At 38.1% G+C, this 72,089-nt stretch overlaps 1 protein-coding gene across 1 annotated transcript; it reads right to left on the reverse strand.

Moving 5' to 3' along the window:
- Positions 1-19,402: 19,402 nt before the first annotated feature.
- On the reverse strand, positions 19,403-56,918 carry GNAI1 (G protein subunit alpha i1). The gene is made up of 8 exons (XM_083843726.1): positions 56,288-56,918; positions 34,697-34,739; positions 34,478-34,619; positions 30,319-30,476; positions 29,223-29,351; positions 23,836-23,965; positions 22,410-22,563; positions 19,403-21,523 (listed from the first exon to the last, which is right to left on the reverse strand). Exons 1-8 carry the CDS (start codon positions 56,403-56,405, stop codon positions 21,333-21,335), a joined length of 1,065 nt encoding a protein of 354 aa, XP_083699852.1. The 5' UTR covers positions 56,406-56,918; the 3' UTR covers positions 19,403-21,332.
- Between the last annotated feature and the right edge of the window lie 15,171 nt (positions 56,919-72,089).

The raw sequence follows: 72,089 nt of genomic DNA on the forward strand, positions 1-72,089 counted from the left end.
TGTCTTTGGAGAGGCTGTATTTTTCACTTGATACAATGGCTACAGAAGTAGATTTTAGTTGTCATATTTTGCAGCATCATTTCTGAAAGGCAGGAAGAGGTCCTCCTCCCAAAACAGGGAGGGCAGTGAAGGGATATTACAAATGAGCTTGTAAAAAGCACTTCAGTGTTTTATGCTTAAACCACCCCAGCGCCAGCTCTGATAGATACTGCAAAACCAAGAAAATCATGTGCCAAAAAAGATTTCTGGCAGGCAGGAAACCAAGAATAATTAAGACCACTATAGATTGTATTATTTTCGACTGTTTATTCATGACTCAGTGACAATGCCCCTCCATTGTCTTCCTTTCACTGCATGTTATTTTAAATGACAACACATGGACAATATTGTACTGCAAGACTCAGCATGATAAAGGATTTTCAGCCAAATTCTCAGACTACAGGACCCAATAAATGTGCAATTACTTTAATGCAACCAGACCAGATTACCTGAGTGAGCAACTTGTATTTCAAAACCCACAATAATGAGCATAAAGTTTCAATTTGTAATTTTAATCCCTTGCTACGATATCCACCAGTAATTCTGCACGGTGGTACGCACCATCCCAGGAAGCAAGCTGTCAGCATCACAGCCGCATTTAAATAGAGAGCAAACTGAAATATAACGACTCACTAGCCTTCGCTACCTGCGTTAGTTAGGATTGTGGAATGACTTTTTCGTTTCAGCATGGGTTTGCCTTTCTAGGTGGGAACCTCCAAACTTTCCACTCCAAGCTTTCTACATGTGGTCTGTAACCAATTCTACATTGCCAAGGAAAGGTACTGTGCCAAAAGTCTCCTTGGTGCTTGTTCCTGGTAACTGTGCTGCTGTCCATGCTGTTATTCATCTAGAGCAGCCACACTAGCTTCCTGTAATTCAAACTAAATTCTAACAATAATGGGATTGTCTATGGATAATCGGCTGTAAGAACTGCTGACAGAGCGGCAGGAAAGTAGGCTCTCTGTTGTGTCCAGTCCAGCTTGGAGGAGCCCAGAAGGAGGGGGCAGTGCAGACCCACGGCCCTGGGTGCTGGCAATGCACCCCCATGCTCAAAGCCCTGACATGCCCAAGTGGGGACCCAGCAGGGTCAAAGGCAGCCTGTTGTCCTGTTACAGCAGCTCTGTGTGTTGGGGTCTCTCCATTTAAGAAAAAGCCCGGAAGTGAAGAGAGGGCTGGATCCCACCCACTAGTCCACCAGACTCCCCCTCCACAAAATAGAGGAAGAGGGCAGCAAATATTTCCTCTATAACGTCACCTATGTCATGGAAATGTTTGTTTGGCTTATTGCAATGGCCAGTGTTTTTCCAGGAGCATTGAGAAGAGCAGTGTGGTTAGACCTACAGGGCAACATCCGGTTCTTGTAATTCTTACATTAATTTTCGGTGCCATGTCTCTAACCCCAGCAAAGAGAGCAGCTCCATATTCCACAGTGCTGCCTTGAAGAACGTTTTAAAATACCCTTTGTTCTAAACATGTCTGGAATACTCAAAGCAGAAAGGAAGTCTGTCATGAAGAATTACAGCAAATAAGAGAAGAGGAAAAAAAAATTTCGTTTGTTGCACTCAGTGGTGCAGAAGTTGTGCTATCTTGCTTCTGCCACACATTTGTGGTTGTTGTGAAATAAAATATCGATTGGAGAAAGTACAAAGGAGAAGCATTCATAAAAGCCTGAAATGTCAAAATTGGTAAGTATGCCAATTTTCAGGAATGTCTGATTTAGAATACTCTCAAGAGCACTTGATCTTTTTTTTTCCTCACCCACAGACATAAGCAACTGCAAATCTAGATTAAAAAAAAAAAAAAAAAAGCAAGCGATCAGCTGCACAAAGGAAAAGATGTTAACTTTAAAACTTGTTTTATGTCTCCTATTTCTCATTGCCAGGCATGTCAAATATTTGTCTAGAGTATTTACTTTTACTTTGTTAAAGTCTAGGCCCAGATTCATTAACATACCCTACCTGCTTTATACTACCCCCAAGATGAAAAGCAGTCATAAACTCAGTTGAAAAAAAAAAAAAAAGAAAGAAAAAAAATTAAAATATATATATATGCTTGCTCCGTATGGGTAAAATGAAGTAAACCAGCAAGAACATACCAGTCAGTGTAGCCATAAAATCTGTCTCCACTCCAACAGACAATTTGCCCTCCTTAAAATGTTAAGCTTTAAATGGAAAATGTGTCTCTTGGCTACTGACGAAATTTCCATCTTTCCTATAACATTGAGGTATGTCTTTAAACTTGCATATTCTAGTAGTTGTTCATGTCTTCCAAAGGTCACTTATATCGTATTTCCAAATATGTTGATGATTGAGCTTAAACACTAGGGGAATCATTCCTGTAATGACTTTGTCTCTCCCTACTTCCAGAAGCAAATCAAATGGTGAGGGATATTTAAGTCTCTGGCCATATGTATAAATGTTTCAAACGTCGATTCTGTACTTACTTCTTAAAAGAAAAGGGTTTCATGACCTCTGAATTACTGTTTTTAAGTGTTACATTCAAAGTATACCAAAGTCAATTCAAGTCTTCTTAATAACGTTAGTAGGTATAACAACAGGCCTTAAAGTTGTTTATTGGAGAACAAGGGTGTGTCTCTATGTCTGGTTTTGTTTGTTTGTTTGCTTTGTTTTGTGGTGCAACCGCTGAACTTGTATATTATCAATATTATTATGTAACGATTTAATCATTATTTATTTTCACCTTTACTTTCAACTTCAGAAAATAAAAGAAAATGCACACTTCAGAAAGATCTTGGAAGCCTCTTTCCCCATTCATCCTCTCACCTCCCTTATTGCTACACAATGTAGCCCAAAAAGACTGTCAAGCTTATACACAGCAAACTTAGGAAGTACACACAAAATTTGGATGCTCATCAGGTATTTTCTTTATAGCTTGCAGCAGTTTCCCTGAGCTGTTAAGGGAACTGTCTGTGCACTATCTCAGACTGAAAAGCATCAAAAAGTTCTCAAACTGCAATTTAATATACTCAGCTTTAAAAAATGTAACAGCTCGTGGAGCTCAATTGTAATTAATGCAGTTTTGAGGTCCTTTATTTAGAATCCTCTTTTCTGAAAGTTTTGCAACATTTTAAAAGGTTTTGGGGTTTTATTGCTCTTGAGATGGAAAACAAGCAAACAAACAAAAAAAATATTCCTCTCTAAACAGATAAGCCGTTTCTTATTGCTTTCAAGGCAGTGTTATCTTTACAGAAGGAGCATTCAGACGATGTACCAGCTTGCATTGTTCAAGCAACATAAATATGTTGCTGGAAATTATTCTTTCTAGACTTCAGCTGTGATAACTAAATAATGCAATATCCCCTTGAACTCATCTGAAAACGGCTATGTAATATTTTCAAGACAGAATTGTAAGGAAGCCTACCTGGAAGAAGAAAGGATGCCTGGCAGTGAAGAGCACATGTATTTACATCAACTTTCATTGTATCTAGATTAGGTTGAACCTCACATTTCTTTGGCTGAGTATATTCAGAGGGGGGGAGGGGTGGGGGGTGAGGTGGGGGATTGTTGGATCCTAAATACCAAATGTTAAATCAGTCTTGGTGACTTAACCGAAAGCACCCTACATTAATAGCAAGTACAACTCAGATCCATCAGCACACAGCGGCTTTCACTGGACACTCATTATTCCACTAAGACTTAAACAGTGTAACCCTAGAAAATTCTTCCTCTCTTTCATTCCTGCAGTTTCTAAAAAAGTAAATCTTCATTTACTTTCAACAGAGAGCCAATGTACCTTATTAAACAAGAAGAATAGAGCTGGTGTCAGACATGCAGGAACCATGAGGGTCCTTGTGCTAGGCAGAACAAAGACAGAGCTTCAATGTCTACTACTTTTCAAGACAGAAAGGAAATAATATTACACATACTGAGATCTGACCATATTTGACATGACAAGACAGACATCTTGAATTGCAGTATCTGACATACAAAAGACAAATATAACTCATCCTAAAGAGGGAATCACGCAGATACAGGGAACCTCAGGTTTTGGCTTTTTGTCTGCAAATTTTCAATAATCAACAGGATTTTTGTCTTTAGAGTAGTACAGTGACAGTGCTTAATATTTGAACATATTATTTTTGTCTGTGGGTGCTGGACTTGTCCTATATGGTAGGTACACATACCACCTATATGGATGGTATAGGATACATTCAAACAGGACAATCTTTCTGATTTTAACAGTGATATGTCAGCCTAGTGACATTTTCAGTCTTCAGTTTCTCACTCATAGAAAGGGAATAACTTTTTTTTTTTTTAATAAAGCACTTTGAAAATATAAATGAATTATGTAACAAAAAACTTGTAACATTTATTTATAAAGAATTTAAGGATGCCATTCCTATGAATCTTGATGGAATACTTGCAGTAAGCTAAAATACCTGAGGCGAAAAGCACAATGTAAAAACATGGCTGAAGATTATTAACGCAATGAGGACAATCCCTCCTCTTACTGCCTCCTCTTATATGTACTTATTGTCAAAGTACATATGAACATCACTTTTCAGAAAGAAAAAAAAAATATATATATATATATATATATCAGTTGAAAGAAAAGTAAACAAGAAAAAACCATGGGATTCTTTAGCACTGAAATTTAATCTCTTCTATTAGGAGTCTAGTGTGTAGTCATCAACACATTTAAACAAACGAGCAGAAAAAGTAAGAAAACTCACTGAAAATTTTAATATAGGTTAGAATTGCAAATCCTTCTATTACAAAAAATGTCATTGGCTGCTAAAGTAGCCACTTAAATTGTCTCTGGGTTACAAGTTTCACTTGAAACCAGTACCTTTAGCTTGAGTTATGGCACTTGAAAGGAAAAGGTTTTCAACTGCTAAAATCATTATAATTGTTTTCTAAAAAGTAGGATCCTGAGTACCTCTATTGAACAGACCCTGGACTTCCTTTATCAGGACAATAGAGTAATTTTTGCTCCCTCCCTCTCTCTCTCTACTATTCTTACACAGTAAATAAGAATTCTAACAGCCCAAATCAAATACTGACAAGTCACTCATATTATAAGGTGATTTCATTAAATTAACTGGGAAAATGAATGGAATAAGGACCTGCAAAAGCACAGTTTTATTAGCTGTATTGGTAAAAGAAACACAGTGTTAAATGTATGTGTTTTATCATTGATTTTATCACTTGAGGAAAAAATGCATATGAATGCACATGCTTTTTTTTCCAAAATGAGAGTAGCTGCCCCAGAAGAAAGCTCAGACAACCCTGCCTTCCTATCCCTAACTGCTCAGCCCAATAGCTAAATGAAGATCATCTCATTCAAGTATAGGATGGTGGAGCAAAGAAAATGACTACCTTTATTCTTGGGACCTAATCCATGTTTTAGAAAGATGACATCATTACCAACTGCTTGTCAACAACTACAGCTGAAGTGATTTCCTGTAACTTATTACACTTCCCTTAGAGCTGCATTTTTGCAGTCCATATTCACAGCCTTGCAGGAAGAGGATGCTTATTTTAGCAATGTCCTTGAATGTTTCTATCAGGGAGAAAACAGTACAATTGCTAAATCCCATTGATCTAACTGGTTATTTCCCACTGAAGAACAAAGTTAAATAAACTAAAATGGTGGATTTATATAAAGCAATTAAACACCAAAGACTGAAAAGAGCAATATAATTCTTTTTTTTTTAATAGCATTTTTATTTAAAAAAAAAAAAGTAAAGAAATTGGGGTCAGCTTATTTTTTTAAAACAGCGTGCTTCACATTGGGAGTTATGAAAGCACAGCAAAATTCAGGACATGCAATCATGTCCTGTTGTAGAGATATAGACCTGCTTCACAAGGCTTGAATTCAGAAAGCTCCAGCAGGAAACCTGCCCTTTTCATTTTCTTCACATGTCTACAGCTTTTGTTCTGCCATATTATCCCCCATAAAATTCTTGACAGGATGTATGCACTATTTCACTGGCTTTTTGTTCACCCCATTCAGTTCCAAAAAAAAATCTTCAATCAAGACAAGGGCAGAAATTGCAGATTCTCATGTTTGCAGCTCTTTGGCATCCCAAAGTAACCATAATCCACATCTCCATGGTAGTTCCCCTTGGGTTTGGGAAATCCTAGATCTTCTATATTCTATGAGGGCTCACTCTGAGAGTGCTAAGGCTATAGAGAGAAGTCCTTAAATACCACTGCATCACCCCTTGTTCTGCCTCAGTCATAAACAGTTCATCCCCAGACCCTTTATGGTAGGACAAAATGCAGGAACTAAGCCCTACTGCATGTTTGGTTTTGATTGTGCTCGCTTGGGGCAGGAGGAAATGTCAACATAGGTTACACATGAAGGACAGATCATATGGGAGAGTAAGCAGCTGTTGGCACCTAAACGGTGGGCATCCAGAAACGAACATCTTCCAGTAAGGGAGTGTATTGGGTTTTTGTGGCTAGGGCTTGGTAGCAGGGGGGCTGCTGAGAAGCCCCAGTTACTGTCCCCATTCCATCCCCCTGCCCTATCCTCAGGCTGCTAAGACAAGAAGGCCTCCATGCTCTGATATCAAGTATTAATGTTTGCAGACAACACTTCCAGAGAGAAATGAAGTAAGCCTTGGCTTAGCTTGCTGGTTTTATAGTAGGATACAGTCAGAATAACAACAACAAATCCAGGGATGAACCATTAACATCATTGAACCCTTCTCACAGTAGACACAGACCAACTCCCCCAACTTAACAGCCATTTCCCATAGGTAGGGGAGAATTCACTTTAGATTCTTGTCTCTAGTTTACTAACAAAACAGAGAGCCCCTAAACCGAACGCAGGGTGCTGCCATCCACTCGCTCTCCAAACAGAAGTAGGTTTATTTGTAGTCATTAGGTGATCTCATCTACAATACAAGGAAGGAATATTTTTAATCTCCCTAGAGGGGAGGCAGTAGTGAGGAGGAATATCCTCTGTAGAGGTTTGATAGTGGCTAAAGAACAGCCTTCCAGCATACGTACCAGAGAGTTTTTCAAGATTTTTTTCCTAGCCCTGGAGAAGAACAAGGATGAGCTTTATGAGGATTATATGGTCTGAATAAGGAGCAATTTCTCCTACATGGGGAACATACTGCCTACACTTTGTTTTAAATATATATTATTATTTATTTATACAGCTGAGTGGTGAGTTACTTGTTAGCAGCAAAAGAGATTGAGTCTTCATACACTATAGGACATTTTTGTGTGTATAACATGCTTTCATTACAGAGAAAATATCAGTGCTTTAGGCAGGGAAACAGAAACAGGCCAGGTGAGTGGAATCTGTAATTGGGCTAGGAGGCAGGGATCAGAGAATCAGAGAATTACAGAATATCCTGAGTTGGAAGCGAAACACAAGGATCATAGAGTCCATCTCCTGGCTCCACACAGGACCACCCCAAAATCAGACCGTGTGTCTGAGAGTGTTGTCCAAATGCTTTTTGAACTCTGGCAGGCTCGGTGCCGTGCCCACTGCCCTGGGGAACCCATTGCAGTGGATGTTCGGATAGAGGCAGACTGGGACAAGACTGGGCCTGCCGAAGACCTCTCCAATGAAGGATTCATAGGTGTGCACCACAGCTCACAGCTGTTTCCTTCACAGTGATTTTAAGCACTTTGCATGGCTGGCATGAATGCAGTCCCACAGCATCCTTATCCTTGGCGAGAGGACAGAAAACACACTGCATGTCAACACCGAGAAGATAGAACCCTCTCAAAGCAAGTGCATGAGCCTCTTGGTTTCCTGGTAGAGCCAAATGATAACAAAGGGCATGGATTTGTGTACAGGAAGAAGCGTGCCAGTGCATTTTCAGGGAAAAAAGGCGGAGGTATAAAAGTCAATTGGTAATGGAAGCTGTTGCTACAGATATTCACAGCATTCAATGTGGTTCATAGGGCCTGGAAAATGACAAAATGAAAATTATTAGTTAACACAACTGTAAGTATATTAGGAAAGCAGCATAAAAGGATGTATTCTCCTTTTCAATTGAGAGATCTGTGATAACACCACCTGAACTAATTAACATCAGCTATGTAAGTGTTATGGACCAAACAACACTAAAAGTGAAATGTGGCATCGCAGGCTTAGGCCACAAACAGACCTACATCCTCTTTACTTTAAATTGATTCCTCACTGACCAGTGCAAGTGAAGGATTTCCAAACCCTGCAGAGGACAACGGTAAACCTCTCTAGAAGGAATAGAAAACCTTCCTCTAAACAGAATGAGTTCTCAGGAGATTGTATGCTCCTTCAGCAGAAGTAAGAGCTCTGGGCATGGTAATTGCAGACCACGGGCATGCCTACCAGGCATAGGTAATTTTAGCAGGTTGATGCCTGCTGCTGTGCCAGCGATATACGGTGGCTGAGCAGCATGCATAGCCTCTTACCTAGAGTGGATAGTGTAAGATGTGTCTACGTTAGAGTTTTGCTGTGGATCAAGAATGTGTTTCCAAATCAAATTTCCCAGTCATACTTCCCTGTTCCCACCATGGACAAGTCCCACAACATCTGAAAGAGGAATGCACCTACCATGTTCCAGATGCTAAGGGGCACTTGGGCCAAAAGAGCAGATCAGAGCTAGAAATACCTTGAAACACACAGAACTTAGGCAATGCATCCTTAGCACCAGGGATTTTACCCCAAAAAATCTGATCGCTAGCAGACATAGCCACATAGACAAATGACCTAGGAGCATAGGGAGCACCAGAGACCTTCCAGAAGAAACAACAGCTCATGCTGCCATTGAGCCATGGTACAGAGCAGGCGAGCCACTGTGGAACACAAAGTCAGGATGCTATGGTCACAGGCTAGTCTACAACACCTGGGGGAAGGACTTAAACCACTCCCTGATGATGCCAATAAACCATAGCATAGACACAACCTTCCTCAGCTTCTTCCTGTATTTAAGGTGTATTGGGGGTGTTCTGTTCTGTTTTTCTCTAAAGCACATAAAAAGCACTTCAGGCTGGAATGGGTCTGGCAATTTCAGTTTCAGCAACAAACTCTTTTAGTATTAGTTTTTATGAATCCTTGAAAAGAGGTTCAGTTTTACTTCAATAGGATTACTGTCAGGTTGTATTGTAAGCACTGTGAGTACATAACATTTACCAACTTACCAGTGGACTGAAGAACCAAAATGTGAAGAGAAGCTATGGAATATATTTCTGAGAAGTTAATCTGAATTCAGCTATCTTTTGTGTCAGAGACAATAAGATAAAACAGATTAACATAAGATAAAGTTTAGGTAGAGTTGCTTTCTAAATGGGCATATACATTTTCTGAGAAAAAGGTTATATACCTAATTTTCAAAGCAGTCCAAATCTGTCTCCTTGGAATGTTTGGACTACTTTTCTATTCTATGCCTTTACAAAGAAAGGCTCAGTACCATTTCAAGCCATATGAATAATTAAGCAATAAATACATTGTCTATATTACAGGTCAGAGAAACAGACATTAGAAATGACTGAGGAATAATAGTGCAATTTTGAAGACATCCTAAAGAGTAAGGCTGAAAGATTATCTCATATTCACTTGTTCTGCCACAGACTTTACAAGCAACTTGAAGCAAGACGTTTATTATAATGAATTAGATATGCCAGAAAATGGTCTTTGAGAGATTCCATTGAAACCTGTTTCAGTCTTTGTTTTCAGTTATAGAATAATCACCCTATGTCATTTCCATTAGCAGAGAAGAACTTTCATTTTGTTCTTCCAGAAAATACCCTAGACACAAGACACCAAATTGCAATGCTGAGGGATGAAGTGTGATGAATGCTCTGATGCTCGTGTGTGTTTTTTTTTTAAAGAGGATTCATATCCCGATCCAGACCAGGCTAATCCCTCAGGCTCATTTACTGCAGGAAAGTTCTATTTGAGTGGGAAATCATGATGTCGCCAAAAGAACTGCACGTGCTCCCAGATACCCCAGCTGTGATTCTCACTGTGGAACGACTTCTCACACATCGTAATTAGCTGTGGATCTGGATCTTACCCATATCTTGTCTCTATGAAATGCTATTCCAGATAGTTCACCTCAAATAATCATCTATGGAAACAAAGCCAAAATGATTTTATGTTCTTGGTTAGAGCAAGTAATCGGTTTAGGAAATGAGGCAACTCCAATTCAGGATGAGTTTGCTTGCTTTAAGCTAAAAGATTTATAAGCAGTCTGATTTTGGCAGTCCTCTAAATCCTTTCAAATCAGCTTGGTTTTATATTTCACAATCCACTGCCTTGGATCAGACTACCACCATTAAACCATCAGCAGAGAATTGAGAGGTGCCTTTCTCCATCAGCAGGGCAATGGTGACTGAGAACTGCACTTTTACAAGTGCCAGGACTGTGAAACCACGTGATAGAGTTGATAGTTGTGCACAAAACACTTAAAAATGCAACTTAGCAAGTACTTAAAAACACATGCCAAAATTTTCTTTGATCATACATGCAGCAAGGAGCTCAGGAGTTGCACGGAGGACAGCCAGAGGCTGCCCGTATGTCCATATGATCATCATAGTGAGACCATTACAGAGATTTACTAGTAAGGATTACATATTGCTTTAAAAGGGTTCATTCTTTATCTCTCCATGTTGCATAGAACCGTCAGTCTCTTTCCATCTGCTTCCTCTCCAGAACATTAAAAATAGCGTTCACAACAGAGACGTTAAAATCTTATTTTTCAGCTACAACAAATCCCACAGCCACTGGCATCCCCAGCTGCTTCCTCTTCCCCAAGATCCATTCACTGCCTTTCCTGTTACCTACCTCTTTTATTAATAATAAAAACAACAACAACAAAACACTAAATCAAATGCATTACTTGGCAAGTGCATTTATTGTCACAGTACATAAATAACTAGAGGGGAAAAAAAAACTCTTAACCAAGTAGAAAACGTACACTTGTTCACAGTTTCATTAATCTACTCAGCTTTTCCCAAAGTCTGTGTTTCATGAGCTAATAGCCCAAGATAGGCTACAGAGGGATTTCAGGCAGCCTGCATTTAAAAATAATCTGAAAAAGCCCCCAAATCCTTAAGTAGAGTCCCAAAACAGAAAAAGAAAACATGAATAACATTTCTAAACTCTGGAGAAAACATTTAATCGTTGTGGTGCAAAATAATCATTGTATCACCAAGATTGTTTAGTATCCGTGCTTTATTCTTCCCAATATTGTTGACATGTATCATGTATACAGTGACACAGAAAACAGATCAACAACAAAGAAGAATTTGGAAGAAAAAAAAAGGGGAGGTGGGGTGGGGAGAACTCTTGTAAATTTGACCCATGAAATGTTTAAACCTAGAATAGGGCCATGAGGACATACTTGGGGAAGGATGGATATTTGAGGCATTTACCATATATCACAGAAGATCACAAATCTGGAAGAGAGGTAGAATTATGATAAAACACTTTGCAACATAGGAATTTTTTTTCTTTCTTTTTTTTTTTTTTTCCCCAAAGCATTTCAAAATACCAAGGCCACAAAATTAACTATCTCCCTACTGAGCTGAAGATCCTCTAGTAAGCAGCAGCCAGCCACTGCTAGCTGAGATCTAAAGCAACGATCCATTAAACAAACCATTCAAATGCCCCACAAAAGCACTGAGTTCAGTCATCTGGCTTTTACTGCTCCATTATTCATACCTGAAAACCAAACGAATCTTTATGACTCAACTTGCATGTTGATTATGCTGTTGCATGATTATGTGGCTCTGTGGCATGCCCTCCATGCTGCCTGACAGCGGAAATAAAATCAGATTTAAAAAGACTAATGGATGTAGGAAGGTAAATGATGGCAGGTTGTTAGCTTCTCACCATAGCTCTGTATCTCTTTCAAAGAATTCAGTGCAGAGGGGCAGAATGATGCATCACCGGAGACCTACTGAGAATACAAGTGAAGAAGAGCTGGGCTGATACAATGGCTAACAACATACCTTATTTTGGTATAATGAAGTGCTAGAAACCTGTTTGCTGTGTTTCAAGCACAGAAGCCTGTATAGTCACTAACTACAGTATTTTCCCTGCAGAATACTGTCCCTAAGAAAGATCTGCAGTAAAAGTCCAGCTTACTCCTCCGGGGCCGCTGCCCACCTAGGAAAGTGTTCTGAGGAGCTATGAGAATTAAAGCCAAAAGAAACCAGCTTCCTAGGAATTACCTTTTGAACCAAGTAGTAGAAACTCATGCCTCTGGAGCTGAATCCCAGTACAAATGGTTGGCAGTTGGGCAAAGTAATGCATTAGTGAGGATCTTCAGTCAAAATCAGATCAGGCAAGAGACTTGTGGGGAAGCAGCATGCCTCTGCACAAATGTAGCATTCTGCTATCTAGATAAACTCCTGGTCTTGATGGTCTTTCCTTGATATGAATGAATTCTTCTAAAATGAATGCTGTATTCTGATTCTTATCTATCTTTCCTTGGTCTCATAGCATGGGGTAGGCAGGGTTTGGGGTATTTTGGCCTATGGTAATATGTTTTTCTGTTTAAAAAAAAAAAAAGTATAGAAAATTGTTTAGCAATCTACAGTCCTCTGCAGTAATATTTAAGCTTTGGGAATGGAAAATTTTGAAGCCTTGTTGAGATGATTCAAACTGGTATTTTTTGGTAAAACACTCATTTTGTATTCTTCTCCCATTCATCTTACAAAAAGGAAAATTCAAAAAAAAATGCTTTCCACTTTTAAACTCTTTTCACTTATAAATAGCCTTGCAATTCAAGATACTCAAGGAGAATTGGAAACTGATACAGGAAAGAATTGCAAGAATTATTGAAGGACTAAAAAGCATATGTTGTAAAGAAAGTCTCATAGGCTGAATCCATGCAGCTCAACAAACGAGAACTAGATTAGTCTTCAAGCAAGCTCTGTATGTAACTTTTTCCTGCTTGCTGGTAGTTCCAAAAATAGTTCATAAATTAATTTCAAACTGAATTAGATGTTGTAAGCTGTTGTAAATAAGATGGCATCTGGGAAAAAAAAAGAAAAAGAAGTATAAAAGGATGATTTTGTTACCATTTAAAGGTGAAGAGAGAGGACAGCTGTAATGTTATGCAACATAACACAGCTGGCTAGGACAATTGTTCAAGACATCGGCAAGTAAATTTGACGTCTGCTTTGATTCAGAGCAAGAATCTGAGCAAACGTCTAACTCTCTGAGATCAGAGAGAATCAACGTTATTTTACTTGGTACAAAAATTGTTGTGAAAGAAAGCATGATTAGGATTGGTAAATGATACATACAGATTCTAACCCTTGTGGAAATAAGAGAACTATTTCAGAGTAAGAAATAAGAGAACTATATTCAGAGTATTTACTAGCCCAGACATGAAGGCACTTCTCTAATTCAGTCACCTCAGAAATCAGATTGTGTTTGAACTTTGGTACCCCAGCTGCCAGCTGAATAACCTTGCAGCAGGATTACAGGTAACACTATTACTGCCATCATCTCCTCAATTCTGTGTATAGTGCTATCACCAAAAATCCAGCATAAATCTACTTCATAAATGAGTTTTTGAAATGCAGGCATAACACAATCATGCACATAATTGTTATTGGAAGCATGCAAACCTTTGTCACCTAATCTTCATAACTTTAATCTTACAAATTATTTCCTTTTTGATCATTCCTTTGTTTCTTCTTAGATGTACAAGTTTCACTGTGTTTTAAATATGCCAAACTACCTTGCAATTGCCACAGGCTAATGGCACATACTCATTACCACATGCCAGCTGATAGGTGACCACAGATGCCAACACAGGGCCACGAAGATAATGAAGGGACTGGAGCAACTCTCCTATAAGAAAAGGCTGAGAGAGGTGGGACTGTTCAGTTTGGGGTGATATTATTAGTGTGTATAAATACCTGAAGGAAGGGGTGTCAAAGAGGACAGAGCTGGTCTCTTTTCAGTGGTGCCCACTGACAGGACAAGAAGCAATGGACACAAAATGGAGCACAGGAGGTTCCATTTGAACATCAGGAAGCACTTCATTATTGTGAGGATGACTGAGCACTGGCACAAGTTGCCCGCAGAGACTGTGGAGTCTCCTCCTTGGAGATCTTCAGAAGACACCTGGACGTGGTCCTGGGCAATTGGCTCAGGGTGTCCCACCTGAGCAGGGGCATTGGTACAGGTGACCTCCAGAGGCCTCTTCCAACTTCAACCATTCTACGGTTCTGAGATCTGGGAAACTATTTTAACTCGAGATGCTGAACATTAAAGTGAGACAAACATTGTCAACAACTGCTTATTGTTTCCTAAAGTCCTTCTGAAAGTGATTAAACAGCAACTCCTTTTACAGCTTCACTGAAAGTCAGTTTATGCACACAAACCTTCTACAGCATTATCACGGTTTGGCCTCAAAGGACCTTAACACTTGCACTCTGGTATTTTTTTTTTTTTTTTTTTTTTTTTCAAATGGGGCCATTTTTATGTCTATTCTCTTCATCAAAGATGTCAACTGTAACAGATAAAAACACCAGACCTACCAGGAAGCACTATCTGTTCATTGCAATTCCATGGAAGACTAAAATTCTTCATTCTGCCTCCATTACAGCCCGTGGAAGCATTGTATTTCAGCACTGGTTGCAAAGAGGCTCACACCGAGCACTTCGAATGCTCCATTAATCTTCCTTTCTCAGATTTACTGGGGGGAAAATGAAGTTAAAAGCAATAGCTTGTCCCTATCTCCACATTTTAATATTTAAAACACTATAAAACTCATTTAACAGCCTCGGGATTCATCTCTTAGATCAGCTTTGAAATTCTACACCACTAAAAATTCTGGTTGTGAAGAAAAACTCATTTAAGACTATCACACTGCAGTTATATTATCATTTTATTCTTTCTGACATGGCTTTTAACTAGAGGAAAACAGATCTTCTAGGGTGAAGAATCTGGGTATGACAACGTTTCAAGATTCAGTGTACAATACACCAACAACTTTCCCCTGGTGCCATCACCTCTTCTTGTAAAATTGTACTAAGTCTGAGAGCATTCAAATACAATATTAAGAGATATACGAGTAGCAGCTACCCCCCGCAACCTCTGTTCTCTCCTATGGGAACATTCTCTTTCTCTTCCCACCTCCTCAGCAGAATCTGGGGACCTCTTCTAAATGGCTTTTTGCTGGGTTGCTTTTTATTCCTGCTTATGAAGTTTTGGCAGGCTGGAGCGAAGCCCTAAACGAGTATAATTGCCACCAGTGACACGTCCCTTAGATGTAGCACGCAGCTCAAAAGTTTTCAGGCTCAAAAATACCCTGAACGAACCTTAGATGACAGTGTGGAAAGGAGCACAGCCATTTTCCTCGATATTTATAAGATCAGGCCTTCTGGGCTTTAAATACACATGCATCTCGCAGCCTCATCTGGGAAACAGGTATGCAGCTGAGCGACTGTACATACCTCAGTGTGCCTCCTCCCACTTGGAGCTCCCCACAACAAAAACAGATGCAAGCACATACAGAAGACTTCATGCCACATCACTCTCCAAGAGCTGCTTTCTTTCAAATATTGGACACAGCTGTCAAGTTCATCACAGAGTATTTTCTTTAAAGCTTTCCCAGAACATCAATCTCATATGCCTCACTGACTACAAACGTCTTGAAAATGTTTTTAGTCTCAGTAGATGATATAGTTTATGACTTTCTCCCATCCCTTCCTTAAACAGACTCAGAAGGCCGGGGACTGACAATTTCTTAAGGAATTAAGTTATAAGTAGAAAAACAAGGCAAATTAATGATATTTAAGCTGAAGCAATGTAACTTGGCTAGGAAAGATACTGGCAGTATCTACAAGCAACAACTTCAGAATTTAACAAAATGTACTCACATTTCCATGAGCAGTATTTGACAAACTTTTTTTTTTTTTAAGTAACATTTCTATAATTATGAAGGATTAAAACAATATTTTTGTTAAAGATTAAAAATACTGGAAAGATCACTAGAAGTTGGATGTGATGAACTACTCCAGTTTACCTCCAAATATCTTAAGATACTAAACATAGGACAAATAATCACATCTTAAACACAAGTTCAAATACGCTTGCTACAATAGAGTCACTGAATATAATTTGTATATACTTTTTCTGGTTGTTGGTGTTCCATTTTATATTCTATATTATGCACTGTTGAACCTCAATTTCTTCTTAATAAATACACAAATATATAGAAATTTAACCTTTGCCAATTTACATCAAGTAAAATTTAATACTATTCTTCATGGAAAATTATCTTGGTTTTATTAATAATGCTTTTGACCAAAGGTAAATAATTTCAAGTTCGTGATCTATGTAATCAAAATGGGAATAATTGCACCTTTGTTTTAACCCCCCCAAATCCGGCATGCAAAACAAGTATAACTTAGTTTCATAGTGATTTTAGAATAGCTTTGGCTTTTGTTTTCTTCGTCCCATTTCAAAAGAACCAGTATGTTGAAACAGGAGTAGTCTGAACTTGTAACTACACTTCAAAATATTTTTTCATAATAAGACATTACCGTTCGAGTTAAATAATTACACCTTTGAGTGTATGTGCAAAGCTAATGGATTATTTGTTTCAGTTTAGGCAACTGCTACTATATTCTAACACATGTCCTAGCCCTTCTGAACACAACTTGGTATGATTTGACATGTCTACCCGACTCAGCTATTTGTACATTAGAGTCTCACAGTGCCTTCTGATTCTTGCAGAAATGAGGACACTTATCTGTAAAAGGTGTTTAAGATGTGCCCTGTGTCATTCCGATCAGACTCGAAACTAAACTACACCTGCTCCGGTTCCTGATTTGCTACTTTTCTTCATCCTTTCCAAAATACACACGTGCAGTTTTAAGTACACTTACTAAATCAGCCCGCATATTCCTACATTACCAATGCAGACATTTGCATGATGTCTGCAAGCAGAATTAAATATCAGCATATTCCACAGGACTCAAACGAGCCATTCGTAAGACGTCCACATGCAGGACAGCCCAACCATGAGCAGGAAAGCACGCTGGCAACACCTCTTCCCAAAATTCTCTATCTATGGAGAGAGAGACAGGGGAGGTGGGAGGATAAAGAAGTGAGCTGGGAACAGGAAGTTCTGTGGGGCTGCGATGACTTCCGCTGACAGCATATTTGGTCTTAACCATCTTTTGTTCCACCTATTTTTTGTTCCACCTACTGTCAAAGCAGCTTCTTTGCAAGAACTCTAGAATCAGAGCTGGAAATGGTTTTCTTGCACTTATGCAACTTGAATTTTAAGATTCCTGTTTTTCAGAGCCCACAATACCAGCATTATTATTTTTATTTTTTTTTTTCAAAAACTACAGGTACCCTCTGGTATAGATAATGACTGGTAATTAAGATACTCACGTGTACATGATGTGTTCCCCTCAAATTTCCAGTTCCTGTTTTGCCAGTCTCATCTTCCTCGTGAGTGCAATCTCTCACAAGCTATGAACTATTCAAGCACAAGCTCCTTACAGCCTTTTGTTGCACCTGCTATTTTTTTCAAAGTGAAATAGTCAAAGAATTGAAGTTTGCAATCCTGGCATTACTCTTTGACCCACAGGCTAATAGTTATTAATACGAGGTATAACAACTTCAAGAGACATCCACGCCGTAGGATACCTAGTGTCTTGGTAGGGTTTCCTTTTTGCTTGATTTGAAACAGAAACTTATTTTCATTCTTCCCAATTCTAAATGCATACTTGCTATCATGCTGCTCAGCATGCTACAGATTGATTTCCTTCCTCCCCTCTAAGGTTTCACGTAGAATTTAAGTAATGAAGCTGCTAATTGCGTACATCAAAACAGGAGCTGAAATCCAGCAAACACTACTCTGTTCCCACACTATGATCCTGGACTCTGTCATTGAATGTAGTAACTACTTCATAGACAAAACAATCTTCTATCAAATTCAATAGGTAGCATCGTAAAGTCACATACCAAATGTTCCAAACCCCATTTCCTCAAAACTGACCTTCTTAAAAATAACAATGTTTAATGATGGCTGTGTTTTAGTTAGAGATTTCAACCACGGACAATAAGTTCACAAGACCCTGGTGGTTGGAGAAGTCTCCATCAGGCTATAATTCCCTATACATACTAAATTGTGAATAACTTAAAATAGTCTGAAGGAATACCCTGATAGTAGAAGGAGCTTCCTTGTTTAATGCTAGAAAAAAGCAGTTTGCCTGGATACTTTTTTTGTAGAAAAAATGCAAGGAGTGAAGAACTGGAAGAGAACAGAGGCTCAGACTGGTGAGGCTCAAGACTGTCCTCAGACCAGCAAGATTTACTCCTTTCTTTCTTTCTTTCGGACTCTCAGACTGAGAAGGAGCTCGCTGACAGAACAGAGATAGAGTGAAGCCCCATTATAACTGCAGTGAAAACTAAGCATGTAGCTCCCACCATTGCGTGTAAGTCCTCTTATAGCTCTTCCTGGAGTGGCAGGTTAAGATGATAAACAGCTTTCATCTTAGGACAAAGAATGATCAACTCTGTTATCCACGATCCTCAAACAGTTTTGCCCAAGGTAGTTAAGACAAGTCCACTGCAGCATGTACCAACATCAAAAAAAAAAAAGTATATAGTTAAAATCTATGAAGCTCAGGCAAGTTCATATGATCAGTCAAAAGTAAGAAATATTCGTGTTGGCATTATTTCATTATCATCTAATTACAACCTAAAAAGGAGAAAGGATTTCTATCAACAGTCTGCTTAGTTATTATTAAGATCCGTTGGGCTGAAAGACGAAGCTAAACAAATTCAGAACAGAATCAAAGTATTTGTTTTCAGTACACATAATTATTAGAATGTCATCAAAATATATATATATATATATATATAACTTTTTATCATATCACTATTAACATACAGGAGTTCTCAAATTAAATTTAACAAATTAGTTTCTATCAACAACCTAATTTTGGAAAGTTCTTAATGGATGTGATCAATTATATACTTGGCCTTTAATATTTGAATATGAACAATTTTTGTATAGGCATTTTATAAACCTAGACAAAGAACCACTACAGAGAGAGCATCCATAAGGAAACATACCAGCTGTCAACTCAGCAAGTCAGAAAAGACAAGCTCATCCTCCTGGACTCAAAAACAAAAGTATTTCAGAATTTTGTTCTGTGTTAAGACATAAATATTGCAGAAAATACCAATTATGAAATTCCCAAAATTCTCAAATTGAAGCTGCTAGGAACAGTAGTAGTGGAAAAATATTTAGGAACTAATCTGAAATGACAATTTTATGCTCATTATTGTTTTTCTGTTTCTTGCAAAAACCTTTGACTTTGTATCTTCGAATTTTTACTACCTAGTTATCTCTATAGGATGGATGCAGAAATATTTCTATCAGCATCTTTAAGGAAGAACATTTCTTTCAAGCAAGGCACAAAATTTAGATTTATTTATGCAATTTGATTAATCCCAATTTTTGTTTACATCAAGTACAAAAACCAACTTGAACGTAGGTGTAAATACAATTTCCACAAAGTAGTTCAATGAGATTTAAAATCAGTTACATATCCAGAACTGTAAAGCACAATTAAAAGCAGCCCAGGATATACAGACTGTTTACCATAACTGCTGAAAGATCTCAGTGTATGAATATATTTAACAACCTCCAGTAATAAATTAGAAATTCCTTTCTAACCTTTCATTTGAAACACACGTAATAATCCTGTACCTAAGAAAGGAAACATCAAAGAATAAGAAGTGCAGTTTTACTTAAGCTGAGGCCTAAATGAAACATATGCACAATTAAAAATTAAATAACAGAACAATGAGTAGAATATTTTGGTTGAACATTTCTAAGAACATATAAGCTAAGATAATATAGAAAAATAGCAACAGATTCAAAGACTTATCCTAAAAGAACTTACAGTGTACTGTAGCTGCCTGGAATATTCTAAACAAGTATAGAAAATCATACTTCCAAGTTTGGTATGTTTGTATTTCCTAGATGACATACATTTGAGACAACCATCCATGAACTTATTTACAAATAGAAGCTTATTCCTTTTAAAATAGGTATAAAAATCAGTTTTGGCACTAACCATAAGGCAATGAATGACAAATACCTAAGATTGCAAGTCACATAATGAAAGCCCAACCAGAAGAAAATCATAATCTTTAACTTATTATTTAAAGAGAATATGAGACTTTAAATATCACTAAATTTAAAAAAAATCAGTATCTGCAAAGTAACTGAATCACCTTACTCAACATGATGAAGATTCTTTTTTATATGCAACAGGAAATTGCTTTAATTCATGAAAACATTGTGCCATGTCTAGTTGGAGAACTTACTATTTCTGTGGTTATTAAATTATCAAAATAGTTTTAGTTTTATTACCAGAAGATAGCAAAGAGTTAAAGGAGAACACAATTTTAATTCTTAAGAATAAAAAAAAAAAATCATATTACTCTGAAGTCCTGCCTTTGTTAATGGCATTATTTATAGACCATTCACTCCAGTGAGTAAAAACCACAGTTTCTTTTTTTTTTATTTCTACAAGTGTATTATTAACAACTTCCTTTTTGCATTTCCATGAGCTTCAATAATAGCTGAACCTTAAATTCAATTTCTCAGTGTTGCCACATTTGTGCTGCAAAGACTGCAAACCCAGATTTCATAAGCTGTGGATTTAAGTTTTAAAAATATTTTTTTTATTTACCCTAAATTTATAAAAACATTTTTTCAAAACTTAAGGCAAAAAAAACAAGTTTTATTGGTTACGTTTCTTTAAATGTGAGCAGGTGTATGAGGCTGTTTAAATATCAAAAAAGCTAACGCCATATACAGTATTACCAACAAAAGTAATAAGGCAGCATGCACCCTCAAGATGAAACGAAAATTTAATTTTACAAGATGTTTAAATAATCCAAAGGCAAAAAGTGTCTGTCTCCTCTAACAGTATCTTCATAAACCATGGAAATTTTAGAGGACACCAAGTTACTAAAATATTCCGTTCAACGTTTATACAAATACATTACTACAAGTTTACATACAGTCAAAAGACATCTCAGTGTTACCTAATTACTTAAATTTACAAGACAAACATAAATAAAGCTGTTAAAACAGGCAAGTACAGTACTGATCTATCATTCAGCACAACATATTTTGTATTTCTTTCAACTTGAAACCAATCAGATCAGAATTGTGCGAAGTCGTTCTTCAAACCTAAAATAAAATAGAGAATTAAGTATATCTATGCAAGTTTCACACAACATGGGCATGTTCCAAATGCCTAAGTCCTTTTTTCAGGCATATAATTTACCAATTAACAATCTCTTCTCTGTTCCTAGAATAGGCCACAGTCTTTAAGGTTATTTTTAATAATGACATCAGTTACAGCATCGAAAACAAACTGCACATTTTTTGTATCTGTGGCACATGTGAAGTGAGTGTAGATTTCCTTCGTGTCTTTTCTCTTGTTAAGATCTTCAAACTGACATTGAATGTAAGCAGCTGCTTCTTCGTAAGTGTTTGATCCTAGAAGGAAAAAATTACTCAGGTTTCAAACAGGAAGAACAAGATGTATATTATATCTTTGATGGAAGTTATTTCCAAATAGTAACTTAAATAAATAGCTACTTAAACCTAAAAAGGAGTATGCTGATTTAAGTAATTTCACAGTCCCTGCTTTACAACAAAATGTGTAGGAAACCCTTTGGACACATTTTTAACAATTATAGGCTAGGGACTGCAGGAAGAGTATTTACTGCAGTGGTAGATGGAACAAATCATTATTGAATTAACACTGTTCCCTAGACTAGGATATTTTGCTTCCTTCACTTTCACTTTTTATGTTTTTAACAGGTTTGTTTATTTCTACCCAAGGTCCATTGAGTTACAAACAAATAGTATATATATTTCTCCTAAGCCTTTTTTTTTTTTGACTCTAATTTAATATTTTCCGTACAATAGAACAGTCTAAAGTTACAATGAAAATGATACATAAATAGTCTAAGACTCATTAAATAATCTTTTGCTATGTATTTCCTGAATAAGCCAACTACTTCTAATATGTACGTATACTCTCCCTTCAAATAAACTCTCATGTATGCTCAGGGATTTCTGCTCGGTGAAAAAAAAGTACAAAAGATAGGAGGACAACAGAATAAAGAATGGGCTAAACAGATTAGGTTGACAAGCACTGCAGCAGTAACGTAAATGCTATCAGTGGACCAGCATTATTTCATCTGGTCGAAAAGATTAATCTGACTTCAGCACTATTTTATTTGTGATTCATAAAAAACATTATACCAACCTAAACTGTATTTTACTGAAATAATTTGGACACCTAGAGTTATTAAATTCCTCTTAATTTGTGCATCAAAAATAAGGAAATTACTTGACATCTGCCCATTCCCAATACCTGCATATTCAGGGTAGCAAATAGTGAGAGGACTCCTCTTGATTTTTTCTTCAAAAAGATCTTTCTTGTTCAGGAAGAGAATAATAGAAGTGTCTGTGAACCATTTATTGTTGCAGATACTGTCAAACAACTTCATGCTTTCATGCATCCGATTCTGTAATTTGGAAAACAAAACACAAACAAACAAAAAAAAAATCTTACTGTATTTTATCAGACTTCAGTAGTAAAATCAGGATACGTATCTTTTGTTAGCCACAGATTAACTAGGTAAGTTGTAAAACTAAATTTCCAGCATGCAGAACCATATTTTACCAAGAGAAATACAGAAAGGCCACAGAACACTTTCATGTACCTAATGATTTTGAAGGTTTTTTCCAACATAAATGATTCTGTGAGTAGGGTTTAAGCAACTACTTTTTGATTTTTCTTTTCTCATTTCCAGGCTTAAGTTTTTTCTAATATGATAGGAATTTTTAGCGTGTTTTGACATTTTGCAGTAAGGATATTATAGAAAGGTTTCCAAGTAACCTGAATTTGCCTTACACTTATTAGATCTTTTGAAAATTGAAAATTAAATTCTGCATGTAGTCAAGATTCCAGCATAAGGAAAGGAGTAGTTCCAAAGAAGCAGAGAATTAAAAGAGCAGGTTGGTGGGTTTAAAAAAATAAATAAAATAACTCTGTAGAAAAATTATCCAACACCTAACTAATTTGGCAATGCTTCCAGCCATTTAAGTTGCAGGATAGCAGATATGACCTATTTTGACAACATTTGACTTGAAGGTGTTTTTTTTTTTCCTTTTTTTTTTTTCCCCTTTTCTTTCCTCCCCCAACAGCGTTTTGCAAGAGGCTACAGAACACGAGGAGTCTGTTAATGATTTACACACAACAGACTAGCATCACTTTCAACTACCCAGATAATAAAAAGCATACACTCTGTGCATATTGATGTGGGAGGAGTCACATCTTGAAAGAAGAGAAAGCATAGGAAAGGAAAAAGAAAGATTTCTATAACTAAGGAAAGAGAATTCAGTAAAACATTTAGGAAGAAGAAAAACATGAAGGCTGAGGAAGTGAAATAAAACGTAGTAAAGAAGAAACAGATAAAGCCACTTCTTATAATATATTCCTAGCATCTTTAAAAAGACTAGGATATGTATTATTGACATCCTCATTAATTTCTGCATCCTTTGGAATACGAAAAAATGCAACTGAAAAGAACACTTGTCTCAAAGTACGCCTGAGAATATGAGGAAGTATTTTTGAAACTTGAAAGCACACACTCTATCACCATTTCTCTGAAACCTTTCACACAAAGTCTATATATTATAAAGGAGTACTACTGTAAGAGATATTGATCTTTCCTTTCAAACTTATCCAGTTTCTATGTAACAACTATTCTTTTCTTCAACACCAAGGTACTTGCCATTTCCTCATCTTCAGCCAAAACCAAGTCATAATCACTTAATGCCACACAAAAAATAATTGCCGTAACACCCTCAAAACAATGAATCCACTTCTTCCGCTCTGATCTTTGGCCTCCAACATCAAACATTCTGTAAAACAGAAGTACAAAGCAGGAAATGAACTTTGGAATTTCCAGCTTTCTGAATGTTAAGTGATAACCTCTGAAATCATCAGCTGTGCAAGCTTGATCAAAGAATTTTGAAAAACCGCATAAAATCTGCAACATTTATTTCAATTTAACATGTCAGCATAAAACAACCTTAAAAAAAAAACTTAAAAAGTTTTACTATACATTTCACAAGACATGAGAAAGTGACTTGAAAGGTATATAAAACTGCTTATTTATAAATAATTTGTACAATTACAAATAATTTTATTAATGAAGTTAATTGTAATCTATAAAATAAAAATACACAATGTTAACTTAACTAAGTGCCAACTATATGAAAGTTTTTCAAACTTTCTCCCAAATGAATGAAAAGTCTTAAGTAATAAAAGGTCAAGAATATAAAATTCTTTACATACAAGAGCAGAGCTGTCTGTTTCAGTGATCAGGAGAAAAATGCTACACTAAGAAAGTTAGACACAAATAACACTTTATTTTTGTTATCTCAGTATTCTGAATCCAAATCTAAATATAAAATATATTTCTCATTTTTTCAGATTTAACCTAGAAACTCTAAAAATTGATGATTTTCAACTCATCTCTAATAAAATAAATTTCAACTTGATTTTTTCAGCTGACCTCTGATTTAAAGACCTCTCTGATTTAAAGAGAATTTTAATTTTTTAAATTTTTTTAAGAGAGACAACAGTTTTTAAAATGCTCTTCTTAAAAGACAAAATAGGCATCAAATAATAAGGAATAATGATAATTTTCCCTCTAATAAAGACACTTTTTGGAAATGCAGTTAGGTGGAAAAACTGAGCTATAAAGGTGTTTTTTTTTGTTTTTTGAATTCTCAGCTTTACTGAAATAGAGTAAAAGACCATATACTCCAGAAGTTAGCAGCAGATGATCAACAAATTACCACTGTATAAAACAATTTGCTTTTCTCTGCTATCTACATACTTTAATGGCCATTTCCTAACTGTTCTGAGCTACACTGAACTTTTCATATCATTATGTACTTCAAGTATTTTTCAAGCCAGACATAACGAACTAAACCAATAAATAAATAAATATCTTCATCAAAAAGAGGGTAACAGTGCTGTCCTGAAACAAATGTATATAGCTGAACCTTCTCAGGTAAGACAGAATACAGACTTTATCACCTGTCTCTTTCCTGTCACAGAATGAGAAGTCTTGTTTCAAATTCTTGCGATTACTTCCAGTTTCAAAACAATGTGAAAAGGTCACCGTGTGACTTCTCTAGCTTGCTTAGCAAATACTCTATTATGCAAAAATTGAATTTTTCCTCCTAGTTACAAGGAAATGCAATTATTACTTTTAAGAGAGGCCTGAACTTTAATGTCTTCAGTTGATTTTTTCAAGTAATTTTAACTTCCGTCTAAGTTATCATGAAGAAGCAGAGAATTCAATAGGTATAAAAATGTTCATATGGGAGGGGGAAGACAGAAGGGGAAGAACAGGACAGACTGTTTCCTACAACTCCATCCAGTTTTCTCTAAGTAGTAAAATGGCTAGCATCTGAAAGAAAGGTGTGGGGACCTCTTCTCACAAGTAACTAGCGATAGGATGAGAGGGAATGGCCTCAAGTTACTCCAGGGGAGGTTCAGGTTGGAAATGAGGAGCCATTTCTGCTCAGAAAGAGCAGTCAGGCACTGGGACGGGTTGCCCAGGGAGGTGGTGGAGTCACCGTCCCTGGGGGTGTTCAAGGAAAAGTTGGATGTGGCGTCTAGGGACATGGCTTAGTGGGTGACAGTGGTGGTAGGGGGACAGTTGGACCAGATGATCTCGGAGGGCTTTTCCAACCTTAATGAGTCTATGAAAGCCTTATTTGGTTATAGAATGCCATATGACCAGGGAAAGAAATCCAAAGTAACAACTGTTAAGATGCATAATTATAATTCTTGTAAAGGTATTCCAGCATGGCCTGAATCATTCAGGATTATCAGTAATAAGGCTACCACACTGAGGTCTTTTGGTAGACAGCATGGCATGTAGGCTTGAACAACAACAGATCTCATTGTTCACAGAACATACCAGAATATGAGTAAGAAAGTAACTAAGAAATTAAGAAAACGGTTCCTTGTATCTTTTCTGTGGATACTAGCTTTTAAGGAACATGATAAAATAAAAGCTTTATACCAATGGCAGTACTGTAATATCAAACTGCATGGATCTCAACTGGATTAAGCATATCTTAAGGCACCACTCAATGTAAAAACATTATTACTAAGATGGTAACTGAGATGTGTAAGGAAACATTGCACAAAATTGCACATGAACAAAGAACCATATTAACAAAAACTCTTTCAAAGAACTGCAAAAATATGTAAAAAGGAATAGATCTGCACAAGAAGCATCACACCTGTGATGTGAGTGTTTGGTGCTCTTATGGTATTTCATGGTCCTTATGCCAACCATCATTTTGACTCGTGCAGACTACACTGCCAGCATGGATTCTGGGAAGTGAGGGAAAATGCATAAGACTGAAGACTTCCAGAAGATAAAAGAAGTGTAATTTTCAGTTTATATGGGCATAATATATTATATGCCCATATAATATATGGGCAAAATCAGCGGAAGATGCTGATTTTAGCCAGAAATCTTTGTTTCAGTTCAGAATAGACTCTTCACCAGTGGCATTATTTTACCAATGATGTCTGTTTTTGGGGTTGTCTTTCTAACAGCGCACTGAAATGTCCAGTTCTTTACACAAAACACCTTTTTGCATTCATCTTTGATTTTTTTATATGCTAAAACTTAGTGCTAGGTGAAGTTTTGGCACCAGTTTGACAGTGAACATCTCAACAGAAAGCAGTAAGAGCCTGATGGTTTGGCTTTTGTCTTGAGGGTTCTTCTACATATTATGTCAGTACAGAGAAAGACAGGCACAGAAGAATTATTTGGCACACAAAATTCTTCAAAAAAAAGATAAGGTTGCAGCATCTTTCCAAATAATTAGCCATTCCAAACAGAGTGGTCTCAAAGCTCCTAAGCCGTGCATCTACTCCATTAGAAGTCTGTATATACAGATTGTTAGGTCACAGTCCCAGCACACAAACACTGACAGCAGCTGCCTAATCTGCAGACAAATTTAAAAGTTTTAAAGAATGAGAAGCTCAAATGCTTTACAGATTTCTCCTCCTAATGTGAGTGTTGTGTGCAAGCCCATTCTTTGCCTCAGGTACTAGGAACTCATACTGCAGTCAATGGTTCAGCTACTCAAAAGAATCATGTATTGTTTATTCAAGATAAATTTGTCTACAATGAACTACAAGAAATACAAGGCAGTGCTGAAAGAAAGTTTGTAACAGCCAAATCTACCTCCCTTATCTAAAGAATGTCGTCATTAAAGAAATGCTTTATTGACTTTCCATTTCATTTACTTAAAGAAAGCAAACATTTCCAGTGAGATTGCAAGGTGGCTATGCCATATTAAGACAAATTAATTCACTGAACTAAATGTAAAGCACTAAAGATGCTTCTCCAGTCATCACCCTACTAATCTATGTTATTTAGCTATATAGGTAGCTTTCTAAAGGGTTTATCAGCAACTGTGCAAATTTAAGGGCTTGTGCAAGGTATTTCATTGTCACATCGTTTTTTTGTAACTAGCGTTGCCAAATTTGACATGTTCTGCCTCTTTCAGGTTATTTAATCTGAGAATATGATTCCAGTACCCATACAAAACGTGAAGAATGTGACATAGACCAAAAGGATACCAGTTATTTATTGTGATTTTTGAGTTTGTTAAGGTTATACAAGTTGTTTGTTTTCTCCCTCCAAGACCCAACCTTGCAGAAGACTTCTTATTTACTAATACTTTAAGGTAGGGTGAGTGGTTACCAAAAAAAGATAAGATATATATCTGGAAAGTCTCACTTTTATTAAAACTGAATGCATCTTTGATCATCTCACTTTCCTATTTTCCCCAGGTTGTAAGAGGAGGTATGGGGTACAAACATAGAAAACCAACTGATTTAGTGTACTACATAAGATTAATTGAACCCCATCAGGTGCAACTTGTCATTTTTAGAAATCTTAAATTGTTCTGAGTCACTAGATTTCTATTAAAAAGTATATAAAGTAGAGAAGGAAACATTAAAAGAAAAAAAGGCTTGTCTTTCTTATCAAAATCTGTTGGAAATATTATGACCTCTAACAAGCTCTTCTGCTTAGGTATACTGTTATGCAGGTGATAATCCTCATTCTTATTGCCCATTTAAAATGTTCCAAAAATAATGCATTTTCAAAAACATTTCCAAGATTACTCCTTAAGAACTTAAAAATAAGAAAAAAAGGATTCCTCAGAACACTTTAAGAGCTATTATTTTATGGAGGAAAAAAAAAATGTGTACACTTAAACACCTAAAATTAAGAAACAAAATATATTTTCCACAGTACTGGTGATCCTGAAGCATCAATATTACAACACTTACTAAGCAATTACATGAAAAACAGCATTTTCCATGACAATGCTGAACAAATTTACTGTATAGATGTTCTGACAACTATGCCTACACAATCTAAAATGTACATACAATACAATTTTTACTGAGATTTCTCTTCATTCTTGCTAATCAGGAGTAGTTACAATAGTATTACATTTATATTACCCTTTGCTTTCATCATGGATGTCTCAGGACATAAAATGTTCAGAATATTAACGTTATTTTGTAAACCTCACATCACAGGGAACATAAATCACGGTCTTTCATCACTAAAGTACTACCTTAAAAAACTACCATTCAGTTTTGAATTCAGTTCTCCATGAAAATGGAGGTTTTTTGTTGTTGTTGTTGTTTTGGTTTTTTTTTTTTTAACAAGAGCAACAAATGTTTACAAGCCTCCAGTTCTACAACGGAATTTAAATGGAAAAATCTGATAGAACAGCTACATATTAATGCAATACAATATTGAGTACTATGAGATTTGATTTACATAGAAAGTATCTTTACAAAAAGCTCCCAATATAAACAAAGCATTTATTACTTAATATCTCCATATTTATTATGAGTTATGATAGGATTTCAGATGACTCCCATTTGCCTTCAGAAAATTGAGCCAAGCATGAATAAGTTTTTCAACTAAAAGAAAAATAATCAAAATTGTGGCTATGCAAAATTTGCTAAATTGCATTACTGAAAGTGTATCCACAAGAACTTTACAGAAGCCGTAACAGACAGATAGACATGCAATATAATAAATTTACATACTTAAAGTGAAGATCTTTGAAAGTAAAGTGAGTTTCCACTATTCCTGTAGTTTTCACTCTAGTCCTGAGAACATCCTGCTGGGTTGGAATGTAGCTGGTTTGTGCTATCCTGTCCAAGTCATTCAAGTAACTGAAGGTAAAAATAAACACTGCTTTCAGTTATTCCTAAAATAGTAATCAGATAATTGCAAAGAATCACAGAAGTCCTAGGTCTATTCATTGTACCTGACTTTTATATGAACAGCTGTCTCTGAGGTAAGACAGAAAAGACAAGAGACAGATTATTTTCCTGCTAATTTCTTTTGAAGTTTTAGATACACTTTCATCCTAGAAGAAAACATATACAATTGACCCCAATAAAAAGAATTATTATGAAATCCCAGGATGTAAACATGGTTGCACATTTACCAATTTTATTTGTATTAACTAGAAGAAGACTTTCATTTTTGTAACCTCTTAGTGAACTACAATTTTCTTTGAACTATAAAGCAAAAACTAATTACTCTGGAACTGATAACAGGTGTGAAAAGGACAACCCAGTATGTTGGCCAGAATTAATAAATATTTTTAAACAATGCTAAATATATGACCAATATAACTTTATATTGGGAATTTCTAATTACACATTTTTTACAACATTAAACTCCAGTCACTAATAATTAATATTAATATTGTGATGCACACCATGAAGCGTGATGTTTCTCATAACAATACAAATCTTACTAGTGCTTTTTGCATAGTGATAGAAAAGATATTAAGTTCTCCCTTTACTGTAACCAGAAGTTAGCAATTTTCAGGACAAAATAATATGATTAAAAGACCAGCTTTCTTATGAAATTTGAGAAGAATTTATTAAAAAAACTGAACAGCGGAGGTAAGTCATCCTCCAAATGATTTAAATTCAGTTATACCACACCTCTTCCTCTCCATTTGCAAAAGTTACGTGCACCATTCTGACACAAGCAGACAAAATCTTTGTCTAGGTACTTCTAAATTTCTGTTTGTATGGGAACAGAATTACTCAAAGGTTAGACTTCTTTTTTATTCCTTTAACTATTACTTGAAAACAGAAGTATTGTCTGTCACAAAGTACTTACTAGGCAGCAGAGTCATTAAGCTGGTATTCTCTAGATCTGTTGAAACAAGCTTGTACTCCACTGTCTTTCCACAGTCTTTTGATAACGCCAGCAAGCTCTGCAGTCATAAATCCTTCTTCTGCTGCTCCAGCTAACACAAAGAGTTGACGAGCATCATCCTTTAATGTGTAAACAGAAAATGGAGAGACAAACATTAAGAAATATAACAAAGGTATACTACTTTCTCCTCTCACTCAGGATTAAGGATTACACATTCAGCAAAGGAGTAGGTTACTTAACCCACTATACATTAATGTAACCAAACAAAAAATGTGAAAGAAAACAATTAGTTTTCTACATAGAATATGACTTCCCACCTTTTTTCAACAACATACAAAGATAAGGCCACTCAATTTTACATAAGCTGACAAAACTTCTGATCAGTTTGTCACTTGAAATGAACTTCTATAAATGGAAGTAGTAACATACGTTGTGCTGAAGTCTAACGTTGACCTTATTTGCTTAGCATATGCCACAAACTGAATAGAACAGTTACAATGCATATTAGAACCTTTGGATATGCAGATGTATATTGACTGCAGAATATACATTAATCGTGTAAACTTCAAAAGATTTGTTTGGAATTGACAAATATTCATTAGTAAAGAGAAATATACTTAAAACTTTTCCAGATAAATCAGTTACACATATCCATCAACTTAACTATTCTACATACACCAAGTTTTCTTCGTAACTCCATGTCAAGAAATCAAGTGGGTTTTTTGTTTGTTTGGTCACATATTTTGGTTTGTTTTTAAGAAAAACAGCAATTTGTGCATTCATATAATGACTGCCTCTGAAAATGAGGCTACTGGAGTACAGGATATCAATCCAGCAGTCTCCTTTAACAGAATTTGAATAGTTGTCTAACTTATCCAATTCTGACTGAGGAAAGAGACTAAAAATGTTAGATCTGTAAGATACTGGAAAAAGACGACAGCAGCTGGGTAGAGGAAAAACATATCCACATTAATATTTTCATAGGAGTAGCTTCTTGACTGTAGTTACAGTTTGTATGTGATCTATTGCCAAGGTGTGCCGGCCAGCAAAATCAGCATACTTGTGGCCTGTAACTACTACCCACGGCATGTACTGTTTGTCTAATAAATAAAAGAAAGAACAGACGAAAAAGGAGAAAGGTGAAAAGAGAGGGGTTTAGGTAAAAAGCAGCTGGGAACTTAAAGAATTTCAAGAAAGAAGAGAATTAAAAATGCAACATGTAAAGTTATTCTCACAGAATAGCAAGTATAGATACTGATGCAAATCTGTAGAAAAAAAACAGTTTCTATCACCTTTGCTGTTCAAACAATAAGCTGTGAGGAATAACATTTTCAGGATAAACATAGAAACTAATGGTTATTCTAAAGAGATTGCCTGCTGTAGGCTTAAATAGTCAACGATTTTATGACAGCTAACAGGGAAATTGTTTGCAGATAGATTGAGTAACACTGATATTCACAGCCTGGAAACAAAAAGCTTGCTGTTCAGTCAATTCAAGGTAGACTTGAAGACATTTATACCTATCTGTGTGTATAAACAAGTAGTTATACATATAAACAACAAGTAACTAAGACATAAGTCTTGTGAAAGCTACAATTCTAAAAATGGACATTTGTCAAAAAATGAACAGAATACTGATTACTTGTACATCCACAAGAAAAATTGCTAATAAGAGTTCAGTGGATTGCAATAATAATTGCATAAAACGAAAGAATATTAAAGATCAAAGAGTAGGATAATCAGATCTCACTGACTGTAGCTTCAACAATATGCCCGCATAAAAGAAACTTCAGTGACAATTCTGGTTTTGAATATTGTTTGTGGATGAAAATGTCAAGGATCTACAACTGATAGAAACCACAGATCTTGAAGGAAAAGCCAATATATTACAATACATGATAGAAACTGGAAACCGTCAGCCGGTCTTGTCATGAACTATTAAAATGTCATTTCACACCTGACATGGTCTGACTTTACATGCAAAACTTACTCTGTTTCAAATAGCTCTGTAAGTTCTGTCTCTACATTCTCTAATATTGTGGCATTTTTTTTTTTTATTGCGAGGGTGGAAGAGGGAGCAGGAAGAGAATTAGTTTCTATTTCCAAAAGCCCAACCATTAAAATAAGAAGTGTTATTTGTTACCCTCATATCCCTTTTCTAATCATGGCAAGTACTAGATACCATAAATGATGTAGGATGTAACAGCTGAGTCCTATTTTCATTATTAACCAATGACAGAAAATTTCCTTTAATCATACTGCAACAAGGCTGCTTCCATTCAAGTCTAATACTGACTTTCAACAGCAGTGTTGCTTTGTAAAAAGAACGCAGATCACCTAGACCTGCCTAGGTGCTAGGGGATAGACAGTTATTTCACAACCATCCCTGACAAAAGTTTGCATTATCACTTATGTCGTTTTCTGAAGTTGACAAACAGATTATTTCAAGTTGATACCATACACAGCTTTCAAAATCTTGCTAGTTACTTTAGCTGATCACACCTAAACTCGCTCTTCACTCTGTTTTCTTTTAACACGTATTTAGTAACAGGAATCTACCATCTGCGTTTTCCAAACGTTAGCTGCCAGACTCCAGATAGGACTTCATCAAACAAATACTGAACTAACATGCACTAAGATACCACTCCTGCCCTGGCAAACTTTGGTCTCAAGACACAACAGAAAACATGAGAACAATGCTACAGAGGAATAACAAAACAACACAAAGCTTTCACTAGTTACATTTACAGTTAAGCAGCTTTCAGGTGGAATTAACACATGTACATAAACTAAAAATGACGAAAGACTTAAAATTGTCTAATAATTTACATAAAGGAAAATTGTCTAATAATTTACATATGACTACCAAACAGACTTAAGATTTCATTTGCAACTTCAATACCCACTTAACGTAATGTTTGTCTTTATGACAAGCATACCCAATGCATCAAGCACGGTTATTGAGGTCACGCTCTTTTTTAAGCCATCAATAAGATTTTGAACACAAGACTTTATCAAGAACGAAGCATCTGCATACTATTTCTTATTTTTCAAGACTCCCCCCCCAACTGTAATTCAATATTAACACAATGAAAAGAACTAAATTATGACAAGATATCCCTCCAACTACCTTACATATTTATTTCAATGCATTAAGAGCAAAATTTCTTCCTCCAACCCTCCTGCAAGATAGCTGCTATCTGGCTAGTTTGTGCTTCAAAACCTGCACTGGTTGGCACTCCCTATTCTCTCATTAACGTCTATGCAAAGAAAATAAAGCCACAAATCCTGAATTAAATTACAGTGCTGTTCAGATTAGGAACTTTGGTGATACATTTCAGCACTGCAGCACAGAATGGACTCCTGCAAACAGTGCACAAGCAAAAACAATTAAGGAAGCATTTTATAGAGAGATTTAGAGCATCTATACCCCTGGCCAGACAGGGACACAAACAGATTCACCACAGGTAAGAGTACAGGGTTAGGATTTGAGAAGATGATAAGCAAAAAGGATCAGTTCTGAAGACTATCTCCAGTAAGTGGATGAAATTGGATTCAAAATGCACAGGAAAGCCTAGAAAAAGATCTCTGATTTCTTGGGAAAAATTCCTAATCCATGCGGTATGATGAAAAGAATGGATACCAGCAGCAGGGCTATGCCTGTGACTTAGAGTACAATAAAGTTATCCACATTGGAAATCAGTATGAAACGGGATTCAGTCCAGAGGTGGGAATGTTTTAGGCACTACTGTGCCTACGAGTCAATAGAGAAGTGCAGAGAACAGCTAGATGCCTACCTGCCTACTAAGAAGTATGACTACACAGCTTGTTGTTTTTTTCAAAAGAGCCCTAAGACTCAGGTGTTTAGTTCTCCCAATTTAGATACAATTTGGAGAACTGTATCTAAACCAAATAGTTGTTCTGAATCAATGAAGAGCTGATTGCTCTGTAGAGCACTGTGCCGTGATAGAAAACTAAATGACATTCATCTTTATCAAACCTCCTAACCTACAAAGATTTTTAGATAGGAAGAGATTTTTTCCAGGAAATAACAATGGACAAAAACTGAAAATGAATGGATATTTCCGCTTTATATGTGCATGTGTACTTCAATACTCACAGCCCTGGTTGGATCACCAAAGTCTATCTTCAACCTCCCCATTGCTCTAATGATAGCAATAATGGACTGAATGGTGTTACTGTAGACAACAGCTTTGTACTGTTTACATTCTTCTTCTGAATAACCAGCTTCATGGATAATCCTATGGAAGGAAAATAAATAAATTCTCTATTCAAGTAAGAAAAAAAATTCTCTATAAATATATTTTACCATACTTACTTCATTTGTTTGACGATTGTGCTTTTCCCTGACTCACCAGCTCCTGAAAAATGTGAGAAAATTCATTAGATTTCTACTCATCTTTGACAAGGCATTTAAAGTAAGTTTCTACATTTCAAGTACCTAACCAATGTAAAGAACTTCAGTAGTTCAAAATGTGCTTCCAGCTGGAAGTTTTCAAAATCAAGACATTTTAACAAGAAATCACTCAACTCTGAAAAGTTTCTGTAATGCAAACAGATCACCAATTGTCCAATTCCAATATGACCAAAGGAATTTCTAACATCTTTAAAGGTCACTGTGACCAAAGGGAATCACTAGTAAAGGCTGTATTCATGTTCAAAAAAAAAAAAAGGCTAAAAGGGAACTCTGAGAAACTATAAAGCCAATCAGCCTCACCTCGTTCCTCAGACAAATGATACAGCAAATATTCCTGAAAGTCACTTCCAGGTCCAAAGAGGACAATAAGCTACCTAGGAAACACTAGGAAGGATTTATCAAGGGCAAACTGCGTGCAACTAACTTGATAACTTTTTTATAGGGAAACAACTGGTTCTGTGGAAGTAGAACACCAAAGGATCTTATTTACTCTGTCTCCAGTAGGGATTCCAATGCCATCTATCATAGTATCCTTATACCAAATTGGATAAATATTGATGTCGAGGTGTCTGAAAACCTGTATAGACAGCCAAACCTAAAGGCTAGTGATCAATAATTTAAAATCTAACTGGAAGTCAGTTACAGAAGAGAATCTTCAGAAGCTGACACTGGGTTAACACTGTTTAACATGTTCATCAATGACCTTAAAACCAGGATGGAATGCTCCTGCAACATGTCTGCAAGCAACATCAGGCTTGGAGGTCAGGAAGTAGTCAAAGTGTTGGGAGAACAAAGGTGTTATTCAGAGGGTCCTCAACAAACTAGAGCTGACAGGAACCTCGAGACACTAAAATGCAAATTCCTGCACATGGCACAGAATAACCCATGCAACAATACAGGCATGAGATTAATGGGTTAGGGAACTGGCTTACACAAAATGACTGCCGAATCAATGACCTGAACAGTCAGCAGTGAGCTCTTGATGAAATGAAAGTAAGCCACATTCTGAGCTGCTGTACTGAGCTACTGGGTCTGTCTGGGATAGAGACATAACAGCCCAGATAGTGCTGTACTTCAGATTTGCGGTTAAAACAGTGTTGCTAGCACACCAACATTTTAACTATTGCTGAAAAGTGCATGCACAGCACCAAGGTTTCCTCACTCTGCCCCTGCCACTAGGCTGAGGTTACAGAATCATAGAATGGTTTGGGTTGGAAAGGAACTTTAAAAATCATCCAGTCCAACCCTTCTGCCACAGGCAGGGACACCTCCCACCAGCCCAGGTTGCCCAAAGCCCCATCCAACCTGACACTGAACATTTCCAGGGATGGGGCATCCACAGCTTCTCTGTGCAACCTGGTCCAATGACTCACCACCCTCATAGTAAAGAATTTCCTCCTTATGTCTAATCCAAATATTCCCTCTTTTAGTTTAAAACCATTCCCCCTTGCCCTATCACTACACAAACTTCTAACGTCCATGTAAAAGGCTTGGTTTTGACATACATACTAAAGAGTAGCAACAGTTCTCAGATTCTGAACTGCCACAGAAGTTCAGTACCAGGATATTCATGTAAACAGAAAACAGCACTTTACAGAAATGTAGGCAAGAACAACAAACACTAACCTCCACAAGTTACTGATAAATACCACACATTTTGACAACAAGACAGATTCAGGAACCGTAGTTTTATTGGAGTAGGCAAAAATCGATGCATACCTTCCAAGAACCAGGGGGCATCATGACAACATCAACACTTGTAACAGCTACCAACTAGAAGATAAGGCCTCTTAACCAACGTTACACTTGCAAAGACACAATTATGAAAGTTATTCGTTACTGTGACACGGGAAGCATTTATAAACTAAATTAATACTTAATCTATAAATAATTAATTGTGCACTTCAGCACAAATAGGTGTCAATGGTTTAATTTCATGAATAAAACTGATTTTTGTTTTGCTTTGGTTTAATATCTTTATTCAGATCATGTGAAAAAAGCAAATCTCCCTTTTATATCTCTGTATTCGAGAAAAATTTTGGAGATAAATGTTACTACAGCATTTAAATTACATTACCTTGTGAAATGCTTTCTGTTAAAAATTTATCATATTTGATTAACTGAGCAGCTCACTGTCAGGACCGGTCATAAAATCATAAGTTATTTTATAACGCCTTCTACTCAGTTTTTCTCAAGTTGATTACCCTTCTTTCTCTACAGTGTCAGCATCAAATTGTACCAAATACCTAGAATTCTTGTAAAAGCCCATTAAATAACATAGAATCATAGAATGGCTTGGATTAGAAGGGACCCTAAAGACCACCTAGTTCCAACCCCCTGCCATGAGCAGGAACAACCCCCACCAGACCAGGCTGCCCAGGGCTGCATCAAACCTGGCCTTGAACACCTCCAGGGATGGGGCATCCACAGCTTCTTTGGGTAGCCTGTGCCAGTGCCTCACCTCCCAGCGAGTGAAGAATTCCTTTCTAACATCTAACCTAAATCTTCCTTCTAAGTTTAAAAACATCCCCCTTGTTCTGTCATTATCTACCCAAGTATAGAGTTCCTCTCCACCCTTTTTATACGCCCACTTTAAGTAGTGAAAGGCCACAGTGAGGTCTCCCCAGAGCCTTCTCTTCTCCAGGCTAAACAGCCCCAGCTCTCTCAGCCTTTCTTCACAGGAGAGGTGCTCCAGGCCTTTGAGCATCTTTGTAGCCCTCCTCTGGACTTGCTCTAACAGGTTCACATCCTTCCTTGTACTGGGGGCCCCAGACCTGGATGCGTGGCTCCAGGTGGGGTCTCACAAGGGCAGAGCAGAGGGGAACAATCACCTCCCTCGACCTAGTGGCCACGCCTCCGTTGATGCAGCCCAAGATGTAGTTGGCCTTCTGGGCTGCAAGCGCACACTGCTGGCTTATGTTGAGCTTTTTGCCAACCAGAACCGCCAAATCCTCATCTCAATGAGGTCTTCTCCCAGTCTGTCCTCATGTCTGGGATTGCCCCGACCCAGGTGCAGCACCTTGCACTTTGCCTTGTTGAACCTCACGCAGTTCACGTGGGCCCACTTCTCGAGCTTACCCAGGTCCCTTTGGATGGCATCCCTTCCTTCTGGTGTATCAACTGCCCCTCTCAGCTTGGTGTCATCTGAAAACTTGCTGAGGGTGCACTCAAACCCATGGTCTAAGTCGCTAATAAAGACATTAAACAGTACTGGTCCCAAGACAGACTGTAACCACAAGACATAACCACAAACACCCATAATACATATGAAAAAAAATCAAGCAACTTACTACAAAGCACCTAACATTAATAATGAGCTCTTGGAAAATGCACTCTCCTACTTTACCGTAAAATAGAAATAGTGTTTTTTGTTTGTTTGTTTGTTTTCCTGCTGTTCTTGTTTTTATCTTGGGTGTGGAGGGTTTTTTTTTTTTTTTTTAAAGCTTCATGCTAAATTGCCTGCAGTTTTACTAATAACCTTTCTAAAATATGTCAGAAAATGACACCTTACTCACTGTCCCATACTGAAAGGAGATTCGCTATTTTTGCATTCCAGAAAGCAGAGCTCAGCCAGGCTTTCAGATAGATGCAGAGCTGCACTGATATAAAATATCCTTTCCTTTATCTCAGTGTGTTCTGTACAGCAAAATGAGAACTGTTGTGGGAAGTATTACACAGGAGCAAGAAGAATTAAATATTTCATGTGACAGCTGCACATAAAATGTCAGAGATGGCCATACTGTCACAATGAAACCCTATCCAAATTTAGACAGACTTGAACGTATATTCCTCAATCATCTAGTAAAGGATACTATTTATCACTTCTGGTACTGGCATATTTGATTTCAGCTTCACTATTGCCAATAAATTTAACACTGAGAGCCTTATTGGTTCAAACAGTAATATAAAAATATTATTAGAATAGTAATAATATAAGAGAAAATGATTGATAAAAGGAGATGGCAGTGCTGCTCTGACTAGAAAAGCAGCAGTCTATCAGTTCCAAACTTGAAAGAATGGTGGGGATTTTTTGTTTGCTTGGTTTTGAATGGAAGTATGTTAACTGTCAGGTCATCTCCACTTTGACAAAAGAAGGCTTTAGGAACTGATGAGTATTTTCATCTCTCTTGCGCACTTGGTGTCCTTTGTAATACATCATAGGAGCTCCTCAGTAAGACAAGTCAGAGGGCAACACATATCCTATGAAAATCCCGTTTAAAGTACAGAGTTGTCTTCAGAGCTTTTATTGACATAATCCAGTACATCACCTATGTCTAGTACTCTCATTATACCTGTTTGCCAGAAGGCAGATAGATCCTTATGCTTCATTATGCAAACTGACAGTGTGGAAACAAAGTATGTCCACCTCCATCAGAACAACTGAACATAGGAAACGGAACCACGTTTCCTGCATAAACCCTACTATATACACACTAAATTGTCATTTTTCTTTTGAAGCCAACTTTCAGCTTTGGAAACAGCGGGGAGAGAAAAAAAATGAGGTTTCTTTGTGTGGAAATATCTTTTAAAAAAAAGTATTTAACAGACCAATTGCATGTATAGCATTCTGAATGAACTGAGTAGGGCTACCAACAATGAAATCTAAGAAACAGCTAAAGCAGTGTTTGGCTCTCCAAGCCGCTATCGGGCCAATTACACAATAACTTACTCAAAATATTAAGACAACTATGTGAAATTTTAGGAAACATCATTATAAGAAGGTTTAATACTCATTTGCTTTCTAAATGGAGCATGTCTGTATTCAAAAATAATTTTAAAAAGTATTTTTGTAATTTGACTATAAATAACAGGTCAGCAAAAATGTTACTTTAAACTACTCTCAGTATCTCATGATTTATTATCCCCCACACTGCCCACATAATAAGTATTCCAGAACTGCAGATTTCACAAACAAATGTTTTATGAACTCAAGCATACAAACTGATGGTTTTAAGCTCTAAGATCTTGACAGTAACATTTCTAACTTGTGAAGGACTTGATAATTGCTTACTGAAGAAGCTACTCGTATACCAAAATAAATAGCAGTCCAAACTATTTCAAGTACATAGTATCCCTCTTTGGAAGAAACCAACTGTTAAGTGCAACCATTTCTAATCATATAAAGATATTCCTGGCAACGTAACACAAAAATAAATGTGGATTAAATTTGAGTGAAAGAAATACTTGGTAGAGTTAGATAAAAACTGAAGAGTAGAACAAGGCTGGCTTTGAACTACCAAATCAATCTGAAAAGGAACAGAACCTACAAACAAGTAGAATAGTCTTGTATGTTTCCAGAGAAGAGTTCAAGTATGGACACGAGTAATTAATATAAAACTTTCAACGCGTGCTTGTCAGCTCTTCAGAATGTAAAGCAAAAGACTTGCACCAGACCAACTTAAATAGACAGGCAAAGTTTATATTAAATAAATAAATTGTTGGATTAATCCACTGTAAAGCCTTTTCCCCACAACTCTCCTACCCAGTCTTCCACCAGATATTACCACTTTACAGCAGCAGATACAAGGTGAATGGTGCCTGCTCCTCAGCTGTCCCTGAGGACAGCACAAGCAGAATGCCCAGTGATTTCTGCTGCTTCTGCTATGGGGACAGTAACCTCTTACAACATCACAGAGTTGCCAGACAGCTTGCAAATATCACCTCTTGAATTTATCACTTCATGAAACATTACCAGAAATGAGACTTCTATTAGAACTCAAGCTGTTAATCATTGTTACTATATTCAAAAACACCTACGTGCCAGCTAGTACAAGAAAAACACTGTGAAAACTTGTTTCTACATATCCACTAGACAAGCTGACCACTAACTGAAACATTCTCCCACACCAGCCTCTACACAAATATACTGGTCTCTGGTCTCTCTATACTCCCCACAGAGTTTATTTTTGTCTTGTGCTCCCCCTTCACCCTTTCTGAAACCACATTGACAGTTATGCTTCTTAATCATAGAATGGTTTGGGTTAGAAGGGACCCTAAAGATCACCCAGTTCCAAACCCCCGCCATTAATTTCTTCCTAATCTAAATCTACCCTCTTTTAGTTTAAAGCCATTCCCCCTTGTCCTATCACTGCACCCCCTGACACAGAGTCCCTCCCCAGATTTCCTGTAGGCCCCCTTTAGGTACTGCAAGGCCACTGTAAGGTCTCCCCGGAGCCTTCTCTTCTCCAGGCTGAACAACCCCAACTCCCTCAGCCTGTCTCCATAAGAGAGGTGCTCCAGCCCTCTGATCATCCTCGTGTCCCTCCTCTGGACTCATTCTAATACGTCCATGTCCTTCTTGTGCTGGGGGCCCCAGAGCTGAATGCAAGGCCTCAGGAGGAGTCTCACGAGAGCAGAGCAGAGGGGAACAATCACCTCCCTCACCCTGCTGGCCACACTTCTGTTGATGCAGCTCAGGATGTGGTTGGCTTTCTGGGCTGCAAGCACACATTGCTGGCTCATGCTGAGCTTCTCATCAACCAACACCTCTAGGTCCATGTGCCTTAGCATAGTTTCCAGGAGGATCTGCTCCATGATCTTGCAGGGCACAGAGGTGAGACTGACTGGGCTGTTGGTCCCCAGGTCTTTTTTTTTTTTTCCTTTTTTAAAAACAGGGTTGTTTCCCCTATTCCAGTCAGCAGGAACTTCACTGGACTGCCATGACTTCCCAAATATGATGGATAGTGGCTTAGCAACTACATCCACCAGTTCCCTTAGGACTGTGGATGTATCTCATCAGGTCCCATGGACTTGTGCACCTTCAGGTTCCTTAGCTGGTCTCAAACTTATCTTCTACAGTGGGCAGTTCACCATTCTCCCAGTCCCTGCCTTTGCCTTCTGGGGCCTTGGCTATGTGGCTGGAGCTCTTGCCGGTAGACTGAGACAAAAAAGTCATTTACTACCTCAGCCTTCTCCATACTCCCGCTGACCAGGTCTCCTATTTCCTTTTGGAAAGGACCCACAATTTTCTTAGCCTTCCTTTTATCACTGAGGTAACTATAGAGGCCTTTCTTGTCCTTGACATCCCTGGCCAATTTTAATTCTAACAGGCTTTCCTACCCTGATCCCTGGCTGCCCAGACAATGTCTCTGTATCTTTCCCAGGCTACCTGTTCTTGCTTACACTCTCTGTAGGCCTCCTTTTTCTGTTTTGAATTTGTCCAGAAGCTCCTTGTTCATCCATGCAGGACTCCTGGCATTTTTGCCTGACTTCTTTGTTGGGATGCATCGTTGAACACTAACCAGCTTTCTTGGGCACCTCTTCCCTCCAGGGCTTTGTACCATGGTACTCTACCAAGCAGATCCCTGAAGAGGACAAAGTCAGCTCTCACAAAGTCCAGGGTAGTGAGCTTGCTGTGCCGCCTCCTTCCTGCCCTCAGGATCCTAAACTGCACCATTTCATTGTCACTGCAGCCAAGGCTGCCCTTGAGCTTCACATTCCCCACCGGCCCCTCTTTGTTGGTAAGAATGAGCTCTCGCACAGCACGTCTCCTTGCTGGCTCTTCTATCGCTTGGAAAAGGAAGTTATCATTAACACATTCCAGCCCTGCTGTGAGGTCCTTCCAACAGATAACAGAGTGGCTGAAGTCCCACATAAGGACCAGGGCTTGTGGATGTTAGGCTGCTTCTTTCTGTCTATTGAAAGCCTCATCTGCTTGGTCTTCCTGATCAGGTGGCCTGTAGCAGATCACCACTATAATGTCACCTGTCCCTGCCCTACCTCTAATCCTGACCCATCAGCTCTCTGCCAGCTCCTCATCCATCCCCAGGCAGAGCTCCATGCCCTCCAGCTGCTCACTGACACAGAGGGCAATGCCCCCTCCTTGTCTCCCCTGCCTGTCCTTCCTAGAGCCTGTATCCTTCCATTCCAATGCTCCAGTCATGGAAGCCATCCCACCATGTCTCCGTAATGCCAATGGGGTCATAGCGCTGTAGGTATACATGCATCTCTAACTCTCCTTGTTTATTCCCCATGCTATGCGTGTTAGCATAGAGACATCTGAGTGTTGAAACAGTTCTGTAAGGGCATCTCAGGCTTTGGAGAAAGTCTCTCCCTCCTGCTGGTCCTTGTTTTTGCCAGCTTCTTATCCACTACCATCTTGCTTTCTTCTAATTCTGTGGCAGCTACAACTGCTGACAATTTGTGCTCCTTTTCCCCCTTCCTAACTATCTCAATGGAGTCAACCAAAGGTCTTCTCTTAAAGGGTACTCATTACTTATGAAGTGGCATTAGTCTGGAAATTTCTGCAGCTACTGGAATTTGAATATGTCAGCAGATTTTGAATGAATTAAGAATGAAGCTGTGTGAGTGTTATCTGGAAGAAAATATTTCAGTAACTTAACAATGCAGTAATGGAGTGTGAATCCCAGATTACATCACTGGTTGAAGCCGTAAAAGTGACAGATTCTAAAATTGTGACACTGACTCAGATGAAAGAACTGACAAAATTCTCAAAGTTTCAGTAGCCACATGCTGGTTTATTTCTAGAGCAGAATAACTATTTAAACCTACAATCCACTATCTCTTTTCTAAAAAGTGCCTTTACAGAACTGGTTATTTCTTCCCTAGACCTTCAGTACCACACTTAGTAGGATCTTTGAAATCAATGATACAAAGCAAAACAGTCACTATAATATGTATATATGTATACTTAAGAAAATTGATATTATGAAATGTTATGTCAAGAAGCAATTGCATAGTAACTCATGTCACCATCCTGTATGTTTATCCAAACCTCCAATAATCTAAATACCTCCAATAATCTAAAACTTCCTTAACTTCCTTAGATACGTAGGCTACTACTACCTTAAAAATATGAGTTATAAAGACCATATTCATTAGTTTAGTACCAAAATAATTGAAATTAAAACAGTTATCAAACAGCACATGATCGCTAAATGCCACACCACCAACAGGTGAAAGACTCGTAGCTCCAAGTTTATCTAACATGGCAATGCCAAGAGCAGCTCGATAAGACTATTAGTTGACTACTTAAATGCATCAAAGGCCGGCCTCCATGCTACTATCTTCTGAAAGAATTGGCAATCTCCTAAAAATTCAAAGCTCAGACATTTGGTGTTTTCAATGGAATAGCAAATAACTGATCTACTCTTCAAAATTAAAGACTTTAATTTGTTCGTTAGTTAAAAAGCATAACTAAAAGTGGTTATCTTTGAGTGTATATATTGGTATGCTCAGAAACAACAATCACTATATAGTTTGAAGTCATGTTATGAAAGGATATGATTAAAGATATTCTAGAGTGTGAGTTTGAGTGGGTGTTGTATGACCCCACTACATGCCAAGTGCTCCAACAGAAAAAAACACCCCTTTTGGTCTTACGTTTATCAAGACGGCTACTGTCAAATTCAGCCAGCAGAGTACAGCACGCCTAATACATATCATTAAACATATTGAAGTCCACGCTGACCTTTTTTCTTGACAGTGTGGTTGGCCTTCATGGTCTTTTACAGTTCACTGAGCTATAAACACATGCAAAGATGGGAAGTTCAGTGACTGAGATACCAGAGAGAATGCCTGTTATTAAGAAGACAATCATTAATCACAACCAAAGAAACTTTACAAAAAAATCACAACTGCTACAGAGGTATACATTATGCCAGTTATTCTGGTGGAGACATATAACAAAAGAACCTGGAATCCACATCTCATGCTCCACTTGCGATTCAGAACAATGCTATTGTAATACCTACAGTTGTGACAGTTCCAATTGTCCCTGCTACCTCAGATTACCGTGTAATGATACAAACAGTTGGGAAAAATCAGAAAGCAAGGTGGTTACATTCATAACAAAACAGAAAGAGATCTCTCATGTAACTATGAACTGTTTTTCTTTGTTGTTTTTTTAAAGCTCTATTTGTCATGCGACACCAAGGCATCATTTGCAAATGAGATAAATGGGTATTGCCAAAGTTTATACCAGGGCAAATGCAGTTATACTAAAGGTCACCCCATTATTTTAAAAGTAGCGTAATAAATCTTAGTTCACACAAATTCTTAGTCTTCACCCATGTCTACAGAGGTTTTCATCTTGTATAGCTTGAGGACTATGAGATCCATAAAAATGAGGAGAATAAACACATGGACCATCAATCTAAATTCATGACCGAAAGGTCTCTACCAAAAAGTTGTAGGGACTTACAAGCAACACAGAATGAAATACTAAATGAAAAGGTCTAGCTATCCAGACAGATATTTTTCAAAAAACACGTTCAGAACTCCTATTTGTATTTGAACCAGAAGAAATAAAGATTGCATACACATGTATTTTTCACACAAAGCTCCCTACAAGCAGAATATTATTTTTGGTTAACGCTACTGAAAGAAAAATCTATTTTTTAAATGGACTTTGAATTAAACAACTGGTCTCAAATAAAGCTGAGAAAGCTTTGCAGTTTATCAAATTTCAACCCATTTGAACAGGCAGTCACGCCCAACAAGACCAGAAGTGAGAAATAAGATACCTACATAAATAACAGTTTGTTAGCCTCAGACAAGTATTTTGTCAAGGTTAGATCTATTCTAACACCAAAAGACCCTATGTTTCAGAACAGCAGACAGAAAATAATCTAAGTAGCTTCTCATCTAGGAAATAAAATGACAGCATTTGCTAGCAAACACTGAGGCACTAAAACATATTAGAAGGAATCCTTGTTAATGTCTTTAAGAGCTTTAGAAGGCATTTAATGGTTTTGCTAAGAGTCTACCGGATTTAATAAGGATCAGTAACTGAATCAGCATACAGATGAGAAATCCACTTTCAAAATGCTTAAAGAAATATTTAATGCATCAAAAATGCAGACAATACTTAAACGAGCTTTAGCAGCCTACTTGCAGTCACTCTCGTACTGTACATCACTGATAGATTCTGAAATGAATGGGAATTCAAAATTACATTTAATTGACCAGAATCTGTAAGTAATCCAGACAGTTGTCTCTTTTACTCCCAGTTCTGTTATTGCAAGCCATTTTACCTCCAATCACAGCCAATTTTAAAATTACATTTCAATACTCCAATCACATTGTACCCAGTTTATAATGTTGGTACGACTTTACTGTTTTAACTGGAGACTACTATCTCCATTCTTCTGTGTACTCCACTGTTTGGACACAGAGCTGGTAATTATGGTTCTTACCCACTACCATCTGGCTTCTGCAGGAAGCACTGGGCAGAAAAGGACTCTTCCTAATCAAGACTACAACCTCTAAGTTAAAACAGCATTCAGAAGAATAAGGAAACATAGGTTTGACTCTCCTTAGACTTGGAAGGAAACCAAAACTCACACCTCTGTTTTCCAATCAAGTGCTCTTATCAACACACTTCTTGAAAAAGACTGGCACTATCTTCTACTCCAGCAATATTCTAAAATAAAAGTGGGTTTTGAATGAGCTCAACATGTCCATCAACTGGACCTGGCAGGTGAACACAATTTCACATGATTGTTAATTGAATTGTACAGTAAACTGTGACAGAGAAATGCAGAAACTGAAAGAATCTCCTTCAGTACCCATTTGCCCCTACAACCACTGCTGCTCATTTCCAGTGCTCCATTTGCATCAGGCACGTACCTCTGCTGCTCACTCTGCAGTTACTGATCCAGGTGCTCGGCAGACCATTATGTTATTATTATCAGTTAAATTGACCACTCCAGCAGCAAACTAAGTCAAAACAGGATAGTCAATTTGACTATTAAACCAGCATAAAACTGAATTAAACATTCAAAAGTGCCAGGGAGAGGGTAAAACCATTCAGCCAGATGCTGCAAGAGCTCTCTCCTGTTAGCAACACTGAGTTTTTAGACTGGCACAATTGCTTGTGTCACTACATTATTATACAACATACCCTGCTTATTTGCAGCATTCCAATATGGATTTAGAAACTAGGCAAGAACATCATTAGTTTTCCTGGAACCTATTAAAAACACAGAGATTCAGAATTTCCTCTCCATCAAGATGCACAACAATTCATATTATGAGCAAAACAAATTTCATCAGCTCCATCTACATAAGAAAATTAGATAGATAGATAGATGTATGAGATAAATTATTTTTAAAACCTTGCAAAAGAATGATGGGGTACAGGTTGTCATTTAACTCCAACAGCTGTGCCTCTAATCAGTGTTTTCATGTCAAATCCCAGACCATATTAAGTTCTAAAAGATACTGAGAATTATAAACCTGCTGCACAGTTTCAACAGGAATTTTCATTACAGTACATTGATTTCTTCTTTAAAAGCAATCAGTTTAGAGCAATGATTGTAGGGACTTCCTGTCCACTTTGGTTGCCTAGATACAGTTACATTTCACCAAAAAATGCAATCAGGTACCTTTGCTAAGCATATTATACATTTCAAATGCAATAACACATTTCTAAAAAGCATGTATGGAAAAGTAACAATGTACAGTTTATTTCATAAATTGAAGCACTATATATTCAAACGTTGATTCCTTTAAATGAGTAGTTATATAAAATGGATTTTCTAATTTCAGTATCAATTTATGTAGGTGTATCAAATACTGCAGTTTACGTGCACCTCTTAATACAAATGCATAGCTCTCATATAAACATACAGATGTACATCAACACCTCTACTTGATTTATCAAGTTAATACCTAAATAGAGAAGAAATGGGGTTACTCAGACGTTCAATGGTCCTTCAATTACTAAAGCCAGGGAAGGAAGGCAATTCATGTGCTTTAAGTTATGTTTAATGTAAACATTTGTTAACAAGTCTTTTTAAAGAACTGTTTTTTATATGCTATAAGTGAAGTACCCCAATGGTTCAGATATTGAAAGAATGATATTATGAGAAATTTTTTTAAAAACAATCAGCCTCTATGGGCAGCCTGTGCCAGTGCTCAGTCACCCACACAGCACAGAAGTGCTTCCTGACATTCAAATGGAACCTCCTGTGCTCCATTTTGTGTCCATTGCTTCTTGTCCTGTCAGTGGGCACCACTGAAAAGAACACAGCTCCATTTTCTTTGCCTCCTCCCTTCAGGCATTTATCCACACTGATGAGATCCCCCTGAGCCTCCTCTTCTGAGGCTGAACAGTCCCAGCTCTCTCAGCCTCTCCTCACAGGAGAAGTGCTCGTGTCCCTTGGTTATCTTTGCAGCCCTTCACTGGGCCTTTTCCAGTATGTCCATGTCTCTCTTGTACTGAGGGGTCCAGAACTGGATGCAGCACTCCAGGTGCAGCCTCACCAATGCTGAGTAGATGGGAAGGATCACCTCTCTTGACCTGCTAGGAATAATCCATGAGGGTATCTGTGACACTAGATGATTTTTAGGACATTTTGCTGGGACAACATACACAGATACATAAGACTTTACCTCTTGTAACATATTCAAGCTATAGACAGTTCCAGAGATCTTCAAGCTGGCTCTGCAGCTTTGCAAATTCCAATGGCAAAGTCATGATACTGTGAAACATCTTTCAAATTCCCGACTCTAATACTGCTTACAACTACACTGTGAAAGGGTTATGAGCAGACAGGTACAAACATGAAGACAGAGCATGACATTATATCATTCCTCCATTTCCCATTCTGATTCTCATTTACTTTGTCCTGCCTGCTCCTACCAAACCAACTCAACGGACAAGGAAAACAAAGCATGTTTAATATAAGTCTTTTTACAGGCCAGTCAGCCTCACCTCAAGAGGACAGAGCCAGGCTCTTTTTGGTGGTGCCCACTGACAGGACAAGAAGCAATGGACACAAAATGGAGCACAGGAGGTTCCATTTGAACATCAGAAAGCATTTCTGTGCTGTGTGGGTGACTGAGCACTGGCACAGGTTGCCCAGAGGCTGTGGGGTCTCCTCCTTGGAGATCTTCAGAAGCCTCCTGGACATGGTCCTGGGCCAGATGGACCCAGAGGGCCCTGTCAGCCTCAGCCTTTCTATTTATTGCACAAGCACACATTCCTAGTAGGCAAAATTGTCTCAGAAAAAAAAAAAAGTTATTTTGTCTCTGTTTTCTTATAGATTGCAGTATCTTAACTATCCTTCAACTCAGAAATGCCTCTAAGTTGAGCCACTTCAAAAACTGCATTTTTTCCCATGGTAGTTCCTGCTCTCACAAGTTTAAAGTCCCAAGTTTTCAAACTACCCTTTATACACACTATGAGCTTAAATATTTCTTTCTTTTTTTTTTGCATACAGAATCTCTCAGGTGAAGCCAACCGAACTCCATTTAGAGAATAACAAAACAGTAATTTACACAAAGCCTGAGACAACAGTAGGACACTGAACAAACAAGAGCAATAAATAGAACAGCTGAGCTCAGTAAAGCTGGTCAGTGACTAAGAGTCAGCCTCAGAATAGCAAGTTTTCCATCAATACAGGCTCTCCTATACACATTTTGGAAAAAGCCTTGTAATAGCTAATTATCAAGTCAGTTCAGATCTTTATGGCAGTGTTTCCATGGCAGAAAAATTTTCACACTTAACAGAACATCTTAAATCTCTCTTCTCTACTTCCAGCTTTCTACCTTGACATTTGCCAGAAAGCACATTACAGGAAACACTGCAGACATCCATCAAACCCAGCAGCAAAACTTACTTCAGAATTTCATGCGCTCTGAAGCAGACTGATGGCTTGCTTTCAATATATTTGGCCAGATTTTAGGATATGCCCGCTACTCATTTCTTCCTTCTGAGAGTACGAAGACAACTACAGGGTAAAATACAGCAGCAGTAGAACAAGGTACTTCAGGGATACGATTACATAAATCAGCATGGCCTAACTCTACAGGAAAAGCTTGAGTTCAAGTGCCAACACAACTGTGCAAGCAGTTGTACTGTAACGTGCAGTTAGTTAAAAATGGCTCTTCACAAAAGGGGGTGAGCTTCAATACAAGATCATTTCAGTAAGAGAATCTATAGGACTGAAGTAAGCTGTCATATCAGCACAACGATGGTACAATAAACTGTGCTGCCAGAAAAGGTGAAAAGAAACCAATTAAGGTAGTGTAATACAGAATTTGTGTTGTCTTGAGGCAGTGTTCATGCAGGGAGTGAACTGCTTTACTAAAAAATACCTTACTGGAGCTTTTTTGGTTTCTGATTCAAGAGGGGGAAAAAACATCAAGAAAAAAAAAAAACACTGTGCTGTTTTTAAAAGACAACTAAGGGGAAAATAATCTTAAGCATAAACGCTGGAAATAATTGTTGCGTAACTCTTAAAACCCTCCTCAAGAAATATTTAATGGTTGATACAAAAGTTAAATTAATTTTTATATAGTCTATAAACTACACCTTTTAATCAAGAGAGAAAAAAGGACAGTCACCACTGCTGGTATCATGGCACAGTACAAAATACACAGTTTCTCTTTAGCCATTTCTAAAATCATTTCTTTCAGTGCAAGCCATTTCTTTCAGCGTATGCTGTACTGAAGTGAATTTTTGATCAGGATGTTAAAGAATTAAAATCACAATGCAATCATAAATGGTGATTTTATAAAGAAACTTTCACAGTGAAAATAATTTGCATTGTAGTGAAGAAGTCTATATGCACATCAAAGACCAATATTATGATGTTGCAAATTATTATACCAGCATTAAAATAGAAAGAGACGAGTATAAAAACCCAAACTGTAATTATACAAACACGACTGAATGGCTGTGTTTTCTGCACATGCATGAGCCTCCTTACACAAAGACAAGGGGAATTATTACACTATGAGAAATATAGTAATTTTGACTTTATCCTTTGAAATTGTTATACTCAGTACTAAGGCTTGAGGATTACATCAATTTAATTACAAGTCAGATATAAAGGTCCACATAAATAACATCCTGATGCCATAGTCCAGCCATATCATATTAAAATTCAAGAGAGCTGCTGTTTCAGAGCTCCTCCTAGAAAGCACCTAAATCTAAGCAGATTAGATAGCAGAAAGTCTGCAAAACAAAACCAGAAAGGAAAGGAAAGCACTAACTGTTAGTTTAACTTTAGTACTTGGGAAAGTTATGGAGAAGATTGTCCTGGGGGATGTTGAAAAGCACTTAAAGAACAAAGCTATTATCTGGCATAGTCAACATGAGGTCATGAAGGGAAAGTCCTGCCTTAGTAATTTGGTCTCCTTCTATGACAAGGCCTCCCACTTAGTGGCTGAAGGGAAGGCAGTGGATATGATCTTTTTGGATTTCAGTAAGTCCTTTGATACCATCCCTCACAGTATCCTTCTGGACAAACTGTCCATCTGTGAGATAAAGAGGGTGATGCTATGCTGGGTGATGAACTGGCTGTATGGCAGACCTCAAAGGGCTGTATGGGGGCTACAGCTGGCTGGTGGGCAGTCACTAGAGATGTTTCCCAGGGCTCATTTCTAGGGCCAGTCCTGTTGAACATTTTTATCAATGATCTGGATGCGGGAGTGGAGTGCATTTTTTGCAAGGCTGATGATGATACCAATCTGGGACTTGCTGTTGACTCCCTGAAGTTACAAGAGGCCTTACAAAGGGCTCTAGATAGATTGGAGCACTGAGCAATCAGCAACAGCATTAAATTCATCAAAGGTAAATGCCGGGTACTGCACCTGGGACAGAGTAACACTGGCCACAGGCATAGAGTGGGAGACGAATGGCTGGGGAGCAGCCCTGCAGGAAGGGACATGGGGTGCTGGTGACAGCAGGGTCAGCATGACCCATCAGTGTGCCCTGGAAGCCAAGAGAACAAAGGGCATTTGGGGGGTTCATTAAACACAGCATAGCCAGCCAGTCAAAAATAAGTGACTCTCCCACTATATATTCTCCCAAAGCTGGTAAAAGGGCAGGAAGGCATGTCCTGTGAAGAGAGCCTGAGGACACTTGGGTTGTCTCACCTGCAGAAAAGGAGGCTGAGAGGTAACCTCTTTGACTTCTGCAGTGCCCTGAGGAAGAAAAAAAGGAGAAGCCAATCTCTCCTCCACGATAAGCAATGATAAGACACATGGGAATGGCACAAAGCTGGGCCAGGGGAGCTACAGGTTAGACACCAGGAAAAGTTTATTTACTGTGAGTGTGGTCAAACACTGGAACAGGCTTCCTAGAGAGGTGGCTGATGCTCCATGCCTGCCAGCATTCAAAAGGTATTTGGGTAACAATATGCTTTAACTTTTGGGTTTTTTTGATCAGGCAGTTGGACTTGATGTTCTGTGTAGACCCCTTCCAATTGAAATATTCCATTTTAAACAAAAAGTAACATTAACCACTTACGAAGGTATCCTTCGTAAATATCCTATAGATAGACAGCTGCCTTTGAAGATAAGATGGGTGATATTGTCAGGAATGTTTTAGACCAGTACAATCAAAGCTGGCATAATTTAACAAAGATGCGGTCAACACCTCTGAAAGGTGCAACATATGTTTGTGAAAACAAGGCTTGAGAGCTTCTGTAAATGGAGACTTCTAAATTCTTTTAGGTTTTCAAGTGTGGAGAAAGAATACACTGGAGGAAAGGCAAGAAAAGGAATGATACAAAAAGCACTTCTTTCTTCCCCATGGTGCAGCCAGGTCTGGAGGAAAGCAAAGACTGTGAGGATGCTGCTGCTGGAAAGATGAGTATGCAGTGGGAGTCAATCGACTAAGAGACATGCAGGTCTGGAACAATAGAAAAGCAGCTAGAAAAAATGCTTGAGACGTGAAGGTTTAGAACTGAATGTAATTCTAGTTAATGCCTTAAGCATCAGGGAGAACTGCAGTGAAAAAGATTAAGAGCAGTACTCTGCCTTAAACTGAAAAATAGGTTAAGAACATGACAACATTGTTCCAGTATGAATCACGAGTATCTGTTCAGGAATGGAGAAGTAGCTGAGCTGGTCACCAGTACAGAAGTATCTGGTGAACTAAAATCTGGACGCATGATTATCTAGAAAGAGGACACAGAACTGCAGTTGTCAAATGTGATCCGTTGCTTCCTGGTCCCCAGGATCCACTCCTAAAGAATGTGCAAGAAATACCTTCCTGAATGCCTTCTTCAATGAGCCTGAACACTTGATTTGCTGTATTAGGTGAGAAATGTGATAATCCACAAATCAGATGTGCTAATCCTATAAACTCATACTGCCAGTTTGAATGCATTCATAAAACTTGATGAGTTAACCTCATACCAGAAGGCTTTCTTCTAAATGAGGTACTGCCTGTTCTCCCGCAGTTGGCATAAATTCAGTCTTATGTGCTCTGGCTAATTCAACAGAAATGCACTTGCAAATCCACACCTGATCTGGATCACATGTATATTAATGCAGCACACAGACCAGTCACAGAGAGCCACCATCTCCTAACATGAGTAGAATTACATTTGTTCTGCAAGCATCATTGTAGGCTTTTTTTTTTTTTTCTGCTGAACACCAAGAGTTAGAAAGATGGGGAATCAGAAGACAGGAAGAACATGGTTCAATTGCCTCCCTTCCTTGGAAGCCAGCCAAGATAGAAGATATACCTAGTGTGAACTACTTCTCTGAAAAGCAGTATATACAAGTTTATCTGTAAGAAACTACAACAACAAAAACACAATAAAAATAATATTACTTCAATCAGGAAACAGGTATACGAATGGTCAATTTGATACAAATGTTAAGTGCTTAAGAAAAAGTGCTTTGTGTATTAAATTTTTAGCAGTGGACACCATATTAGACTGCACTTAAATTTCATGGGAAGTCTAAAAATGTAAGTTTCTTCATCACAAATAGGAGATACATTGATCCAAGATGAATTTAAATGAAACAAGCTTGTGTATTTAATGATTTAAAAGTAAAATAAAATCACCAAGCTCCATGTACAAACACATTTGCCAGCTGGCTTACAAATTATGTGCTCATGTTCAGCTTCTAATAACGAGGATGACTCTCAAATTTTACAGAAAAGGTTCTCCTGCTGTTAGCATATCACATTAAAGCTCACAGAATTACGAGGTTACAATATTATTTTACATGGATAGTGTTTCAAAATTAGTATTTTTATTCCAAGAACTGATGCATGACCTACAGTCAAATTTGTACCAAATGAGGTACCAATTTATAGACGGGACAAAAGAAGTTAGATAATCCAAAGCAATAGGACTTTGAACAGAGTAAGTCTGGCTGCTTCTTCCTAGAGACAAGACAACAAAATACAAATCTAACATAGATCAGTGATATTATTCATAAACTCATGGTTTATGCACAGCAATGTTATACCTCTCTCAAATCATTGAAATTTCAGAGAAACCTTTAGAAAAGCTTCTAAATTTAGTTTTACTCCATTATATGCCAGAAACAGACTGATTATAATTATAACCATATCTTCCAGTTGAACATACTAATTCAAGTCTCAGTAGGATTCTCTAATGACCATACAAAAGTACAGCTTTTACAGATGCTGGAGTAAAACTTCTCCTTGGGCCGTTTATAGCTACACATTCTTTTTCTACATAAGAAAGGTATTTTAGATGCTTCTCACACCACGTATTTTCCTGCCAGCAGACCACAACTTGTACTTTTCCTTTTATTCCGGTATCTTTTTAGCAGAACAAGCCCATAAATAGATGCAGGAATACAACCGAGTTGATGATCAACTATGACATATGGGCAGAGCAAGCAATTCGGAAAGCGAGTGGTGAGAAGAGACTGACTCTAGTGGAAGTAACTTAAAATAGTTTTACCATCACATAAAGCATTTGCATAACATTTAAGACATCTGACACGGTTGCAAGAAAATTTAACAGGAAAACTTTCATTCCAAGAAAACTGAAACACACAGACGTATCCATGGGTGTATACACAAAACCTCACTCTCAGTAAACATTTATGGAATTTTGTGTTTAAAGAATGATTTGAACACTGGTCCTAGAAGAAGTTAACCTGTTAGTTTTCACACCTCATTTTAATAGGGGAGGGGGAAACATTATACCAACTGAGCTGTGGGGAAATACATGCATTTGACTCATATCCTATGATTTTCTGAGATTCCGGAAAAAAAAAAAAAAAGAAAAAGAAAAAAAACTTCCTCAAAAGCTTTTTTGTATCAGAAAGATTTTAGAAAACAAAACCATAACTTTATACACGAGAGCATCAAACTACTAAAACCCGTTACAAAATTAATTCTCGAATTTAAAGCATCTTCCTATAAAAAGAGACTTTATATCCACAGAATATTTTAATGACTACCAAACTACATGTACTTAAAGTTCTAAAAACAGAACAGTGAAAATCTGAAAAACATTTTAAATGCCTTGCCAGAGCACATACAAATAATTACTTTGGCACCTTCAAGACATTTTCTGCACTACTACTACTGATCAAACAGAGGACAACAACCTCTCCATGCAACAGTCTGAGGCTTCCAAAGTTGCACAGGAAGAGGCACACTACCGACCAACAGCTTAGAAAGCAATCTGGAGAGAAAAGCCTTGTTTCCGTCAAAAGCAAGATTTTAAAACTATACATACGTTTGAGGATGCTTGCTTTTCCCAGACTAGGCTTGCCTCACCTCTGCATGTACGCATGAAAGTGCCTCAGTTTCCTGTACCTGCCTGGGGCTATTTTAGAAGTTTGCAGAAGAACGAAGTTACTTAAAAACTGTACGTGGTACATGGCATTGGTAGTAAATAGACCACTGTAGATGAACACTGTAGGAAAATAAGTTTCAAGAGCAGTGAGAAATTGAGTAGTACTTTAAGAAAACTGTAGCTTCAGGAGGAAAAGGGCACCTTAAAAAAAAAAAAAAACTCCACAGCTTTTTAGCTCCAGGCTACGACCCAGTCTGGTTTAACCATAAAGCACATCACACAGGACTCCTTATCTCCTTATAACATCAGTACAATACTAGTCTTGCAGCACTCAAGACATCCACAAGCTGCACAACAGTTTGGGTCCTGCACAAAGATATTTCTAATTAAACCTTGCTTCCTTGTTTCTTTTATAGCAATTTTAAGAAGCAATCTTACTTCTAGCTCTCCACATCACCATACCAGTCAAAACACACAAAACAAGTAGCTCCAAGTACAGATGAGCAAAACCCCAAAACACATGATGGTGTATAACGCGATTCGCTACTTTACACGTTTTATAATCCCCATCACGGTTTTACTTTACGTTGTCGGGTTCCAGCAGCATAAACAACTCCCAAAAGGATGCAAGAAGCTGCAGGACGCCTTGCCTTCCTCCCCCGTGATACTAGGTAAGGTCTTCAGGAAGCGTCCAGACCAAACGCCCCCCACCCCACAGCCTTCTGAACCCCTCCCAGCTGATGCACACGGAGCCCCCCGCCCGAATTTAAGCACTTAGCCCCTTTGTGACGGATTTAGGGCCTCCTCTGAGCAAACAACAAGCCCTGAACCCTTTCCCCCCACCCCAAAGCGCCCCTGGGGGCATCCCTCGGGGGGGGGGGGGGTCCTCGGCGGGTCCTCGCCCACCTCAGGTCCACGGGGGGGGGGTCCCCAAAGGGGTGCCCCCCCCTTCCCCAAACCCTACAACAAAGGGGGGGGCTGCTCCCCGCCCTGCCCTTACCCAGGAGGAGCAGCTTCACCTCCCGGGCCGCCTTCTCGCCGTCCTCCCGCAGGTTCCTGTCGATCATCTTGCTCCTCTCCACCGCCGCCTTGTCCTCGGCGCTCAGCGTGCAGCCCATTTTGGGATGGGGGCTGCTGCTGCTGCTGCTCGATTTCGACGGGGAAGGGAAATTAAAGGAAAAAAAAAAAAAAAAAAAAAGAAGAAGAAAAAGAAAAAGGGGGGAGGGGGGCGATGTCGATCTCCTTCCCCCCCTCCCTCGCTACAGCGCACGGAAGCGTTCACCTGGCACGTTTAAGAGTAGGAAGAGAAAAAAATATATATATATAAAATAAATAAATAAGGATTAAAAATAAAGAAAAAAGAGAAAAAAATGAAAAAATAAAAAGAAAGAAAGAAAAATATAAAAACAGGGAACAAAATAAAAAATCAACTAATTTCAAAAAAAAAAACAACGAGGGGCTGGGGTGGGCTTCCCCGAAGCCGTTTCCCGGGGAAACGCGGAGAAGGCAGCGGGGCTCCCGGAGGCTGGAGGCCGGGCACCGGGTACCGCCGGATCCCTCCCGCCGCGGAGCTGCCGCGCCCCCGCCCCCGCCCCTCCGGAGGCGCCCGGCCGCGCGCGCGCCGCCCACAAGGCGGTGGGAGGGGGGAGCGCGCGCGTGCACGCGGAGGAGGGCGGGGCGAGCGCGGCGGGGCGCGGCGCTGATTGGTGGAGAGAGGGATGAGTGACGGGGCGGGGAGGAGAGGCCGCGTCGTGCCGCGCCTCTGTGGCGTCACCGCGCGGCCCCGCTCACCTGCCCGCGGCGGCGGGGGGGAGCGGTTGAGGGTGGGGATGTGGTGGTGCTGAGCGGGAGGTTCCATTGTGCTGAAAGGGGGGGGGGAGACTGGGTGGTGCCACCGCCCGACGCAGGGCTCCGGAGGCGGAGGGTCGCCTTGTAGCGGGGAGCCCGCTGTCATCGGGCACGGCCTCGGTCGCCGATGTCCCGCCCTGCGTTAGGTCGCCTCACAGCGCTTCGCCGCACGTCCCGGCGGACCAGTCCCCTCTCTGCGCGCAGGGGCGGCCTCGAAGCCGTTCACCCGCAGCCTGTGGAGAGGCCCCTGGTGGAGCAGGCTGTCCACCCGCAGCCCATGGGTCCCAAACGCGGCAGATCTCCACGCTGCAGCCCGTGGAGGAGCCCCCGGTGGGGTAGGGGGATGTGGTCTGCGGAGGCTGCTCTACGTACCTTGGCAACATGCAATAAACTATGTTAATGTTCCTTAAACTGAGTCTTTTTTTTTTTTTTTGTCTATGATGGTAACCAGTGAGTGATCCCCCTGTCTGTATGTTAGCACATAAGTTTTTTTTTCATCATATTTTTGCCCCCTCTTCTGTTGAAGAGGGGGAGGGAGAAGCAGTGGTGCTGGTGCTTGGGCAACCAGTCTGATGGCTCAGCTTTGGCCACCAGCAGGTCCCTTTTGGAGCTGGCTGGAACTGGCTCTTAGAATCATTAAGGTTGGAAAAGCCCTTAAGATCATCTGGTCCAACCATCCCCCTACCACCAATGTCACCCACTAAACCATGTCCCTAAGCACCACGTCCAACCTTTCCTTGAACACCCCCAGGGATGGGGACTCCACCACCTCCCTGGGCAACCCGTTCCAATGCCTGACTGCTCTTTCTGAGAAGAAATGTCTCCTCATTTCCAACCTGAAACTCCCCTGGCGCAATTTGAGGCCATTCCTTGTAGTTCTGTCACTGGTTATCTGTGAGAAAAGGCCAACCACCAGCTCCCCACACCTTCCTTTCAGGTAGCTGTAGAGAGCAATAAGGCCTCCCCTGAGCCTCCTCTGCTCCAGACACAACAACCCCTCAGTTCCCTCAGCCGCTCCTCACAGGACTTGTGCTCCAGACCCTTCACCAGCTTCATAGCCCTTCTCAGCGCACGTTCCAGGGCGTCAGTGTCCTTCTTGTACTGAGGGGCCCAAAGCTGAGCACAGTACTCGAGGTGCGGCCTCATACTCATAACGTACAAGTAATGTGCTCAAGACTCATAACGTACAAGTCTATAAAACAAGCATGATAAATTAAGGTTCATCTTCTCCAGTGAGTGTTTAGGTTTGTTTCTTTCTATAGGATCTCAACGCTTTCTGCTCACAGAATGGGCTCAAAAAGAAAATAATTTTGTCAGCACAGGTTATATTTTAGCAGGAGAATGCAAAGACTAAGTTAGGCTCAGCTTTTACTACACTAGTTAAACTAGTTTTTTCCCTTATAATGCTTAGCCTTGATGAAAATGTGTATCAAGTGTACAATTGTTCCTGGGTGTGTTGGATTTTTTTCTTTATACAGATCTTTGAATGTTGGCACTGGTTATACCATAAGTAGTGACACAAAATGAAGTACATAAAGCTCATCAGTTAAGCTGTGAATTAAATATGTTTAACATTTTCTTGTTAAAAGCATGTATGCAACCCTTTCTTAAAGAAACCCTGAACAACATTAATTATTATGACTTCGAAAGACCTCTGAAACATTTTATCTGGTTGTTCTTGGTTGTGCTACTTCTCTGAAGAGTGTCTGGGCAGCCAAGAGGTGGATTTTCTCTGTATTTTCTCAAGTATTTTCTCTGCCACCAACCAGTTGCCCTCCTGAATGGTTCATGCATGCGACAGAACAGTCAGGCACAGCTAAAAGGCAACAGCAGTGTGTAGGAACACCTCCTGCACTAATGGGTAGAGTGTAATGCTGGTTAGTGGCCTGTCTGCTGAGACAAAATGTGATGTAAAAGGGGTGTGGGGGGAGGGCACTGAGTGACATGAGAATGGAAAAAAATAGTAAGGTAATGAAATTATATTTACGCCAAGAAGAAGGGAAAAAGGATATAGAAAAGTATAAGGCTGCCTGTACCAAAGGAGTTCATAAAATTGCATTTACCAGGGCCTACAGCCTTGGTCATAGCAAAGTACTTTCTGAAGACAGATCAGCGGTTGGCAGACTCAGGCAGACTCACATGAGACAGTGGTAGCTGCTGGGCAGAGCAAAAAGCTGCCTGCTACAGCCCATTCTGTGTTCTCCTGTGCAAGTTTCCACAATGGTACCACAGGGTTTTCATATAACAGGTCAGCTCTTATATGTTATATATGATAAGCTAGTCTTAGCTTAGGGTTCCTTGTGTGGCAAAGTGACAGATGAAAACTGCTGGTCAGGAAAGAATTAAGTAAGGAAAATTAATAAGCTCGGGGGTAGTTTCCTGATTTAGGAATAAAGGATAAAGAATTATTTCTGAAATAAACAACACGTGGTTGGGATACTGGCAAGTGAAAGCAGGCAGATTAAGGGATAACAATAAAAAAAAAAAAAGTAGTGAGAAAAGACTTTGGTAAATAGAAATATGTGACAATGAGAGAAGAAGATGTTATAAGGATGGAGATACTACAAGTAGGACACCCCAACTTTGCACGGATTTTATTTCATTTAATCGCGCCTAGTGCACATATTTTTATATTTTTTTACTATGGGTATCTGTTACAGATCTTTCTGTACCTTTCTTGCCCATTTAACACTTTAATAGGCCCAAGTTCGTCTTTTTTTATCACCCATTAGCAAGAAAACAGAACTGTATGGTATCCACTTTTTTTACACTCTTAACTAGTCTTAAGTATAAACAGACTTAATTCTCTTTTTGGCCCTATTGATCTTAAAAACACTGTATTTCATAACTGGGGACTTTTCTACTACCTTTTCCTATAACGATCCTGTGGATAGGATGTACCTTTTTGTTTATTAACATTCCCAAAACTAGAACTACTGCTGAAGCTTGCATATGTTCTCAGTGACGTGTGTGCTACTTGTGTTGAAATTTGCAGCCAATTTGTACTGATTTTTAATTTTACAGAAACAGAAGTAGTACTCATTACAGCCTACGTATGATTCACAAATATTATTTCTTAATAGAAGATAAAAGAAAAAAAGATAAAAGAAAAAAAAATAGATCTTTTCAGCCATGTTCACCAATCTCAGTTTTTAGTTCTAGTTATGAAGTAATGCTTCAACTGATACCCGTTTATATTCCAGAGCTGCTTTGCATCAGTAGAAACTCTCAGGATCATGGAATAATACGTACTCTTTTTGGAGAGCCCAAGAAAGTTGAACAGTAATTGTACTGTTTTGGCCAATATTCAGAATAAAGTTTGTTACTGCAATACTTTCCACAAATAACATCTTACGTAATGTTAACTTGTAGGGCAGTGCAGGCCTGAATCTACATCTGGAGCTAGCATAGGTCTTTAGTGGCAGAGGCTCACTTCTGGTGATTTTCAAGTATCTTCTTTTAATCTAAAATAATCTGCTGTATAAGTAAAAGAAACTGTAGTTAAATATAGTCTGTATTTGGGCAATACACCATCTATCAGTTTTATTTCAAAATGTCAGGAAACTGCTCTAGCACATTGATTAGAGTTGTTTCACAGCAGTACAGTTACATGAAATAGTATATGTCATCCCTATATTTAGAATTATACAGCTTTTTTCCCTTCATCTGGCAAGTTGGTAGAATACTCAGAAGCCACGTTTGTTTTGCAGCCTCATTCCTGAGAGAGGATTATTTCAAGAGATTTTGTTGTTTTGCTTGCAAATAGCTGTGGTTTGTTATGACCTCCTTTTGAGTCCCCATCACCTGCTCTTAGGCTCATTTTTTCTGTAAGATTATCTTCAGCTGCTACTGCATGTGCTTAATAGATAGAATTTCTTGTGTTTGGTAGAGTGTATATGTTGTGTTATGGGGATAATGATTCAGAAGCCTCCAGACTTCTATTTTGCTATTTTTCAGATTTTAATTTAAATCATCTGATTCAGCCACCTTACACCTTTTAGTTCTCTTGTCTTTACCCAGACAGAATATGCAAAATCACATCTGAGAAATTAAATACAGTTATTGTAGAAGAAATAGAGGAAAAAGGGGAAGAGTCTGAATTGCTATCTTTAGAAAAGTGGAAAGACCAAAGTAAGATCGTTTCTGGAAAAAAAATAAAAAAAATAAAAGTAACTATATGTTTAATTAAAGCTCAATGCCTAATCTATTTTTTAAATCTAATTTATTTAGTTTCTTTTTGTACTAAGAAAACAAAATATTACCAACATTAAGTGCAAGCTATCCTCTTCCATACTACTGTGTCACTTTAAATGTTTATATTGCAGTTTTGGTTTTTGCCAATTTCTTGACTTTAAATTTACAGTTCTACTAACCCCCTTTTTTTTCCAGGTTACTAGGGGTATCCCATGTAATGATGTGATCCTACATGGCACCATATTCTAATCAGAGGAGACCTTATTGCTCTTTACAACTACCTGAAAGGAAGGTGTGGGAAGCTGGGGGTCGGCCTCTTCTCACAATATAACTAGTGACAGGACTAGAAGGAATGGCCTCAAGTTACTCCAGGGGAGGTTTAGTTTGGAAATGAGGAGACATTTCTTCTCAGAAAGAGCAGTCAGGCACTGGGACGGGGTGCCCAGGGAGGTGGTGGAGTCACCGTCCCTGGGGGTGTTCGAGGAATGGCTGGGCTTGGTGCTTAGGGACATGGTTTATTGGGTGACATTGGTGGTAGGGGGATGGTTGGACCAGATGATCTTGGATGCCATAGCTAAACAATGCTGAATTGATTAAGCGAGAACTCATTAGTATGCTAACACCAATACTGCTCATTAATATGGAGGCAATGGATGCAAGTAATTACTCCCAGTTCCTTGGGATACTGCAAGAAAATTCTAAGGCGTTTTTTTTTTGTGCTATGGTGGTGCGGCTGGAATGGAGAGAGACATATGCCATGTAGGCTATTAGATACAATGCATGACCTAGTACTCACAGCTGCCCTGAAATACACAGGGCTTCTGTTAATTTTAATGAAGTCAAGGCTAATTATACTAATGTGCGAGGAGAATCAGCTTTGTGTATGCATACAGTGTAATCCAGAGGTCTTTGAAGGTGGACTTGCATGTGTTTTGCCAGAAGACTCAGCAATGAGGCAGAGGGGCATTTGACATTTAATTCATGTTATGTTAACCTTTCCACAAGATCAGGTTTCTAACTAGTTGTGTGAGTTACCTGTAAGTTGATGATTTTAATATTCAAAATACTATAATTAAGTCCTTTACAAGAGTAAGTGAGAGCCAGAAGAAGACGTTTAGTAAGATGGATTTCTTTTTGTGCCATCTGCATGCTTTCGAAAGATCATCTTGTTAGATGTAAGTCTGAGTATTTCTGGCTCAAGAAGCTACATAAACTACTGTCCAAACTCTGAGCTGCAAATGAAGTAATCAAGATATAGACTTTATAGTATAAACAAACAAAAGAACCCAATGAACAATTGAGCATGTTAATAATAACTGTTTGTAATAATAATAAAAGAGAGAGAGAGAGACGCACATACAGATACACATTTGATTCTGTACTACTGAGGCCTGCACAAAAATTCTGGAGTAGTTTAGAACATTATGTCTTTAGCATACTTGTAGGAGAAACAAACCATACGTTAAAAAAATAATAATAATAAAATAAAAATCAGCTAAACGTGTAATTCTATGAAATATGTGCCTCTGGGATGTTGACTGGGTTGTTATATTATTCTTTGTTTCTTTATAGGTCTGGATAACTTTAAATTTGTTTACAGCAAGTATGAAACAGCAAGTATGAAACAGCACTTTGAACCACGAAGTGTTGTGTTTATAAATGCTATTTCATGTGAGCAAGAATTAGATGCATGCCTTATATATGAATGTGTATATCCAAGTGTAGTTGTTGCATCAGCAAAAATTACACAGTAGATAACAACCTATTTGTGTAAAGCTATAGTAAATCTTTTTTGGAGTGACTGTTTTGATTTTTGAATTGTAGGAAGTACACCAGCCTTAATGTAAAAATATTAGTATAATGTTTGTTCTTATAATCCTAGTTCATAAAATAATGGCATGTTTTTTAATGAATTTAAGATGTCTTTGTTCAAGATCTGTGAGAGTACAGTGAGTGAAACAACTATGTAAGATGTTATAGTAGATGACACATTCAGGAAGATTACTGCAGTAATGTTTCATTTTTCTCTCATGCAAGCACAGAGTAACTACACAAAAATAAAACAGCTTTTGGGCTGAGGTATCTAATGTCTCCACATGTACTATAGCAGACTGCTCTTATGAGTAGGTAGCTTGAATAATCTGTCTCCTTTTACTGCATTTGAAAATTGCGTATGAACATCACTTATTGTGATAAATAGATTCTATAAAATATTAATACAAGGTTTTAGTTCCTAGTTAAAAATATAGTATAAATGCAGCAGCCATTTTGGCGACAAAGCATGTAAACAACAAAATAAAGAATAGGAATGATAACCTAGGGAGTTTAAGTGACTTTTTCAATAATTGCAAATTTAAAATAAATAGCTGGTAAAGCTTATTGATCAGAGTGTATTTTGAAAACCCGCCTGGATGCCGTCCTGAGCAATGCGATCTAGGTGATCCTGCTTGACAGGGGGGCTGGACTAGATGATCTTCAAAGGTCCCTTCCGACCTCAGCCGTTCTGTCATTTCTTGCACATGAAAGGTACATGACATTTGCATGTAAATAAGATTTTTATTTTCATTTTTTTAGTAAATGGTCCTCCTTTTTTTTTTCAGCCACTTTAAGTGCAGGTTATGGCAGTAGCCTTTCCACGGAAATGCCAAGTAAAATAACTTTGGAATATATGTAAAGGGGGGGTTGTACTGCTGTTCTCCAGGCATGATGACAAAAAGCTCAGTACTAGAACTTGGCATTTTATAACTATGATTACAACAACTCTTGATTACAAAAGATGGAGAAGGAACAAAGTCATAAAACTGCCCATCTCTTTTTGATAACTATTACTTAACGGTAATATCAAGCAAGTCAGAAGGAAGGCCTTTGCCATGGTTTTGTGCTTACATATATGCTGAATCTTCAAAATGTTCATGCTGTTTGTGTTCATAAAAGGTCCCAGATTCAATCCAGAGCTGCTTTTGCATCTGTGCTTACTTTTACTCCTGTACTTAACTTTGAAATCTGTTGCTTCGGAAGAAGGGCTTGTGAGCCCTAGAGCTTGTCATTTTTGTTTCCCAGATACGCCAGCTGATATAAATAAAGATATTACTGCTACCAACAAACTTTTGTTTTAAGCAGTTTATTAGTAGAAATGTGGTTCAAATCATGGTTACACTGAAGTCACTGGAAATTTTATCTTTACGTACTATTAATTTATCAGTACTGTCCATCACTACAGCCAGGCTTTCTACTTTGCATTCTCAAATGCTTCAAGTTATACATGTGTCTAAGTGCATTCCTGATCTACAGCCAGGGTGCTTGACATCTTGGAAAATGGAATCTTGCATATCTAAATAGTTTATGCTGACGCTCACTATATTGTTTTTACTGCAAAAACATTGATTTTACTATATAAATTCAGAAAGGCATTATAACTTTTTGTTAAAAATCTGCTTCTAAACAGCTTCAGAGGAAAGAGAGATTCTCTGAGTTTAGGACTTGAAATTAGAACACCTAAGGTAAATGCCATCTTTATTTAAAATTTTGTGTTTCTGTTGACTGAGTAATCTTCTCACTTCAGTTTCTCTTTGAATGACCTAAAAAAATAATAAATAAAAACAACAACAATAATAAAAATAAATAAATAAATAAATAAAACAAAACCAGAATACTTCCTGTCATGACAGAAATGCAAATAAGTATGCAGGATATTCTGTGGCAAGATAGGTTGCATTTTGTTTATTCATATGAAATTATTACCTAGAGCAAAACACATTTCCTCATTAGAGGAAATAAAGGTTTCTAATACTTCTTCCTTCACCTTCTGATCAGTAACAAGCAAACTCACCCCTTAGTGGGTTACATTTTGGTGTTCCTTTGTTTGTCTTGGCAGTTGCTCCACTTTTGTGTTAATATCGTATTAGTCCAAGTTGCGAGGGTTATGCTATTCATTATTTTGTTTGTTTACATGTTTAATGTCCTTAAATCTGATAGCAATAATGAACTGCTACTTCTTTTCAAGTAACTGGTTCACTTTTTTTTTCAATACGTGCAGAATACAGAAAATCAATGGTTGCAAAGTTATTAATTTTTAATTTTCATCATGAACTGAATACCATTATGGTGTTTAGCTGAATAATACATTATATCTAATGGTGTCTGGTATTATAAATTATATTTTGAATGTAATCATCCTTTTGAAAGCTAAGAAGTTTTCTGTTGGAGCATTCTGTTGATCCATTGTCTTTTCCGTCATTTAAATTTCACACACACAAAAAAAAGGAAAACAAAATATAGTAGGTTTGTGGCAGAGTTTTTTTTTCAAGAATGAAATTTGCAGAATCAAGTGCATTAAGAGAATAAAATCAAGTAGCACAAACATAAAAATGTAATGTTGAAAGAGGAATAAAATCTATTTCCAAAATGAGAAAATACTTTAGTAATATTTTGTTTTAAAAACACTATGGCTAGCAGTGGACATAATATATTAATATATATTTCCCAAACACTGTCAACAGTATTCATAATTCCAAATCCTCGATCCACTCTACTGAAAGAAGAATGTTGTCATCAATACAGGTACAATTTGGTTGCTAACTGTGATTTCCGCAGTGTTGAAGAAAGTGCTAATAGAATCTAGAAATAAAAGCCTTGCTTAGCAAAATAATATCTTCCCTTCCCCCGCATGCAAAAATAATTTTTCCTCGTTTGTGACATGAGATCACATGATGGAATAATCTGACAAACCATTCTACGCAGTTTATTCCGTCATGTTGAGTTTGGGCCAGTATCTAGGCTTTATTTGCAGGAAAATGGATGCTGTTTTCGGCTTCCCTCATGAGAGGCATTTGGAAGACCCAGATACTTCCCTAATTGAAGCAGAACTATGAAACTGAGTTGTGAGCCTCTGCTGAAAGAATTTGAGGAACCCAAATTAAGAAGACTACGTATTGATAGAAGTATCTAAGGGAACAAAAACAGGAAATATTTTTATATGAGAAAGAGCTATTAGGAATTTAAACAGGAAGGACTGAGTACTGTTTGTTACTGCAGGACGCTCGCGCTGTGTGCAGGATGACCATTGCCCTACTGATCAGCCCTGGAACGAAAGTCAGCCCGGGGTCAGACAGGCCAGCAGCAGCACAAAGTGGTCCGCAAGGCACGCAGCAGGTTAAAAAAGCAGAAACTTGAACAAGAAAGTCAGAACTCAAACAATCCCCCTAAATCAGGAGGACCACATTGCAAACAGGAATTAGCGATGGAAGATCTAGATGGCTGTAAAGATGGCAAAGGGTCTGAGAGGCCGGAGGCGAGCTGTGAAGCCAGAGCGAGCAGTGAGCTGCAGCTGGAGCAGGCGGCAGGAGCTGGTCCCCAGGGGAGGCCCAAGCAAGTACGTTCCAGCAGCAGAGTGGGTCATCAGCTGCAGAACAGAAAGCCTTGGAAAAAAAACAGGAAGATGCGACAAGACAATCTGAGGTTTAAATGCCGCCGTGATATTATTCTTTATGGTGTGACTGAGCAGCTGCCCTTCCCGGGGGCAGTGCAGGGCTGCAAAAAGTCACTTGCTAGGGCTTTGGGCTTGCAGTGCTCCTTATCAGGCTTGCAGGGCTCACAGCTCAAAGGGTTTCAGGAAAGAAACCATTACAATTCTTAGCAGCTCCTTGGCTAATGGATAAGAATTGCTATCTCGGTGAATAGCTGCAAATGTCAGCTTGGCAATTCACAAGTTTCCACCTCCGGAGCCTCTCAGCACATCCTGGTCTCCCAGGCTGTAGCCTGGAGCTCTGCTTTCAGAGCAGGCTTGCCAGCAATGGGCAGCGTTCCCCTGAACTTTGTCTAGGACTGAAACCAGATACACAGTGTGCAAAACGGTTTGGAATCCACAAACTGTATTTTTACACACGTGCACACCCCAAAACAAAAACAAACAAGCAAAGCCTTGTGCTCATAATTTTAAGTTCTAAACTGACCCATTTGGTGGGTTTCCTTCAGCACAAGGAAGCCTTCTCTATCACTTATCTAAGCTTCCTTTGTGTATTGGAGCAAACTAAGAGTAAGTCCCATCACAACACTTGATTTGATAGAAAAAATAGGCATGTGTTTGGGCTATAGTTTGCTTCTGTACTTCAGGAGAGATTCTGAACCAAGTTGAATTAATGTATAAATAGTACATCTCTACAAATTTCAGTTCCTACAGAACTGAATCTGATGCTATTGTACTATATGTTAGTACAATACACAGTACTAGTAAGTACTTATTAGTAGTACCTTTTTAGTTATACTAAAAAGTAGCAATTATTTCATACATAAGGAAATATTATAAGAAATAAATCTGATATTAACACTAAAATAGTAGGGCCTAAATAGATGTTGCCATTTTCTAATTTGAGATCCTTAAACACCAATGTCAACACCTGAGGTTATGTGCTGCACTTTTCTGACCATTTTCCAACATACTCAGACCCACTATCAGCTACTTATGAAACAGTGGCAGCTCATGAATGTCTGACTTATCAGCTCAGTAGGGCCAGGATAGCCCCAGTGTTGTAAGCTAGTTAGCCTGAAAACATCCTGGACAAAATAACAGAAGACATACGTAATTCATTTTCTTATGAACAAAAAATTAGGAATAAAACCAATTGCAATCAACATTTTACTGCATTTTATTTCCAAAAATAAATCTTTTTTTTTTTTTTTTTGAAAATCCGTAAGGTTTTTGAGGAAGTATTCCATGACATTCAAATTGAAATTGCAGCAATATGCCTTATCCATGATTCAGACCTTAGAGATATTTAGAAGTGAGCTGACAGATTTTTAAAATGTATATATATATATAATATATCATCTTTATATAGATAAGTATTTTTGTCATCCGTGACATTTGTATAAATATTATGTCCAGATTCTCACTGATGTATAGGATTTGTAGAAGCGTTCTGTAGAAAACAGGACTAATTTCGGTTCTGTTCAACAGTGTGCTTGATAGCTTTGAATTCAGTATCATACCATATCTGATAAAGCTCGCCACATGACACACAGACTGGCAAAACATTAACTAATAATGAGTCTAGGGAAGCTGTATAGAATGACCTAGATAATCATAATGCTGGGCCAGTTGTGAGAAGATAGGCTTTAATCCAGCCATTCACAAAACTTTATGTTTAAGAATATAAGGTAGGATTCATTGTGTTGTGGTATGTTATGACTCCAGGAAAGACTGGGTTCAGAGTAGATCAGAAACTAATGAAAAGTATGCAGCTGAGGGAAAAAAAAAATATATATATATGATATTTACATAACTAAACAATAAGTTTATGAACAGGTGTTTTACCTCTTCTTGAAGTTTTGGTTAGACTGATAATGAAATACCAAATAAAAAGCTAGTGTGGACCTACCAAAAAAGGAAACTGAAAATCTAGTCAGTGTAAAAATAGTCAAATGTAAAAATAGTCATAAAAATGACTGGGGAGAATTCTCTAATAAAAAGGGTAAGGAATTTGAGAGGCAACAGAAGAAGCTGGCTGCCCTGTGCCTCGCTGTGCCTTGGACAGCCCCTTCAGAAGGCATCGCCCAGCTGTATTTTACAGAGGGGACGCCACGGATTCAGAGCAGTCCTCTCATACCAGGCGGTGCACTGAGGAGGCCACTGAAACTTAGTTATCTCAAATGACAAGTGTACAATTTAAGGGTAAGTGATATATGGAACATCCAACTAGGTACTCTGTTTTTTTTTTTTTTTTTTTTTTTTTAATAACTAATAACTCCTTAATGTAAGCATATCCATGATAAAATAGTTTGGAAATGAGCTGTAGCAAATCTTCTAATTAGAGACTACAAATCACCTCAATGTGATCTTGTGAAAGATCCCATAAGGGAAGCTGACTCCTGGTACAGCACAGTGGTCCCTTAGTTAAACTAAAGCTGGGTGATTTGCTACAGATAGCTGTGATACAGAAATCTGTGATTTCAATAAAAGGGACTTCTTTATTCATTATGAAACATGGTGGAGGTACCCAGCAACTTTCATCTTTCCTTTGAGCTCCTCCTAAGCTCGTTACTAGCTTAACAGCTGCTGGGTCTTACAGTTATAGTTCAAAGCCTGATTTACATTATTGGTTAAAAGCCACCTAAATGCAGCTGAAAAAGAGAAGTATGGGTGTGTGAGCACACAATACAGGGTTGTTTACCAAGCCTTTAAACAGATCTGGCTCCTGAATTTTGATTCTTACTGAAGTTTCAAATGTCAGTGACTGACAGAGAACAGAGGCTGGCATTGGCATTAAAAAATATTGCAGTTATATTGTTGTGCAGAGTAGGCCAACTCTTCAGTCTGTGACCTGATGCCCAAAGAGGCTAGTACACATAACTGATAAATATGACAGTGAGAACCGTGGAGACAATAACTGGGCGATAATGGGGCCTACAACTGGGCACTTTCCCGTTTTGGCATCACGGGTGAACACCTGATGCAAATCTGTGGAGATTTCAGAGACAAAGGACACGATTACCAGCACTACCAGTGCTTTGGTTTTATGCAGGGAATGCCCACAGTGCGCAGTGGTCAAAAGCATGGCAATTTCTGGGTTGACAGAGCCATAGAAAAAAACCTTTGCATTCCCATGCTTCAAGGAAGGCTTGTGAGCAGTGCCATGCTGAGATTGCAGAATTGGCTAACTGGCTCCTCAGCACAGTTTGAAAGGTCTGTCTGAGTATCTGCCTCTAATAGTGTCCACACTTTGAAAAACTTATAAACATTCATAGTCTGCTATGCCCTATTTAAGGCCACAATAAGAGACCAAACAACCTAGATTTCAGGGATGAGGAACAATAAAGGTATCATGCAAAGATTTCACTTTTCTTAGGAATAGGTATTGCAGTACTGCCATGGCCAAACCAGCCTAGACTACTAGAATATGAATGTTATTTTTCATACTGTACTCTTTCATATTTACTTCCTCTTTATATATGTGTATATGTAATGTTTATTCACAAGAATGTTACAGTTTCCAGTGGGTTGAAGTAGGCAGTGGGGTATCTCTATTCATATATTTTTGCTTTTTAATAGGGCCTATTCAAAGCAATACAAAAGCCTGATTGAATGCTGGGAGAAATTTTGTATCATAGAGTCATTTAAATGTGGACTAGGACATTTTCTGAAAATTACATAAAAATGGCAACTGACCCATTGTACAATAGTTGCTTTCAACATGATCCAAGGCCAAGACAGGCTTTTGACAGTTATATGATGCAGATGGGCCATGATCAGCCAACACAGAAGCGTTCGGCATTGTGCAAAATGAGAATCATATTTAGCTGAGTTGGAACAAAAAAAACAAAAACAATGACAAAAAAAACTTTTATTTTCAGTATGCTGATAAATTTTCTAATTCATCTACTTTTCTATTACTCAAATTTAGAAATCTTTATTTCAGTCTGAAAGCTAAATACTAATAAGAAGACTGAATTAGGCTGAAGTATGAATCTGGGACTTCTTCAAACTTTGACACCTGTTTGTTTAAAAAACCTGCAATGCATTGTAAATGTTTAATGAATCAACAGATTGGTGATAAGATATGCTATTGATCTATATAGAATATGCATATTTTCATTGAGAAATATTTTACTGTGCCTCTAAAATAGCTATAGAATAACTTAGGTACAGAACTGAATTCCAGAATTCACTAATCCCAATTATTTAGCTCTGTGCTAGCGTGCTGCCACCTCTGTGTTTTTTTCTGCTTTTTCAACTGCAAAATTGTTGCTTAGTACTTTAAGTTAATGCTTATTTGTTCTTCTTTAAGCTAAAGCAGTAATTTCACTGAAAAACATCAACAATCTATCTGAAAAAATACACTTGCATCAGTAAACACTTCATCGCAGCAGTGTGAATTTTCTCTACTCCAAATGGTAATAAGGTCTTAAACTATGTGTGGCATTTCACTGAACTGAATTTATACTGTAAGCGGCTAAGGCTTTACAAACAGATACATATTTTTTAATCTGGTACAGAGGAGCTATGTCACAAGCCTGCTTGCTAACTTTTCTATTATTTTTCACTGTCTTTCTTTACATTTGCTCTTTCACTTCCAAGATAAGAACAAGAATGTTAATTGCTGACATACCATCATTTCAGATGAATGATCCTTTTATGGTATGCCTCCTTTGAGAATAATAGGCCCCTTATGTTCCACAATAAATATTAACAAATATTGTTGTGGATAGTCATGTTAAAACACATCAACGAGGAAACTTATTTTTAGTAACTGAGGCTAGTAAACGGTTTATTTATACAAATCAGTGTTGCAGATATTAGGTTCTTGATTTTGTGTGACTAAAGACAATATTTTATTATTCACGCTGATTTTTTTTCCTTAAACATTTCTATATCCACAAATGGTAGTGTTACTAAGAAATTAATTATAAATTGTGTTAAGAATAAGATTTTCCTGCCCTCAGGTTCCTGTATTTAATATGTATAAACTGAATTATAGTCGTTAATTTTATCATGAAGGTTTTTTGTTTTTTTTTTTTTAGTGCTTGAATCATGAAAAAGGCGGTCATGCAGTCTGTTCTGCTTTGAGGATAGCTAGTTTTGGTTACTCTTTCTTTTTACCAAGATTTATGCTGTCAATCTGTGGAACAAGTATACAAAAAACAGTCTGAGAACAGTAAAAAATAAATATGTTTCAAAACAATACTGAACATTGAACAGGTATTGCTTAATAAGAAATGTTTTTTATAACTTAAATTGTCCACCAATGTCTGTTACCAGCATGGTT

Source organism: Anser anser (assembly GCF_964211835.1).
Source record: "Anser anser genome assembly, chromosome: 1".
NCBI classification, from domain to species: Eukaryota; Metazoa; Chordata; class Aves; order Anseriformes; family Anatidae; genus Anser; species Anser anser.

What these genes read in the sequence shown, in the direction of transcription:
- GNAI1 (XM_083843726.1), bottom strand. Translation starts at nt 56,405, where the DNA reads ATGGGCTGCACGCTGAGCGCCGAGGACAAGGCGGCGGTGGAGAGGAGC. An exon ending in TTCAAAGATCTTCACTTTAA is followed by an intron (nt 23,966 to 29,222) that starts GTATGTAAATTT and finishes TCTGTTTTACAG; the next exon opens with AATGTTTGATGTTGGAGGCC. An exon ending in TTGCTACCCTGAATATGCAG is followed by an intron (nt 21,524 to 22,409) that starts GTATTGGGAATG and finishes TTTTCCTTCTAG; the next exon opens with GATCAAACACTTACGAAGAA.